Raw genomic sequence first — 72,089 nt, forward strand, 5'->3', positions numbered from 1 at the left:
AAAGCATGGATCAGGTCTTATTAAGGTGTGTGGACACTAAAGAAGCGAAAATGATTCTTGAAGAAGTACATGAAGGAATATGTGGCACCCATGCTAATGGGCATGTAATGGCCAGACAGATTATGAGATTTGGGTATTATTGGTCAACTATGGAAACTGATTGCATCAATTATGCCCGAAAGTGTCACAAGTGTCAGATTTATGGGGATAGAATACACACCCCTCCTCATCCGTTGCATGTGATGACAGCTCCGTGGCCGTTTTCTATGTGGGGCATGGATGTTATTGGGCAAATTTTTCCAAAAGCGTCAAATGGTCATCGCTTCATTCTGGTAGCAATAGATTACTTCACCAAGTGGGTAGAAGCAGCTTCCTATGCAAGTGCCAGTCAACGATATGTAGGTTCTTGAAGAAAGAAATCATCTGCAGATATGGCTTACCAGAGAGAATTATCTCTGACAATGCGTTGAACTTAAACAACAAGATGATGAAATCTGTATGTGAGCAATTCAAAATAAAGCATCACAATTCCACGGTTTATCGCCCAAAGATGAATGGGGCAGTGGAGGCGGCTAATAAGAACATTAAGAGGCTTATAGAGAAGATGACTGAAACTTATAAAGATTGGCATGAGAAGTTGCCATTTGCTCTGTTTGCCTATCGGACTTCTGTACGGACGTCTACTGGGGCAACTCCGTTTTCTCTAGTTTATGGGATGGAAGCTGTCCTCCCTATTGAAGTGGAAATTCCCTCGCTCCGGGTTTTATCAGAGGTGAAGCTAAATGAGGCAGAATGGGTACAGGCCAGATATGACCAATTGAATCTGATTGAAGAAAAGAGATTGAAGGCTATCTGTCACGGTCAGATATACCAGAAGCGGATGATACGAGCACATGATAAGAAAGTTCGCCCTCGAGAAATCCACGAAGGAGGTTTGGTGCTTAGGAGGATATTGCCCATTCAAAAAGATTTCCGAGGGAAATGGATGCCCAAGTGGGAAGGACCCTATGTTGTCAAGAAAGCTTTCTCTGGGGGAGCTCTGGTCTTAACTGAGATGGATGGGTCTGAATTACCTCATCCAGTGAATTCTGACGCAGTTAAGAAGTATTTTGCTTGAAGAAAAAAGAAGAAGAAAAATGAGTGAAAATGAAAAAATAAAAAAATAAAAAAATAAAAAATGAAAAAATGGAAAAAAAGAAGGGTTCAAGATGAAAACTCGAAAAGGGCGTCTTGAAACCAAAGGAGGTCTCGAGTCGAAAACCCGCAAAGGGCGACTTGAGTTTTAAATTCAGAGTTCGTGCATGGTGGATAATCTGAATTGTTTTTGGAAGTAGGAAGAGCTCCTGACATGGGTAACGACAATGGCAGTTGGGATTGAGACCAAAGATTAATGGGAGATTTTGGGGTTCAGAAAGAGCTTCGCACTCTTAGGTGTCATCACAATTTTGGAGATCCTTTTCACAGAAGCTACACTCGAGTCATTCTGACGGCCAGTTCAAAAGCATTTGTGTTATTGATATTTGAAGACACCTATCCTTTGGTTCTTTTCCGATTAAAAGTTTGTCATGTAGTTGTCTAAAAATTCTTCGCATTTATATAAATAAAGAGATATTTTCCCTTCTTAATTTCCCTTTTACAAGCATCTAATTTTGAAAAAGTTAAAACGTATAGCTTAACTTGTGGTACATGAGATCATTTTGTATTATTATGCAAAAGGTTTTGGAAATGCAGGTATTCTGAAGCTAGTAATGGTTTTACCCATAAGCTTGTAGGGTTGCGAAAAGCTAAAACTTTGGGATTCATAGACAATCTTAGCCATTAATGGATGACCCAAGGATGTTGTCATTTATCAAGAAGATTGGTCAGGGGTACTGGCAGGCCTCAAGAAAGAAAGAAGTCAAAGTCTTGTCAAGCCAAAAGTTATAGTATTGAGAGTATCAACTGGGGTGAACGGGTGAAATGCTCTATGCCCAAAGCGAAACCGAGTTCCATTGAAATCAAAGGGGATAGTATTCTGTCGAAGAAGAAAGTGCATTAAATTTCATAATTGCATACATCGTAGGCATGAATAGGATCATGACATTGCATGATTATTTTAAATGTTTGCAGATTTCCCAACAATTATTGAAGATTGTTCGAGTCTCATACTCTCTGAAGAAATAGGGAGCAGACGCAATTGATGAAGATTGTGGGTCTTATACTCTCTGAAGATATAGGGGGCAGACACAATCGTCGAAGATCGTTCGAGTCTTATACTCTCTGAAGAAATAGGGGGCAGACGCGATTGTTGAAGATTGTTCGAGTCTCATACTCTCTGAAGAAATAGGGAGCAGACACGATTGTTGAAGATATTCGAGTTCTATTCTCCCTATAGAAAGAGGGAGCAAACCCGTTTGAAGAAGATATTCGAGTTCTATTCTCCCTGAAGAAAGAGGGAGCGAACCCGTTTGAAGAAGTATTCGAGTTCTATACTCCCTGAAGAAAGAGGGAGCGAACCAGTTAGCAGAAGATTCTTGAGTTCTATACTCCCTGAAACAATAGGGAGCAGACCCGTTAGCAGAAGATTATTCGAGTTCTATACTCCCTGAAACAATAGGGAGCGAACCCGTCCCCAGAAGATTCTTCAAGTTCTATGTTCCCTGAAACGATAGGGAGCGAACCCGATTTTGAAGAATTTTTCAAGTCTCGCTTATCCTGAAGTTGTAGTGAAGCGGATTAATCTTTTGAATTTTTCACGACTGGACAAATTTGACCATCCATTGATCTTTGCTCTATTCTCGTTCCACGACAATGAACAAAGAGGGGCAGCTGTAGACGCTCAATTTGTCCGGGGTGTTATTCGTGTTTAATCGGGTTTTATTATTGTTTTTATTGCAATTTCGGTTATTAGCATAAGTTTGGTATTATGTAGTTATATATATATATACGGATAAGTAATTAAATAGTTAAATAATTAAATAATTAAATATATAAAATATGCACTAAATATTGCCATTTTTGTTACAGGCCGAACCAAACAATGAAAAACACAACAGCCCGGTTGTTATGGGCCCAACTCTGGAAAACCTAAACCCGTTAGGGTTCCATGTCACAGCCTCCAGCGCCGTATCATTGAAGGCCGTTGGATCTGGATTCAAGATCCAACGGTTCCCAACTCCCAGCAATCCCCGAGCCAGCTGCAGTCTCACGGGAAGCCAACCCTGCTGCCAGATCACGCACGCCCAACCGGACAATAGCTCGCCTCCCCACAACTGCCGCCCGTGATCTGCTCTCGCCAGTGCCCTGCAAACACACGAAACAAGAAGCAGAACGAGAGGCACAAAGAAATCGAGGAGAGAAAACCAACAACAAAAAACAGATATAGAGAGGGACCGAAGAGGATGGATGATCAGAGAAGGAGAACCCTAAAGTTATCAATCATGATCCAAGCAAAAAATCGATCAACTCATTAGCTATCATCGAAAAGAAAAAAAAACACAAAACCAGAAAAACATAATCGCAAAACCGGTGATCATCGAGAGAAGATTCAAAGGAAAAGCCATCAGCCGCTAGAAAACCCAAAAGTCAGAAATCCTTACCTTTCCTGCCCAGATACGTTCTTCATCTTTGCTAGGAACCAATACCTCATCGAATCGAAGGTAAACCCCTTCGTCTTCCATTGCTTTCCAGTCGTGCATGCATGTTTGGGCCTCCGGTTTAGGGACTTGAGGGGTTTTCAGGTCTAGGAAGCTTGAGTTCGAGTTCTATGAGGCTAGGTTTCTGGGTAAAGGGAGAGTGAGGGAACCGAGGGGTCTAGGTTTCTCATCGGAACCAGTGGTGCAAGGTTGGCCACGGCGTTGGTCTTTGACTGGAGAGTGAAACAGAGTGGGATTCGAGGGTTTGGTTTGAGTCACGGGTTAGGGTCGTGTTTATTTTAGGAAGAGTTCGGCTGGGGTTGTCGTTGGGGCTTACGAGCTCCTCATCGGAGCGTAGAACGGCGGAGCCATGGAGGCTCTGGGTTTCGTCGAGGGTTAAGAATGAGAGGGGGAGAGAAAACCAGAGAGAAGCGGCGAGTGTCTGGCAAGGGTTGAGAGGATAAATGATTTAGGTAAAAAATATTATCCTAAGTATCATATGTATTCAATGACCAGAACGGCGTCGTTTAAAATAGGTCCAAAACGGCAGCGTCTTGATAGCTGAGGGGAATCCGTGTTTTGGGATGTTTGGGGTAAACCGCGCGTAAGGTCCATTAGGTTTGATCTGTCTCATTTTGGTCCCTATACCGAACTTTGTTATCTTTTGATTTTGTATCTTAATTTTCAGCGTGTTACATCTAAGTCCATAACCATGTTAGGGCCATTTTAATGATGTTTAGGCATTGGATGTGTAATTTGAGAAACTTTCAATTTGGTCATTTGCAGTATTTTGGTTGTATTATGTTTGCAGTACCCAAAAATGAAATGTTATGAAAGAACTTGTTATTTATTTTTTATGTTTTAGTCCTTCTAATATTTTATGCATGTTTGTTAGGCTAATTAGATTTATTTTAAATATGTTGCATGTGTATATTATTTCGAGCATGTTGTCCATACGCACTTAGGTGTATTTCTTTTTAAAGCATGTTAGCCTCGTTTACTTTAATCGCATGTTCAATTAATCTTTGCATTAACATCACTTTGTATGATTTGCATGATATCCTCATATGCATAATTTGACATTATTGCATAATCGGAATTAAGGGTAATGCCCTTTTAATCTAAAATTATCAGAATGGCTTTCCTCAACTTACAGGAAAGTTGTTTTGACGATTTTAAATTAAAATGGTATCCCGTCAGTAACGCCTAATTAAATTTGGATATATCATTGTAAAATTTGGGAGCGAAAGAAAAGGAAATATTCGACTATTTAAACTTTTCGAGAAAAGGTCGTTAGAACTGAACTAAAGATCTGGTCTCGATATTTTTAAATAATCGAATATTCTTTATCTTTCTAATGACTTGGTAATTTTAAATTAAATCTATTTTGTGGCTTTGAATGTTGCAAATTTGCATGTTTGTCGTTTAAAGGGATCATTAATCAAATCAAATCTGAACTTGTGAAATTCGTTGCAAAGAAATTAATTAATCGACTAGGTACCGATTTAGGGCGTTGTGGGGGTGCTAACCCTTCCCCACACGTAATCGACTCCCGAACTCAGATTTTGATAACGCGGACCTCTACTTGTCGTTTTAATTAAAATTAATTTTTATTTAAAATGACAAAATGTTTTTGGGTGCCCAATCACACCCTAATCAAAGATTGGTGGCGACTCCTCGAAGCTTATATTTTTACCGTAACGGAATTTCCAATTTTTCGAAACGAGAGGTTTTCTAAAATTGCATCGTTTTTAATTAAAAATTCAATTGAAAAGAGAATAATTAAAAATGACGCGGTTTTCAAAGTCTCGCCCCCACTCCCGTTTAAAAATCGTTTCGACAGTATCGATATAAATAAAAAATATCAAACCTCAAAATATATCTATTAATATTTGAACTATCGATCATATTCATCAACTTGTTCAATATCTAAAAAAATATCGATCATCGTCGCATAAGTATCGATATTTTAAATTTCTATCTTTTTATCAACTATTTCAATTTTTAAAAGTATCGACCATTATCGTATAAGTATCGATAGTTTAACTTTCAATCTTATCTTCAACGTCTTCAATATTTAAAAGTATTGATAATAATATATTAAGTATTGATATTTAAAATTTCGAGCTGCTTTTTTATTTGGATGTAACCTATTTTATTAATAAAAATATTAACAAAACATATCACAACTTATTTCTTAGTGAACTATGACAATATTGGGTACAATCTATTTTATTAAAAAATAATAAAATTACATTACAGATCGTAATCTACTTTCTTAGTGAACCACAACATTTTTGGTATAACCTATTTTATTATAAAATATTAACATTACATATCGTAACCTATTTCTTAGTGACCTGGGCGCAATCATATTTCTTATATATATTCTAAACATTTTCAACTTTTATGATTAAGACTTTAGGCATAACTCATTTTATTATTAAAAATATTAAGATTCCAGATTACAACACTTTCTTAGTGAACCATGATATTATTGTGCACAATTGTATTTCTTATATATATTAAGAATATTTTTATCTTTTAACTTATTTTCTTATCGTGGGAATGTCTAAAGCCTCATCAGCTTAAATTGTGGTAACCTTTTACGCGTAGCCTAAAATATTAATATTATTCATAACATTTACAGTGTACAACTCATTTTCTTACCTTGTATAACATTTTAGTGCAACATGTTATGTTTCCGACTGATAACTTTTCCGGTTAGAACTTATAACATTGTAGGTAGGACTTTTAGTTTGTAATCTTTTTTACTGATCACGCCACTTATTAAACTTATTTTAAGAACCTCACATCAGAACTATCCCTTAATTCATGAGTAACATTGAACGTAAAACCTAAAAAAACTAGTGAACCCTAAATGCCCTCGCTCAACTCCTCCTCAAGCTCGCAAACATTTTTTAAGACAACCACTTTGCCCCCCTTAAACAATATTTCTAGAGACTTACTAACTTCACATACCTCATTTGCTTTCTCTAAAAAGTCTAAAGGGTCCATTCGGATTGGAAAGACGAAATAGAATCAGAGTAGAGAAGAAAGAAACTACATATTTCAGAGTATCCCGAATGTAACTCCTAACAACAAGTTGGTGATTGGCTCTACCAGAACCATTCTTTTGGAGTTGAGATGATCAAAGGCAGGGAACAGAATAAGGTAATGACCCTCGTGGGAAATTTCAAGGGAAGATTGGTGTAACACCTAATTTTCTCTTGATTTTAAATTAAATTTATTTAATTAAATTTTGGGATTAGTTTATAAGATCTTGAAGTTGTTATGGTAGCTTTTGAAACTTTTGGAAGTTCAGGGACCCAAGTTTGAAATTGCCTATCCCTTTTTTAGTGTAGAATAAATAAAATAAATATAGTTTATGGGATTTCAACCAACATTTTTTTTAGCATGGGGAACCAAATCTAAGCCTTAGCCATTTAGGCAAGGATGTTGTAGTTTATTTGAAATAAATAAAATATGCTTAAACTAAATGAAATCCCATTCTCCCATAATCAACTCCCCCCGGTGAAACACCATAGTAGAACCAAATTGGTTTTACCAAAAGCCACTCACCACCGTTCACTAATCATCGGTCAACAGTGGCTTACACCGCCAGCACCAGGCGAATAACCGACCACGTTTGACCAAAATCCCTCATATCCCCTTGCCAAGTAGCACTGCTGATTTTCGTAAATTAAATAGAATAAATTTGTTGAAACCCCTTTTCATGCATGGGATTTTCTACCCTGTCAAATAGGGGAGATTGAAAGCGGTTGAACTGGTTGGACCGTTCTAAGCCGAGTCGAGCGAGCTGAGCTGAGCCGTATGGGTGAGCTATTGATCATTAACCCAGTCGTTGACCATTGACTGGCAGTTGACTGTCGTTGACCGGCTGTTAACTTTTTTGAGAATATCTATCCTGATTTTCTTGACATGTTGAGTCCATTTTTGAGGTTTGTTTCACCAAATTCAAACTTGGTAAGCCATATTTCACTGATTAACCTCCCGATTCAATCCATTTTTCGCAATTAAGCTCTGTTTCTGATGTAATTTCCTTTGATATGTATCTGATATATTATTGGACGTTGGATTCAAGTTCGAGAGAGATCGAATGGTGTTTAAATGTTCGATCCGTAGAACTTAGAAATTGAGGTAATACTCTACTACCCATTGTATGTTGCATGGTACAAGTTAGGTATTGGTTAATGCATAAATAAATATGACTGGGATTGGAATAAATATAAATTATTCTAAACCTATATTGATCCCAATAAAATGTCTAAAATGCCCATCGGATCTAAATATGACATGATTTACAATGATAGTTGAAACGACTTGGAATAAGTGAATATTTAGAAGGATATTGGTCTGAATGATTAGCGAGTATCGCGATGTTGATATCTGTTCAATATTATTTGACCCATAAACATTTTAATTCAATATAAATATGGAATAGAAAAAATTATCATTAAATTATTAAGGCTTCTTTCAAGATTTAAAATGACAAAAATAACCCTATAGAGTAAAATTTTAAAAATGCCCTTGCACTGTAAAAAAACCAAGATTTCCATACTAGTAGAATAAATAAATAAATAAATAATCCTGAAAGGACATACCTAAACAAATTACCAGAAAAGTTACATATGTTTGTAATGATCAAAATTGCCGAAATGTCCTTGAGCTGTAAAATAACTAAAATAACCTCCGATATTCAAATGAATATATTATATGACAAGCTTGAACTGAATGGAAGTATTGTACATATCCTAATTGTTAAAAAGATTTAATTACTATGGAAACTCCGAAGTGACCGAGATAAACTTGAATACTAATTGACCTAAGTACCCTCAATGACCTAGAATTAAGCGATTGACTTGGATAAGTCTGGAAACGCTGATGAACTTATATCTTGTACCGTCCAAAAGGGTTTGAACCATAAATCAATCACGTCAAAATTTCTTGATACCGTTGTAATACAGAAATGAAATAAATGCCATTGGAATACATGTTCGTCTCTCTAATATATATTCAACGATGATTCTGAAGATGATTAGTTTGACTAGTGATGTCATTATTAAAGTATGAATATATTGATAAATTGACATGGATCTTAAATATCATGAATCATCATTTTACCCTTATTAGATTAAATTACTAAGAATTCTCCAAAAATCAAATGTCCAAAATCCCCCTGATTTCCTAAATAATAGAATCATTCATATCATATATGAAATCTCAAGTAACTCTAATACAAAAGATTCTGAATACCGTCTTGATTACTTAGCGCCTTTGAAAAATATTTGAATACAATATGATCTTGATAAAACACTTCCTATTTGATTAATGAATATGTTAGCCATCAAACCCCATTTCATAAGGATATTGTACAGAAATTTAATCAGTTTGCATAAATTTTGTGACTCCCTACCTAATAAATACCTACCCTTGAAAAAATAATTATATCCTTTAGTGTGTTCCCTATGTGCTATATGATTATTTTATCTATCCTTAAATGTGTTTTACCGAAGTTAGTTTTTTTATTGAATATTTTAACTGTTCGATATTCTGACTCATTGAGGTATTTAATTACTGTTTATGAGCTATGGATACATGAAATATGCCCCCTGGTTACTTGTTTTTACTGGAAATATGATCGTTCCTTATATATGGATCATGGAATCTACTGGTTACTACTTGAACTATTTTATTGGGACACTATCTAGGTAGGCTGGAGTATGGAGGTTCAGCTCTGATCAAGCTGGTAATTCCTTACGAACCTAAGGTATTCTTTGGGTAGGCTCTAAGAGCCTAATGCACTCCCATAGTATGGGGATTATATTATGGTGTACGTATGAAGGGAATTCATGTGATTTAAATAACTATATTTTATTTTACAACATTCCACTAGATATTGTATGGGTAGGATTTTGGAGTATGGAGGTTTAACTCTGATCAAGCAAGTAATTCCTTACTGACCTAAGGAGACCCTTAGGTAAACCCATAGGCCACAAGGTACTCCCTTAGGGTGGATCATTTGTTGTGTACTTAGGGTAAGTCCTTATGGATGCAGTTCTAGGAAAACTGCATATAATGTTCGGTTGAAGGGTATTATTATGGTTTTTAAAATATGTTTTAAACTACTAATATTTTTTTAAATGATCTTTATACATTACTCTGTCTTGTTAGAACACATTAGACATCCTATTTCGATATCATGAACTTGGTCCTCTGAATATTTCCTCTGAACTAAAATCCTCATATCTTTTACTCGAAGAAATATTAGTGGAACCTCAGCTCATCCCAAAATCCTATAGACGTCTGAATCACTTGGTATGTCTTTTATCTATAGACGTCTGAATCACCTGTAGACGTCTAAATCAATAAGGAAAATTTTATGCTTTTTGATTTATCTGTATGTCCTTTAACATCACTTGGTAGTTATGTATTATTAAGCTTCCCAAAGCTCACTCTTTTACTCACCATTTTAGGTTAAAAGAATTGATCCAATGCAGCTATTGACATATGTAGTGGGAGTTCATTTGGCTTGGGTTGAAGAGTACAGTACAAGTGTAATTGGGGGCCATGTAGGTCACATTTGATTTTTATACTGAGAATGAAATTTGTATGATTTTAATTTTGTTTGTAATATATGAATGGTTTTCTAAATTTTTATTATTATTATTATAATTTTTTTTGATTTTACGAGTTTTAACATAAATTTAATTTTTCCTATATTTTTAATGTGGGTCACTCTTGTGCCCCAAATGTAACACCTCAGATCAGATCAGGTCACCTGCATCGATCTGAAGGTGTTGTATTTAGTGGTATCAGTGACTAGGTTGAGCTGAGTCTGCTGGGTAGATCGGTCGATCGAATGTAATAGGATGTCTGGTATGTACATGCCCTTAAATTATGACTGTGCTCTCTGAGCTGGAACTCTAATATTAAGAAATCATTCTGTTATAAGTATACCAAAGTATCTTATCTGTTATGACTCAATCTGTGCAAAAAGGGAATAATGTCAGCATTCGTCCCAATCTTGGAAGTTACTCATCGAGTAACGTGGAAGATTATTCGTTCGAGAATTTTGATCTGACTTCTGGCGTTAATTTGCATTTTGTTACTCCCCAAATATTCTATGATGATATGCTCGTAGCTAAACCTTATAAGTGAAGTTTCGATATTAATAATTGCTACTCAAGTGGTTTGAGGAGCATGATTTTGGTCCATGTTGTAAGTTCTCCCCCTAAAGTTTCGCTCTGATGTACTGAATTGAAGAATTTTTTAATCATGTTTGTTTCAAATTTTCAAGTTTGAAACCCAATAAGTGATAAGCTTGTAACCCAACGGTTTGAAATTTATGAGATTAAAAGAAAATGTTCGAATACTTGGTAAAAGTGAAAATCTCGAGATGATGTTGATCGAATAAACGAGAATAGTTATGTCTGCATGTTACAATGAAAGTAAGCAGGTGTCATTCTGGTTAAGGATTGGTAATTAAGGTTTGTTTGATTCTACAAGGAGAATTATGTTTAGATTCTGAAATTTTGACAAACAACAAATTTGTGCATAATCAACGGGTTAAGGTTTAGTAGAGGAATCATAACCCTTTATAAGATACATGAGAGATTGAAGAACTTATTAAAGCTCAATTTCCACATTTATTTAACTTGAGAAAATTTTGAGGATGAAATTTATTTTAAGGATCAGAGAGTTGTAACACCCTAATTTTCTCTTGATTTTAAATTAAATATTTTTAAACAAATTTGGGGATCAATTTATAAGATCTTAAAGATGCTATGATACTTTTTAAAACTTTTAGAAGACCAAAGACTCAAGTTTCAAATAGTTCATCCCTTTTCAGTGCAGAATAAATAAAATAAATGTAGTTTGTGGGATTTAAACTCACGTTTTTTTAGCATGGGGAACCAAATCTAAGCCTTAGCCATTTAGGCTAGGCTCTTGTAGTTGATGTGAAATAAATAAAATATCTTTTAAATTAATTGAAATACAATTTTCCCATAATCAACTCCTCCCCGGTGAAACACCATAGCATAACTAAATTGGTTTTACCCAAACCCGCTCACCGCCGTTCACCAGTCATCGGCCAGCGGTGGCTTACACTTCCAGCACTAGGCGAAGAGCCAGTCATGTGCGACCAAAACCCTTCTATCCCCTTGCTGAGTAACACCACTGATTATTGTTAATTAAACCGAAGAAATTCTCCAAAACCCCTTGTCACAAGTGGGTTTTTTTCGATTTTGACCACATCGTCGTGGTTGGTCTCGCTGTCACCGTGCTCTCAAAACCCTACCGAAATCATCCTGCAATCGTTGTTCCACCGTTGTCACTCACCAATCAACATTGGAAAAGTTTGAAATTTTTAAAATTCCACACTCTGTTGTGTTTCATCAAAAAATAACGTATGCAAGAGACTCTTGAGAAGTAGATCTAAGGATCTGGAAAATTTCATATTGATCCGACGATCGGAGCCGTCACAGGCGTCCCTATTTACGCGTGGGCATTGTCTATCGTCCAGAGGAGAGTGTGACCGGCTGAACCAGTATGAACTGGTTATACTAGTCTGAGCTAAGCTGAGTAAGCCAATCTGAGCCTTCTGAGTGAGTTGTTGATCGTTAACCCAGTCGCTGATCATTAACCCAGTCGTTGATCGTTAATTGGTCGTTGACCAGTCGTTGACTTTTCCAAGAATGGCTATCTTTATGTTTTTTGATGTACTGAGTCTATTTTTGAGGTTCGTTTCCCCAAACTTGGACTCGATAAGCCATCTTTCACTAATTAACCTCCCAGTTCTATATATTTTTTGCAATTAAGCTATGTTTCTGATGTAATTTCTCTTGATATATATCCGAGAAATTATTGGATGTTGGATTCAGGTTTGAGAGTGTTCGAATATAGTTTAAATGTTCGATCCGTGGAGTTCAGAAATTGAGGTAATATGTTGTATGATACAAGTTAGGTATTGGGTAATGCATAAATAAATAAGATTAGGCTTGGAATAAATATTAATTATTCTAAACCTATATTGATCCATGTAAAATGTCAAAAATTCCCTTCAGATACAAATATGACATGATTTACCCTGATAGTGGAAACAACTTGGAATAAATGAATATTTGGAAGGATATTGGTACAAATGATTAGTGAGTATCACGGTGTTGATATATGTTCAACCTTATTTGACCCAGAACCATGTTAATTCAATATAAATCTAGAATAGAAAAATTTATCGTTAAATTATTAAGTATTCTTTCAAGACCTAAAATGTTAAAAATAGCCCTATAGAGTAAAATTTAAAAAATGCCATTGCACTGCAAAAAGACCAAGATTGCCCCAAAAAGTATAAATAAATAAATAATCATGAAATGACATACTTGAACAAATTACTAGAAAAGGTGCATATGTTTGGAATGATAAAAATTACCTAAATGTCCTCGAGTTGCGAAATAACTAAAATAACCTCTGATATTCAAATGACTCTATTATATGTCAAGATTGAGTTGAATGGAAATACTATACGTATCCAAATTGTTAAAATGATCGAATTACTCTGGAAACTCCGAAGTGACCGAGATAAACTTGAATGCTAATTGACCTAAGTACCCTCAATGACCTAGAATTAAGCGAATGACTTGGATAAGTCTCGAAATGCTGATGACCTATAAATGCTTAATTTAGTTAACATTTTACTTAAATTACTCCTTAATCATTGGTTTTTGTGGCTTAATTATTCGTTTTCATTCATTTTCTGTGCAAGACGTTAGATTCTGGAAATTGCACTAAAAGGACGGAATTCTGCAATTTTTTTTATTTTTGGAATCGAAGCTGAACTAGTGGGCTTGTATTCGGGCATGAAACATCCGACGAGGCGATGATGTCAGCACATTCTAGAAGATTCAGTCAGCATTTCTAGAAGAATGAATGATTTGGCCACACGTTTCTGGAATTCAGATTTGAATTAAACTCAAGTTCTAGGATATTATTTTAAATATTATATTTTATCTTTATTTTAGGTAGTTTAGATTAAATATGTTTTAGTATTTTAATTAATTTTTAGGATATTATTTTTATATTTTACCTTTGTTTTAGGTATTTTAGTTTAAATAGGTTTTAGTATTTTAATTAAGTTTTAGGATATCATTTTTATATTTTATCTTTGTTTTAGGTATTTTAGTTTAAATAGTTTTAAGTGTTTTAATTTATATTTAAGATGTTTTAGCTTGTTTTTAGGAATTTAAAGGCTATAAATACCCTCTAAGGGTAAGCCTAGAAACATATCTCTCTCATCGGAGAATAAAATCTTTTTTCCTCTCTAGCTTTCTCTATATTTTTCATATACTTCTTTTATTTTTATTTAAATTTCATTTTCAACAGTTGCTATGTATGACTTTGTTCATGTTTAGCTAATTTTCTTTCAAGCCGAAGACTAAAGCAAAGGCTCAGTTCCAAACGTGAAAATTGTAAGGTACTTAAATCACTTCGAATTTCTCTCTCTGTTTTCTAAGCTTACTTTTCAAATCAAAACGACTTCGACATTGGTCTGAATGTTGTTATGATTAACTTTTGAAGAACGATTTGCTTATTGAAGGACATTCAACTTCCCGAGAACACACTTAGCAAAATTGTTTGCTAGGAGGAAACTGATATCAAAATCAATTATTGTTGAAACAACACAATCCGAGTTGGCAGTGAAAAATTGTTCTTGTAAGCCGACGTGAATCTTGAAGTAAAAATATGTTTCGATGATCCGAGGAATTTGAGGCAAAGATGAAGTCTGAGGTTGCTTTCACTATAAGTTTCCTTTATCACAATTTATTTATTTTTACTTTATTTGTTTATTTAATTTTCATCCCATTATACTTCTTTAAATAATTTAAAAACCCCTTTATCTTTATTAATATTTTGAATTCATTATTTATTATTTTATTACTTTTCCTTTTTTTTAATTATTTATTTTATTATACCTTTCAACTTTACCTGAAATTCTATCTTTTCCTAAAATCAAGAAACAATTTTACTAAACCACAAAAACCATAGTCCATGTGGATCGACCCTGCTTCTATATACTATTTTTCCTTTCTATTTAATTAAGAAGCTGAAATTATTTTGATAGCAAAATGACGGTTATCAAATTGGCGTCGTTACCGGGGACTAACGACAAGTACTAATTTATTTTTCTAGTTTTTTATTTATGACCAGAAGAAACCCAGGTGAATTAGTAGATCTAGATCCAGAGATCAAAGCATGAGCATGAAGAATCAACGCACAAATGCTTCGAGAAAAGAGAAAAAGACAAGAAGAACAAGAGAAGAGTTCAGAAGCAAAATCAAATCCGGAGACAGAAGCAGACGCCGAAGAAGAACAAACGATCCGAGAATTAGCCACAGCTCCTGTCACTTAGATGCCATTATGAATCAATTTTCCTAGTGGCGGGACTCCGTTTCAATTAAAGACGGGACTTATTCATCTTCTTCCCACTTTTTATGGCTTTTCCATTGAAGATCCATACAAACACTTGGTGAAATTCCACATGGTTTGCACTAGCATGAAACCACAGGGAGTTACCGAAGATCAAATTAAATTGAGAGCTTTCCCTTTCTCTTTAGCCGACTAGGCTAAAGATTGGTTATTTTATTTACCTACAAATTCAGTTAATTCATGGGGCTGACATGAATCAAAATTTTCTTGACAGGTTCTTTCCAGTGGCTAAAGCAAGCGAGTTACGAAGAAGCATTTTTTCCATTCAACAAAAGAGAGAAGAAAGTCTTAATGACTATTGCGAGAGATTTAAAAAGCTTTGCACACGTTGTCCACAACACGGATTAAGTGAGCAAATGTTACTTCAATACTTTTATGAAGGCCTTTTACCAATGGATATGAAAATTGTAGATGTCACCAGTGAAGGAGCATTAATCAACATGACCCCAACAACAGTAAGGAATTGATTTCAACCATGACAGCCAACTCTCAATAGTTTTCAAGTGAAGAGAATAAGTTAGACAAATTAACTGAAGTAGTTAATTCACTTGTTGCAGGAAAATTTGGAGCAACAAGAGCATGTGGGAAATGCACAAATCTAGACAATCAAACGGATTGCTTCCCGCTGATACAAGAATGAGGCAATATAGAAATCAATGCCATAGGGAACTTTCTAGGTCCTCCACAAAGACAATACAACCCATACAACAATACTTATAATCCAGGATGGCAAGACCACCCAAACTACAGCTATGCAGCAGATCAAATACCAACTTATCCTCCACAACAGCAAACATAAAAGCCATCATTGGAGGAACTCATAGGGAAGTTAGAAATTTCACAAGAAAAATTTATTGCAACCCAGGAAAAATTCAAAAGTCGAACCAAAACACATCTTCAAGATTTATATAACCAAGTAAGCCGACTAGCTTAAACTATGGGAAAATTGGAATCACAAAGAAGAATACATTCTCAAACGGAGTTAAATCTGAGAAAGAATATTAGTGTCATCACACTCTAAAGTGGAAAAGTTAGCTCACCCAAATTTCCACCAGAAAAGCCACACATCAGGAAGAACAAGAGGACATGCCACCTTCAGAAATACAAGGTACGTCTGACTAACATCTTTCTTTTTCTTCTCATGAAATCATGACACCACCCTTCCCATCAAGGTTGATGAAGCGTGATAAAAGAGCTGAAGAAAAGGAGATCTTAGAGGTGTTCCAAGAAGTTCAAGTCAACATACCTCTTCTTGAAGTAATTCGACAAGTACCAAGGTATGCTCGATTTTTAAAAGAACTTTGCACTACAAAGATGAAATTAATGGGGCATGAAAAGGTAAATTTGGGAGAACATGTATCTGCAATTTTTCAACGAAATCTCCCACCAAAGATGAAGGATCAAGGTATGTTTGCTATACCTTGCAAAATAGGTGATTTTAAAATTAAACGTGCAATATGTGACTTAGGAGCTTCAATCAATGTTATGCCATTTTTTATTTATAAAATGATTACTAACAAGCCTTTGAAGGAAATAGGAATAACCATACAGTTGACTGATCGATCTGTGATATATCCAGTGGGAGTAATGGAAAACGTCTTAGTAAAGGTCGATGTATTATTTTTTCTTGTAGATTTCTATGTCATTGATATGAAACATGATAGGTCAGATTCTTATTCCGAGGTACTCTTAGGCCGACCGTTCCTAACCACAACATATACAAAGATCGATGTTAGAAGTGGTATACTGACAATGGAATTTGATGGTGAGATCATTGAATTTGATGTTTATAAACCAATGAAATACCCATATCATGTTCAAAGAATTAATTCTGATGATATTATAGATCCTTTAATTGATGAATATATTGAATCTAATTTTTCTTATAATATTTTTAAGGATCATAAACCTTGTCACAAAGATGAAGAAAGGGAGTTTGAAAATATTAATTCAATCAATTCTGATTTATCTTTATCTTCCTCTAAAACTAAAATTTTACCTTCTGTTTTGCAGGCACCTGAGGTAGAATTGAAGCAATTACCAGAACATTTGAAATATGCCTTTTTGGGCTAAAATGGAACCTTACCAGTGTTTATCTCAAGTAAATTGTCCGAAGGAGAAGAGGGAGCTTTGGTAGTAGTGTTGCACTCTCACAAAGAAGCCATAGAATGGACCATTGCCGACATTAAAGGATTAAGATCTTATATTTTAAATATTATATTTTATATTTGTTTTAGGTATTTTAGTTTAAATAGGTTTTAGTATTTTAATTATTTTTTAGATACTATTTTTATATTTTATCTTTGTTTAGGTATTTTAGTTTAAATAGTTTTAAGTGTTTTAATTAGTATTTAAGATGCTTTAGCTTGTTTTTAGGAATTTGAAGGCTATAAATACCCTCTAAGGGTAAGCCTAGAAACATATTTATCTCATCTGATAATAAATTCTTCTTTTTCTCTTTAGCTTTCTCTCTATTTTTCGCATACTTCCTTTATTTTTTCTTAAATTTCATTTTCAACAATTGCTAAGTATGACTTTGGTCATGCTTAGCTAATTTTCTTTCAAGTCGAAGACTAAAGCGAAGGCTCAGTTCTGAACGTGAGAATTGTAAGATACTTAAATCGCTTCAGATTTCTCTATTTGTTTTTTGAGCTTACTTTTCAAATCAAAACGACTTCAACATTGGTCCGGATATTATTATGATTAACGTTTGAATAAGGATTTGCTTATTGAAGCACATTCAACTTCCCGAGAACACACTTAGCAAAATTGTTTGCTAAGAGGAAACTGAGATCGAAATCAGTTATTGTTGAAACAACACAATCCGAGTTGGAAGTGAGGAATTGTTTTTGTAAGCCGACTTGAATCTTAAAGTAAAAATATGTTTCGATGATTCGAGAAATTTAACGCAAAGCTGAAGTCTGAGGCTGTAACACCCCCAACCCGAATCCGACCTGGATCCGAGTCTGAGGTGTCACATTGACTTTTTAAAACATTTACTTGTATAAAATAGTGAGTAATTTAAAAACTATTATAACATATAACTTATTCAAAACGTTTACAGAACTATTCAGAGCTTATGCAATTCAAATCTTTTAAATACATGCCAACTAGAGTTTTATACCATAAAATACATTTAAATCATCTATTTTCTGATCTGAAACTTTGTAAGGAAAAATGCTGACCTGACTTGCACCTCAACAATCCATAAGCTTGTAAGAACCTGCGTGCGAAACACTCACACGCTAAGTCTATGACTTAGTGAGGCAAATAAATATATAATATAAACTCTAACTTGTAATCATGCAGGAACAACTATTATGATCATATCATACACATCATATCAAATCATCTCACTCATATGTTTTTCATATAACAATTACATATATATCATCATTTATGTTTTTATCCTGCTCCTATACTATTATACTTCATATCTCTTATTTCTTATTCATATGATCTCTTACATTCATATTCTATAACTTATATCAAATTCTTATATCATCATATATAAGTCATTGATACTCACTCACATATACATCAACAAATATTCATGTAACAGATACAATAACCCATATCACTCATATATCATCTCATGTAATTCATATACATATATCACATACATTGATTTCACAATTATCTCTTTATTAGCCCATGTACAAATATGATAACTGTAGATATGTGAGTCTATTGAGGTTGTGCACTATGCTGTAACCACAGCTCGTATAATTCCCACTAGGGGCGCGTAGAATTTGTCCCAAAGGACTACATAGATGTCCCAAATTACTACATATAATTCATATGTCCCGAAGGATTGCGTAGACCCATGACTCTTGGCATTCCAACTATACCTCTAGCTCTCCTAACACTTACATGGGCATTCTCTTTTATATCGTTTCACAAAGTCATATCTCATATGCTCATAGCTTTTATCATATCATTTTCTCATAATCATATAATAATATGATTCACTTTCAAGTATCACATATACACATTCATATCACATGTTCTTATAAACTCATAACTTCTTTCACATGTATCTATAATCAGGTAGCTTCTTTTCACGTAGTTCATGTCACTTTTCATATCATTCATTTATCACATACATAATCTCTATCATATATACATTTCTTCACTTATCTCATAGTTATGTATCATATTCATAATTTAACTTATATCATATTATCATGTGTGCATATATCATGGACACTTAACATGTATCATATAAACATTTATTCACTCATATCATTAACATATGTAACAATCAATAACACACACATAACATATCAAATATATGCTCATATTAATGAATTCATGCATTCTACTATAGGAAATAGACTTGTCACAAGTCTTATTTCCATTAAACATAATACACTATCTAATATGCACTCACCTTGGCCTCACTACGTTCCAATACACTTTATGATTTCCTCTCTTTTCGATCGAATCTGAACTTGCCAATCGACCCGGATTTGTTCGTGCTCGATATCTATATAATCATACATTGATACATATCAGTATCCAATTGATATACACTAATCTATCATTTCTTAGACCAAAAGAAATGTCTATTTCAATTTCCCCTTGAAGTGTATCGATGCATTCTACAGTGCATCGATGCATTCTTTAACATGTGCATCGATGTACTACCCATGCATCGATACACAAATTACCTTCGATGTTTTCAATTTTAAAGGGATGCATATATGCACTCCTTATGCATCGATGCACCAATTGCATTCATTATTTCTTCTTTAAAGAGTGCATCGATGCACATTCAATGTGCATCGATACACCTTGCCCATAATTTGCATTTTAAGCCCGACAATCCATTTAATTCAACTCAAATGCTTCATATTTCATCCCCTTTCATATTCCTAACTTACATATACATATTTGCACTCATTTCTACTCAATAATCACTTCTTTAACTTCCATATCCTATTCTCCTTAAGCAATTCAAGAATCATACCCAAATTTTAACATGTTACAAATCCAATTCTAACACTTCGTACATGTTTATTAGATTGATGACAAGTCAAATTCACTCTAAAACCTTATTAAAGAACCATATTTCAAGATTTCACTTATTCCTCTCTTTCCTTTAATTCCCTCTATTCTCTTCATCTTATTGTTTCAAGATAATTTAAGCTCTTCTTATGCTTAATTATCACATAATAATCAAAACTCAACCTTAAATTTCAACTAATAATCAATAATTAGAAATCTTACATTTGCTTGAGCTCTCACGTGGAAGAGGAAGAAGAAGGTAGAAGAGTTTTCCAGATAACTCTCCCCACAAGCTTTTCTCTTAATAAAGAGATAAGATAATTATCTTTAGATAACAAAGACCATTTTTCCCTTAATCTCCTTTAATAATTACTAATAACTTTTAGGAAATATCTCCACATAAATCATTGAACTATTCAACTTTTCTACTTTTATCCCTAAATTCTAAAATTTTACAATTTAGTCATTAACCCGTTATTGATGATGTTACAAATCTCCCCTCCTTTTAAGAAAATTCGTCCTCGAATTTTCATTGTACATACCAATAAAAACATATCTTTTAATGTTCTTATGCTGCTTTCACAACTTTATTCCTTACGCAATTGCAACTAATGATTTGCCTTCGATTTCCAAATAACTCAATCCATTTCGATCTTTTCTCTTCTTTGGTTATACACTTACTTTTGACCGTTGAAAATCAATTTCCAACCAATGACTTACTTTTGCCTCAATTCCCATCACTTTATAACTTTAATAATCAGTTTTACTTATTCATAACCTTATTCTTCACCATCTCTTGGACTTATATTTTTCTTCCTCAAAGCTCTCTTTAAAACTTGTAAATATTCTTTTCTTTATCTTCATCATATCTATATAATCCAAATAAAAAACCATATTAAAATCTATATCATACTTAATTAACTCACTTTATCTTTTCTTCCAATCTTTTTAACTCTTTTAACTATTTCGATACATTCATTCTATGAGTTAACGAAGTATATAATTGAAAACACATTGGAACACCTTTCTACATCATGATTCATTCTCTAATCATATACAAGCATTCCTTGAGGTTTTCGCTCTTCTCCCTGCCTGGTCAAGGCAGGTGAATGTTATTACCTTCAGGTCTATCGCCTTGTGCTTCACTTTGGAAGCTCTCATAGATTTATGTGCTCATATCATTTCTTCTATCACATATCATGTGTGTGCATATGATCATCCAATTCATATCATATAACATATGTCATTTGCATATGTTCACATATCTTTTATCACATCATATAAATAAAATATATCTCATAAATTATTCTCAAGTATTCACTTATCTTATATAACATAACAATTTAACTTATAAACAAGACAGCACACTCCTTACCCTATCAGATCAGAAAATTTTCCACTTTGTGTTGGCATGTATACTTTTTAAAACACTTTTTGTCTTCGTTTTTAGCCTAGAATCGGCTAAACCTTAGCCCTGATACCATTAAATGTAACACCCCAACCTGAATCCTACCTGGATCCGAGTATGGGGTGTCACATTGACTTTTTAAAATATTTACTTGTATAAAATAGTGAGTAATTTAAAAACTTTTATAACATATAACTTATTCAAAACGTTTACAGAACTATTCAAAGCTTATACAATTCAAATCTTTTAAATACATGCCAACTAGACTTTTATACCATAAAATACATTTAAATCATTTTCTGATCTGAAACTTTGTAAGGAAAAATACTGACCTGACTTGCACCTCAACACTTCATAAGCTTGTAAGAACCTGCGTTTGAAACACTCACACGCTAAGTCAATGACTTAGTGAGGCGAATAAATATATAATGTAAACTCTAACTTGTAATCATGCAGGAAAAACTATTATGATCATATCATACACATCATATCAAATCATCTCACTCATATGCTTTTCATATAACAATTACATACATATCATCATTTATATTTTTGTCCTGCTCCTATATTATTATACTTGATATCTCTTATTTCTTATTCATATGATCTCTTACATTCATATTCTATAACTTATAAAAAATTCTTATATCATCATTGTAACCCCCTAGACCCGGCCTATGCGTTTCGACTAAGTCTAGTGGATCACATTATGATTATTAAAGACATTTTTTGAAACCGTTATTCCATCAATATAAAATCACATTATAAATAACATGAAATTATAAACAAATTATACTATCAAAATCCAACTCGTAAATATAGTACCAATAAATAATAATTTAATTTAAAACATGTATTCAAATTCAATATCACAATAAACTGAGCAGTATTAGCAAAAGAGTTATCATTATAAAATCCGATATTTTAAAATAAGGTCCATGTCACCAAAATAAAGTCAACTTGCCAGATAAAAACATTACAATCTGATTTACTTCAAGAGATATGTTGATCCTCCAAGTGCTCGAACCAAGGTATCTAACCAACAGTATCTGAAAGGGGAAAACAATTTCAAAAGGTGAGCTAGGCTCAGTGTGTCCCAACATTTCCATAAAATCACAATAGGTACAAATCATAGTCCAGTAATCTCACAAATTCGTAAAAGAGTTCAACTTTTTGAAAATCATAGTTTAAACCCTTTTCCGGTACACCATCAGTAGTTCCCAAAATTATTTTCCATATAGCTTACTTTATGCACATAGAAAAAAGAAAGCCGACTTAAGGATAGGCTCTGAAGCTTGTATCCTTAAGCCCAAGTCAATAAGTCCATATAGCTTACCCTAAGCACACAGCAAAGGAAAGCCGACTTAATGAAACATCTTGGGGCCCTCAAGAGTCACATTAGGCCCAGTTAGCTTGATCAGAGCTATTCCATCGTAATTCAATTCCAAAATTCAATTGCACCGTGACATAAATTCCATAAATCCAAAAACATGGTAATCATATACCATTTCAAAACAAAAATTAGATAGCAGCCATATTCCATAAATTGTCACATTAAATTGGTGCATCAATAAAACAATAACCAATGAATTCGGTGTACCACATATTAAAACCAATAAAACAGCTCAGTAATAAGTAGGGAACACACCTCGACAATAGATTCAAATAACAAATCTACGGATTGCTGGTTTCACCACGCTTTGCTACAGTTTTCGAACGGGTGAATACTGGCACACGTGGTATAACTGATCTAGAAGAGCTGGGTCGAGTTGTCGAACGATCCGGAGAGTCTCTTGTACCTTCAAACAAAAATATTTATCAGTCCCAAATCCTATTTAATTGTTCAAAGCTAAACTGCTTAAGTATATAAGCATTTTCTGGGTTTGACTATCAATTTGAGATATTTCGTGTCTGAATTTGGCCAAACAGATTACGGAATCGGAATCAGGGCGTCGAAAAAAATAAAGTATGACTTTTCGAAAATTCAAATTCTTGGTCAAAGTCAAAGTCAAAGTCAACCACTTTGACCGTAGATTTGGAGACCTTCGGATTCGAATTTAACAAAACGGACCACGGAAACAGATTCATCATGTTGAAAACTATCAGGATAGGTATACTTGGAAAAGATTAACGGTCGTTTAATGCTCGGTCAAAGCCATTTTAAGTTTTGGTCAAAGAAAGTCAACGGTCAACGGTCAACGGTCGGGTCGGGTCGGGTCAGACCGGTCAAACCGGTTCAGACCGGTCAAACCGGTTCGAACCGGTTGAAACCGGTTAAACCGGTCAGAACCGGTTGAAAACCGGTTAAACCGGTTTCCAGCAGCCACTCGCCCTGCGGTGGCGCGTGTGGCGCGTGAGGCGTCCTCCGGGGCACTAAAAATCCCGGAAAAATTTCTAAAAATTATTTTGAGCGATTTCGAGATACTTACAACCATCGGTTCAAATTTTTGAACGGCGGAGAGCTTGATTTCAAATCGGCCGAATCTTTGACTGCACCACCTCCTCACGCGCCGCCGTTTACGGCGGACAAGGTTGACACCGGTGAACTCGAAATGGCACAAGGAACACGATGGTGCGGGAGGTGTCGTAAACGGAGCAACGATCAGCGTGAATTTAAGATTTCCTCGGCGATAGAGCTAACAAAACAGTCGCTACTTTGACTGGAAATTCCCGACGTTTGGCCGCGTTTCACTTCAATTAATTTGAAGGGTTTGTTCCTCGCTCGATGATGAACACAACGGTGGTTTCAAAACAACGATCGGAATTCGGACGGCGTTTGGATCGGACTTGAAAGTGGAGGTGTGAGAGGAAGAAAATTAAAGAAATAGCATTTGTGATTTCTGATTGTAAATCAGAAATCACGCTTAAATCATCAAGCCTACCGACAGTTTTAGGGGAAATTCAGGGCTTGGTCCCTGAATTTCCTTTACTTCAAAAATGGCATACAAGTTTCCATAAATTTTAATTTAGTCACTTAATTTCACCCATTTTCACAATTTACCTCCAATTTCAATTAATATTATTTTGTAAATATTCGGGTTGTTACAATTCTCCCCCTCTACAAGAAATTTCGTCCTCGAAATTTACCTTACGAGAATAATTGAGGAAACTGAGCCTCCATTGACTCCAATGTCTCCCAATTAGCTTCTGAGGGGCCTCGATTACTCCACTGAACTTTGACCATTGGAATTCGTCTATTCCGAAGAACTCGTTCATCTCTCTTTAAGATCTGAATGGGCTCCTCTTCATATGATAAATCAGGTCTCAGCTCTACTTCTTCAACCTGATTAATGTGACCTGGATCTGGACGGTATCTCCTCAACATTGATACATGAAAGACATCATGAATACGACTTAGCTCAGAAGGTAACTCAAGCTGATATGCAACAGGTCCTACCCTCTTCAAGATACGAAATGGTCCAATAAATCTTGGACTCAATTTACCCTTACGCCCGAATCTCAATACTTTCTTCCAGGGTGAAACTTTCAAAAAAACCCGATCTCCCACTTCAAACTGTATATCTTTCCTTCTTTGATCTGCATAAGATTTCTGCCTATCAAATGCCTCTTTCAGACGGTCACGGATTAATCTGACTGTGTCCTCCGTCTCTCGCACTAACTCAGGTCCCAACATTTTCCTATCACGCAACTCAGTCCAACAGATCGGAGTGCGACATTTACGCCCATAGAACGCTTCATAGGGTGCCATACGAATGCTGGTCTGATAACTGTTATTGTAAGCAAATTCAGCCAACGGCAAAAAGTTCTCCCAACTACCATGAAAATCGATTACGCAACCCCGTAACATATCCTCCAAAATCTGAATTACTCTCTCAGATTGACCATCAGTTTGTGGATGAAAGGATGTACTATAATCCAATCTTGTTCCCAAAGCCGTATGTAACGCCTTCCAAAATCTCGAAGTAAATCTCGGATCTCGATCATAAATAATAGACAATGGAACACCATGCAATCTGACAATCTTTGAAATATACAATCTTGCCAGCTTATCCAAAGTATAATTTACTCGCACAGGAATGAAGTGAGATGACTTTGTAAGTCTGTCAACAATCACCCAAACTGAATATTTTTTCGAAGGAGTCATAGGCAAGCCAGTAACAAAATCCATAGTAATACGCTCCCATTTCCATTCAAGAATCTTGATAGGCTGTAACAAACCTGATGGATGTTGATGTTCTGCCTTAACTTGCTGACAAGTCAAACACCTAGCCACAAAGTCAGATATGTCTTTCTTCATACCAATCCAATAATACCTCTATCTCAAATTTCGGTACATCTTATCTCCTCCGGGGTGCATAGCATATGGACTACTATGAGCCTCAGTAAGGATAGTCTGCCTCAACTCAGCATCATCAGGCACACAATATCTACCTTTAAAGCATAAAACTTCATCCTGATCAATTGCGTAATCTGAGTTTGTCCCCTGCTCTACTTGCTCAAAGTTGGAAAGCAAGGAGCTATCAAGGGGTTGCTTAGCTTTGATCTCATCAACCAAGGTCGGCTTAACTTGCAATTCTGCTAACAAAGTGCCATCGTCATATAAATTCATCTTGGCCATTAAAGACCTCAACTCCGATACCGTCTTTCGACTCAAAGCATCTGCTACAATGTTAGCTTTACCAGGGTGGTAATCAATCACGCAATCATAATCCTTTAGAAGCTCTAATTAGCAACGCTGTCTCAAATTAAGTTCCTTCTGGGTCAGAAGATACTTTAAGCTCTTATGATCTATGAAAATGTAACACTTCTCTCCATAAAGATAGTGTCTCCAAATCTTCAAAGCAAAAATTACTGCTGCCAACTCTAAATCGTGAGTAGGATAGTTACTCTCATGCGGCCGCAGCTGACGGGATGCATAAGCCACCACCTTACTTTCCTGTATTAAAACACAACCAAGTCCTGAATGTGAAGCATCACTATACACTGTAAAATCATTCCCGGACTCTGGTTAAATCAACACCGGTGCTTGAGTCAAAACCGCCTTTAATTTCTCAAAGCTCTCCTGTTGTGCCTCGCCCCAGTCAAACAACACATTCTTCCTTAACAACTTTGTCAAAGGAGAAGCAATGATCGAGAAGCCCTCAACAAAACGTCGATAATAACCAGCCAAGCCCAAGAAACTGCGGATTTCAGATACGTTCTTAGGTCGTTTCCAATTCATAATAGCCTCTATCTTGCTGGGATCCACCTGAACACCTCGCGCAGAAATAATATGCCCCAGAAATGACACTTCTTGAAGCCAAAACTCACATTTTCTTAGTTTGGCATATAGACGATGCTCTCTCAAAGTCCGCAGAACGATCTTCAAATGCTCGTCATGCTCTGCCTCAGTACGAGAATAGATCAGAATATCGTCAATGAAGACCACCACAAATTGATCCAAATATGGTCGGAACACCCGATTCATCAAATCTATAAAAGCTGCAGGAGCGTTCGTCAAACCAAAAGGCATCACTAAAAATTCATAATGACCATATCTAGTGCGAATGGCCGTTTTTGCAACATCAGATCCTTTAACTTTCAATTGATAATACCCCGAACGAAGATCAATCTTAGAGAATACAGTAGCTCCTCGCAATTGATCAAATAAGTCATCAATCCTGGGTAATGGGTATTTATTCTTGACCATCATCTTGTTCAATTTCTGATAGTCAATACATAATCTTAGCGACCCATCATTCTTTTTCACGAATAAAACTGGAGCTCCCCATGGTGAAGTACTATGTCGGATAAATCCTCGATCGAATAATTCTTGCAATTGGACTTTCAACTCCTTAAGTTCCTTTGGAGCCATACGATAAGGTGTCATAGAAATAGGTGAAGATCCCAGATAAGTCTCAATCTCGAACTCTACCTCTCTATCAGGAGGTAACCCAGGCAACTCCTTCGGAAAAACATCAGGAAACTCGCTAACTGTACGAATCTCCTCGATCGTGGACAATGCACCTTTGGTGTTCAAAATACAAGCAATGAAGGTCTCATATCCCTTCCGGATCATATGATCAATTTCCATCGCTGAAACTATATTGGAGAGATAACCACGCCGTTCACCAATTAACACAACAGTCCGACCATCTGAAGTCTTCAGAGTAGCCCGCTTGTATTCGCAATCCAGCTTTACCTTGTGTTTATTCAACCAATCCATTCCAAGAATTAGATCGAACTCCCCTAAAGGAAGTTCCATAAGATCAGCGAGAAAAATTTCTCCCTGAACCTCAAGAGGACAACGCCGAAATACTTTATTCACTAATACCGCATGTCCTACTGGACTTGTTACTGTAACAGTATTTTCAGTGTTCTCGATCGGAATCTGAAGGTTTCGAGATACTGAGCTCGATACATAGGAGTGAGTGGAGCCATTGTCCAATAATGCAAAGTATGGGGTAGAATAAATAGTAAATGTACCTGCAATAACCTCAGGCTCATCTCTGTCATCACGACGTCTAGTTGCATAAACTAAAGCTGGCTGTCTAGCCTCAAAAGCTGTTGGCCCTCTATTTTGCTGAGGTCGGGCTCTACTGTCTGTCCTGGACGCTGATCCTTGAGTCTTTCCTTGACTATGATCTCTAATTGGGGTCTGTATTGTAGTCTGCGAACGCACAGTAGTTTGGGTAGTGGTCTGCTCAAACGAAACTAACTGAGGACAATCCCTCCGATAATGACCACTAGATCCACACTGATAGCAAAGACCCATCTTCTTACGATACTCTCCTGAGTGCTGTTTACCACAATACTCACAAAGGGGCCCATTATAATATGACGAGGAACCGCCTCGACTGACAGCTAAAGGTGAGGATGCTGCAGGCCTGAAACGTGTATTGCTTCTCTGAGGGGCTGAAGTACGAGTCCTCTTTCTGGACTGTGCTGATGACTCCATCGGGCCTGAAAATTTCTTAGATCGATCTTGATCAACACGTTCTCTACCAGAAGCTAAAACCTCCACCTCTTTCGCATCTTTGGCTCTGCCCACCAGCACATCAAATATCTCATCCTGATGGGTTACAACTTGCCTACGCAGCTCGTATATGAGTCCAAGGGAAAATTTACGACATCGATCTCTCTCCGTAGGTACCATACTGAATCCATACTTCAGCAACTTCAGGAACTCGATCTCATATTCAGAAACAGTCATGTCTCCCTGAACCAGGTCTTGAAACTGTTGTCGTCTCTGAGCTAAGTAGCGCTCTCCCAGAAAACGGCTCCGAAAGCGATCCTTAAAGAAATTCCAGGTCAAACGATCGGTAGGAACACTACTGGTCACTGACTCCCACCAAGTGTAGGCATTGCCATCTAACATCGCCACAGCACCCTGATATCTCTTAGTTGAGTCCAAACCCAACTGATCCATGCGTCTCTCTGTATCCTGGAGCCAATCCTCAGCTTCAGTAGGAGCTCCACCTATTTGTCCCCCAAAAGTTCTAACTCCATTGGCAATCAAAGTCTGTGAAATAGGAACCTCAGATACAACACCAGTAGCTCTGACTGCTCCCTGTATTAACTGCAGAAATTGTATACCAAAATTCTCATCCAAAGCAACTCCGGTAGACTCTGACTCAATATCGGTCGCTCCTATTATCGGTGTAGTCATGCCAATACCAGCGGAAGGAGGCAGATCCGTTGGGGTCGTAGGAGCATGATCACCTATCAGAGGTGGGGGATCTACCCGTATCTCATCGATCGAATCTGTGAATCTAGCCACTCGACCTCGTCCACGGCTAGTTCGACGACCACGTCTAGCACTCATTTTGATGGATCTCAAGTTTACTACAGAAGATAAACTTAGGGTTAGATAAGCACTTGGAGTCTCAAACATAGTTAAAATCTTAATAACTTTGTGACATGGCCTTAGTAACTCGTTTTGTAAAATATTTCAAAACCGTATTTTCAATGTGGACTCATACACAGTCTGAGGGTTAAAAACCAAAAGCTCTAATACCAATAAATGTAACCCCTAGACCCGGCCTATGCGTTTCGACTAAGTCTAGTGGATCACATTATGATTATTAAAGACATTTTTCGAAACCGTTATTCCATCAATATAAAATCACATTATAAATAACATGAAATTATAAACAAATTATACTATCAAAATCCAACTCGTAAATATAGTACCAATAAATAATAATTTAATTTAAAACATGTCTTCAAATTCAATATCACAATAAACCGAGCAGTATTAGTGAAAGAGTTAACATTATAAAATCTGATATTTTAAAATAAGGTCCATGTCACCAAAATAAATTCAACTTGCCAGATAAAAACATTACAATCTGATTTACTTCAAGAGATATGTTTATCCTCCAAGTGCTCGAACCAAGGTATCTAACTAACAGTATCTGAAAGGGGAAAACATTTTCAAAAGGTGAGCTAGGCTCAGTGTGTCCCAACATTTCCATAAAATCACAATAGGTACAAATCATAGTCCAGTAATCTCACAAATTCGTAAAAGAGTTTAACTTTTTGAAAATCATAGTTTAAACCCTTTTCCGGTACACCATCAGTAGTTCCCAAAATTATTTTCCATATAGCTTACTTTATGAACATAGCAAAAAGAAAGCCGACTTAAGGATAGGCTCTGAAGCTTGTATCCATAAGCCCAAGTCAATAAGTCCATATAGCTTACCCTAAGCACACAGCAAAGGAAAGCTGACCTAATGAAACATCTTGGGGCCCTCAAGAGTCACATTAGGCCCAGTTAGCTTGATCAGAGCTATTCCATCGTAATTCAATTCCAAAATTCAATTTCACCGTGACATAAATTCCATAAATCCAAAAACATGGTAATCATATACCATTTCAAAACAAAAATTAGATAGCAGCCATATTCCATAAATTGTCACATTAAATTGGTGCATCAATAAAACAATAACCAATGAATTCGGTGTACCACATATTAAAACCAATAAAACAATTCAGTAATAAGTAGGGAACACACCTCGACAATAGATTCAAATAACAAATCTACTGATTGCTGGTTTCACCACGCTCTGCTACAGTTTTCGAACGGGTGAATACTGGCACACGTTGTTTAACTAATCTAGAAGAGCTGGGTCGAGCTGTCGAACGATTCGGAGAGTCTCTTGTACCTTCAAACAAAAATATTTATCAGTCCCAAATCCTATTTAATTGTTCAAAGCTAAACTTCTTAAGTATATAAGCATTTTCTGGGTTTGACTATCAATTTGAGGTCTTTCGAGTCTGAATTTGGCCAAACAGATTGCGGAATCGGAATCAGGGCGTCGAAAAACATAAAGTATGACTTTCCGAAAATTCAAATTCTTGGTCAAAGTCAAAGTCAACCACTTTGACCGTAGATTTGGAGACCTTCGGATTTGAATTTGACAAAACGAACCACGGAAACGGATTCGGCACGTCGAAAACTATCAGGATAGGTATACTCGGAAAAGATTAACGGTCGTTTAATGCTCGGTCAAAGCCATTTTATGTTTTGGTCAAAGAAAGTCAACGGTCAATAGTCAACGGTCAGGTCGAGTCGGGTCAACGGTCGGGTCGGGTCAGACCGGTCAAATCGGTTCAGACCGGTCAAACCGGTTCGAACCGGTTGAAACCGGTCAAACCGGTCAGAACCGATTGAAACCGGTTAAACCGGTTTCCAGCAGCCACTCGCCCTGCGGCGGCGCGTGTGGCGCGTGAGGCGTCCTCCGGGGCCCTAAAAATCCCGGAAAATTTTCTAAAAATTATTTTGAGCGATTTCGAGATACTTACAACGATCGGTTCAAATTTTTGAATGGCGGAGAGCTCGATTTCAAATCGGCCGAATCTTTGACTGCACCACCTCCTCACGCGCCGCCGTCTACGGCGGTCAAGGTTGACACCGGTGAACTCGGAATGGCAAAAGGAACACGATGGTGCGGGAGGTGTCGTAAACGGAGCAACGGACAGCGTGAATTTAAGATTTCCTCGGCGATAGAGCTAACAAAACCGTCGCTACTTTGACTGGAAATTCCCGACGTTTGGCCGCGTTTCGCTTCATTTAATTTGAAGGGTTTGTTCCTCGCTCGATGATGAACACAACGGTGGTTTCAAAACAACGATCAGAATTCGGACGGCGTTTGGATCGGACTTGAAAGTGGAGGTGTGAGAGGAAGAAAATTAAAGAAATAGCATTTGTGATTTCTGATTGTAAATCAGAAATCACACTTAAATCATCAAGCCTACCGACAGTTTTAGGGAAATTCAGGGCTTGGTCCCTGAATTTCCTTTACTTCAAAAATGGCATACAAGTTTCCATAAATTTTAATTTAGTCACTTAATTTCACCCATTTTCACAATTTACCTCCAATTTCAATTAATATTATTTTGTAAATATTCGGGTTGTTACAATCATATATAAGTCATTTATACTCACTCACATATACATCAACATATATTCATGTAACAGATACAATAACCCATATCACTCATATATCATCTCATGCAATTCATATACATATATCACATACATTGATTTCACAATTATCTCTTTATTAGCCCATGTACACATGTGATAACTTTAGATATGTGAGTCTATTGAGGTTGTGCATTATGCTGTCACCACAGCTCGTATAATTCCTACTAGGGGCGCGTAGAATTTGTCCCGAAGGACCACGTAGATGTCTCAAAGGACTACAAATAATAAATATGTCCCGAAGGACCGCGTAGACCCTCAACTCTTGGCATGCCAACTATACCTCTAGCTCTCCTAACACTTACATGGGCATTCTCTTTTATATCATTTCACATAGTCATATCTCATATGCTCATAGCTTTTATCATATCATTTCTCATATTCATATAATAATATGATTCACTTTCAAGTATCAAATATACACATTCATATCACATGTTCTTATAAACTCATAACTTCTTTCGCATGTACCTATAATCAGGTAGCTTCTTTTCACGTAGTTCATGTCATTTTTCATATCATTCATTTATCACATACATAATCTCTACCATATATACATTTCTTCACTTATCTCATATTTATGTATCATATTACATAATTTAACTTATATCATATTATCATGTGTGCATATATCATGGACATTTAACATGTATCATATAAACATTTATTCACTCATATCATTAACATATGTAACAATCAATAACACACACATAACATATTAAACATATGCTCATATTAATGAATTCATGCATTCTAATATAGGAAATAGACTTGCCACAAGTCTTATTTCCATTAAACATAATACACTATCTAATATGCACTCACCTTGGCCTCACTACGTTCCAACACACTTTATGATTTTCCTCTCTTTCGATCGAATCTTAACTTGCCAATCGACACGGACTTGTCGTGCTCGATATCTATATAATCATACATTGATACATATCAATATCCAATTGATATACACTAATCTATCATTTCTTAGACCAAAAGAAATGTCTATTTCAATTTCCCCTTTAAGTGCATCGATGCATTCTACAGTGCATCGATGCATTCTTTAACATGTGCATCGATGTACTACCCATGCATCGATACACAAATTACCTTCGATGTTTTCATTTTTAAAGGGATGATTCGATGCACTCCTTATGCATCGATGCACCAATTGCATTCGATGTTTCTTTTTTAAAGAGTGCATCGATGCACATTCAATGTGCATCGATACACCTTACCCAGAATTTGCATTTTAAGCCCGAAAATCAATTTAATTCAACTCAAATGATTCATATTTCATCCCCTTTTATATTCCTAACTTACATATACATATTTGCACTTATTTCTGCTCAATAATCACTTATTTAACCTGCATATCCTATTCTCCTTAAGAAATTCAAGAATCATACCCAAATTTTAAAATATTACAAATCCAATTCTAACACTTCATACATGTTAATTAGATTGATGACAAGTCAAATTCACTCTAAAACCTCATTAAAGAACCCTCTTTCAAGATTTCACTTATTCCTCTCTTTTCTTTAATTCCCTATATTCTCTTCATCTTATTGTTTCAAGATAATTTAAGCTCTTCTTATGCTTAATTATCACCTAATAATCAAAACTCAACCTTAAATTTTAGCTAATATATAATCAACAACAAGAAATCTTACCATTTCTTGAGCTCTTACGTGGAGGAGGAAGAAGAAGGGAGAAGAGTTTTCCAGATAACTCTCCCCACAAGCTTATCTCTTAATAAAGAGATAAGATAATTATCTTTAGATAACAAAGACCATTTTTCCCTTAATCTCCTTTAATAATTACTAATAACTTTCAGGAAATATCTCCACATAAATCATTGAACTATTTAACTTTTCTACTTTTATCTCCAAATTCTAAAATTTAACAATTTAGTCACTAACCCGGTATTGAGGATGTTACAGAGGCTATTTTCACTATAAGTTTTCTTTATCCCAATTTATTTATTTTATTTATTTGTTTATTTAATTTTCATCTCATTATACTTCTTTAAATGATTTAAAACCCCCTTTTATCTTTATTACTATTATTTATTATTTTATTATTTTATTATTTTTCCTTTTTTATTTATAATTATTTATTTTATTATACCTTTTCAACTTTACCTGGAATTCTATCTTTTACTAAAATCAATAAACAAGTTTACTAAATCACAAAAACCATAGTCTCTGTGGATCGACCCTGCTCCTCTATACTACATTTTCCTTTCTATTTAATTAAGAAGGCGAAATTATTTTGATAGCAAAACGACGGTTATCATGAACTTATATGTTGTACCGTCTATAAGGGTTTTGAACCATGAATAAAACACTTCGCTATTTCTTGATAACGTTGTAATACATAAATGAAATAATTACCATTATAATCCCTATTCGTCTCCATAAGATCCATTCAACGATGATTCTAAAGATGATTAGTTCGACGAGTAATGTTAGTATTAAAGTGTGAATATCCTTTTTAAATCAACATGAATCTTAAATACCATGAACCATCATTTCCCCTTATTATATTAAATTACTAAGAATTCTACAAGAACCAAATGTCCAAATTGCCCCTAATTTCTTGAATAATGGAATCACTCCTGTCATATCAGAAATCTCAAGTAGCTCCGAAGCAAAAGATTCCGAATACCGTCATGATTACTTAGTGCCTTCGAAAAATATCTAAATATTATATGATCTTGATAAATCAATTCCCGAATGACTGATGAATCTGTTAGCAAGTAAACCCTTTTTCATAAGGATCTCGTACTAAAATTCAATCACCTTGCAGAAAATTTGTGACTCCCTACCTGATAAATACCAAGTACCCCTGGAAAAATAACTGGATCCTCTAGTGTGTTCCTATACGCTATATGATTATTTTATCTGCCCTGAAATGTGATTTACTGAAGTTACTTTATTGAATATTTTATTTGTTCGATATTCTGACTTACCGATGTATTGAATTACTGTTTATGAACTATGACTACATGAAATGTGCTCTCTGGTTACCTATTTTTACTATAAAATATGATCGTTCTTGATTCATGGATCATGGAATCTATTGGTTATTACTTGAACTGTTTTATTAGGACACTATCTGGGTAGGCTGGAGTATGGAGGTTCAACTCTGATCAAGCTGGTAATTCCTTACGGACCTAAGGTATTCCTTGGGTAGGCTCTAAGGGCCCAATGCACTCCATAGTATGGGATTGTATTATGGTGTACGGATGGAGGGCATTCATGTTATTTAAATAACTACATTTCATTTTCACAACATTCTAATAGATATTGTATGGGTACGATTCTGGAGTATGGAGGTTCAGCTCTGATCAAGTTGCTAATTCCTTACGGACCTAAGGAGACCCTTGGGTGGGCATATAGGCCACAAGGTGTTTGGTTGGAGGGCATTATTGTGGTTTTTAAAATATGTTTTAAACTACTAATGTTTTTAAAGGATATGTATACATTACTCTGTTTTGTTGGAACACACTAGACATCATATTCTGATCTCCTGTACTTGGTCCTCTGAACGTTTCCTCTGAACTGAAATCTTCATATCTTTTACTCGAAGAAATATCAATGGAACCTCAGTTCATCCCAAAAACCTATAGACTTCTGAATCAATAAGGAAACTTATTATTTTCCATTCATCTACATGTCCTTCAGCATCACTTGGTAGTTCTGTATTACTGAGCTTCCCAAAGCTCACTCTTTTACTCATCATTTTAGGTTAAAAGAATTGATCCAGTGCAACTATTGACATATGTAGCGGGAGTTCATTTGGATTAGGTTGAAGAGTACGGTACAAGTGTAATTAGGGGGCATGTAGGTCACAATTGATTTTTATACTGAGTATTAAATTTGTATGATTTTAATTATATTTGTAATAAATGAATGATTTTCTGAACTTGTATTTTAATTATAAATTGTTATATGGTTTTTCTAGTTTTAAAATAAATTTTTATTTTCCTGATTTTTTTGTGGGTCGCTCTTGTGGCCATACTGTGACTCCTCAGATCGGATCGAGTCACCTGCATCGGTCTGAAAGTGTTACAATCAGCTTCACCTTGTTATAACCCCTCGACACTGTCTTGTACGAAATTAACCCAAGACTCATCCTCTGTGTTAAAGATTTCATAACTATCTTTATAACTTCATAATATTTCAATTTATGCTCGTACATATTATAGTGGTAGAATCCAATAGGATTTTCAATGTGCAGAAACCTTTTAACTGATACTTTTTCTAGATGAAACGAGTAACACTAGCAGATATAAAAATATATTTATAATATAAATTATTAATTTATAGGGAGTGTATGTATTCTCAACAATTAAAAAAGATTTGTCAACAACCAATTGATCTCGTAAGTTGAGATACTAGATTCCTGAAGTAAGATAAGGGGTTTAAATCCTGACTATTGCGAATGAAGCAAATTGAAAAAAAAAACTAAAAAAGAAATATTGCCGTATAATCACTTGAGACTATTAAATGGTGGATTTTAGCGAAGATGCTTCAAACTAATCACTTTATGACCATGATCTGATACTTTGAGATCGTATAATTCGGTGGATGGAAAAAGATGGTTTTTTTATTCAAACTTTGTTTTCCATAAAATAAAATTAATCACAATGGTGAAATTTGTTATTTAGTGATGAGATTTAGTATAATAAATAATTGTCCATATCAAATACATTTAAAAGTGATATTTATAAGAATTTATTAAGCGAATTTAGTAAAAAAAATACATTATTTTTTCTAGAAATTTTAAGTTGGAACACTTATATCAATTGTTTAAACAGAAAAAGTACAAAAAGTAAACTTTATTTCTTTAAAAGTGATATTTATAAGAATTTATTAAGTGAATTTAGTAAAAAAATATTATTCTTTTAAGATTTTAAGTTCGATATAAATAGATTAAACAGAAAAAATACAAAAAGTAAACTTTATTTTTTTTAACATATTACATTGATATAGAGAGCTAAAGTAAACCTGTGGAATCTCACACCTGAGTGATTACCAATTTACCATATAAAGAAAGCTACACAATACGTACAGCTGACAAGAGAGACGAATGAATTTTGAGCCAATTTATTTCTTTAAATGTCACAATTTGAAGGAGTATTTTAATTTGCATTATAGTTTAACACAAACCCTGATACTGCCTCAGCAAAGGGATCAGCCCTCCACTCAAGTGCAGGGACATGACTTCATTTGTGGATCCCAACAGCTTTCCCCCGATGAAGACCGCCGGAACCGGCACATTGCACCCCAACCTCATCAGGGCTCTCTCCATTTCCCGGCCTTCGGGGTCTTGGTCAACCTCGTGAACGGTTGGGGTCACGCCAAGGTCTTGGAACAGAATCTTGACCGCATAAGATAGGCAACATGTGCTCTTGCTGAACAGCACCACTCCCCTCTCCGAGGCCAATCTCATCACCTTGTCCATGTCTTTTGCACTGAAGACAGTTGTTAACGCGAGACGAAGAAAATGTTAAAGCTCGGAGAGACGCTTTCTCTTTCACTTTAAATCGTATAGACTATCAGATCACTGTATTCAACCTTATAATGCTGGGAGGTTGGAGTTTGAGAAAGAGAGAAAAGAGTCCAAAGCTTTGTTGGACCTGAAATTTAAGCCCCCATAATAGAGTATTTATAGGGAACAACATCATAGAGTAAACTCCAATGTTTGAACAAAAACATTCAAAAGAAACTGTTAAAAACTGAAAATGGGCATAATTATATTTTATTCTTCATTCTATCAATTACAACAAATAAGTCCTTTATATAAACAATTTCCTGTAACTAATTCAATAACTAATATCTAACAAACAAAACAAACTTAACAAAATGTGTAACTATATTTAAAATCATTTAACACTTTCTACACTCCCCCTCAAGTTGGTGGTTGTAAAGAGGTCTTTAAACCCCAACTTGGAAACTAGATACTCATGTTGATGCACACCCAAAGCTTTAGTCATCAAATCTGCCTGCTGCTCCCCTGTTTTGATGTGTTTTGTTTGTATCAAGCCTTCTTGAATCTTCTCTCTGATAAAGTGACAGTCTATCTCAATATGTTTAGTTCTCTCATGGAAAACTGGATTAGCTTCTATTTGGAAGGCTGCTTTACTATCACACATTAGTTTAGCTGGTGCTATATTTTTCAATCCTAATTCTGCCAGCAAACCTTTCAGCCATACTATTTCTGCTACCGTCCCTGCCATGCTTCTATATTATGCTTCTGCAGAGGAACGTGCAACAGTGTTTTGTTTATTGGACTTCCAAGAAATTAGAGACATTCCAAGCTTGATGCAGAAACCAGTTATCGATCTTCTAGTCATAGGGAAAGCAACCCAGTCAGAGTCACAATATGCAATCAATCTGCACTCACTCGTAGCACTTAATAAAATCCCATGTCCTGGATTTTTCTTGATGTATTTTACCACTCTCAATGCATCTTCAAGATGTGATTGTTTTGGTTTATGCATAAACTGACTGTGGAAGTGAAATTCATAGACAATATCTGTCATTGTGTGAGTAAGATATATTAGTATACCTATAAGCCTTTGAAAAACAGATTTGTCTTGCAACAGTTGTTCATTGCTACAAACTGCTTCATCATACTCAGCTGTAGTAAACTTCTTATTCTGCTCAAGAGGTGTCAAAGCTGGTTTAGCTCCCCCTGCTCCAGTTTCTTCAATTAACTCTAGAGCATACTTTCTTTGATTTAGCACAATTCCTTCCTTTGATCTTAGAACCTCTAATCCTAGAAAGTATTTCAACTCTCCATGGTCTTTCATTTTGAAATTATTATTCAAAATGTGCTTCAGTTCTGCTATCAGTTTCTCATTACTCCTAGTAATTAGAAGATCATCAACATATACCAACAAAACAACTATGTCATTCCCTTGTTGCTTAGTGAACATCGAATAGTCAAATTTGCTCTGTATGTAACCAGCTGTAACTAATGCTTCTGATAGCTTCAAATTCCATTGCCTGGAAGCTTGCTTCAGTCAATAAAGTGATTTATGCAGCCTACAAACCTTAGACTCCCCCTGGCTGCAAAAACCATCAGGAAGCACCATATAGACTTCCTCAACTAAGTCACCTTATAGAAATACATTGTACACATCCATTTGATAAAGAGGCCAAGAAAATATGGAGGCAACATCAAGAACAGTTTGAACAGTGACTAGTTTAGCAACTGCAGAGAAGGTATCCACAAAGTCAACTCCTTCTCTTTGATTAAATCCTTTAGCAACAAGGCGAGCTTTAAAACTCTCAACATCCCCATTAGCCTTGTACTTGATTATGTATACCCATTTGCAACCTATTGGAACTTTCCCTGAAGGCAGAGTAACTATAGACCAAGTGTTGTTTAAGTTCAAAGCATCAATCTCTTCCTTAATTGCTTGGATCCACAAAGGGTTGGTTACGGTCTGAGTATAAGTTTTGGGTTCACTTAAAAGAGAAGTAGAAGATAAGAAACTTTGAGTTTTATAATGTAAATGAGAATAACAAATAAAATTGGAAATAGGATACTTACTTGGAAGGGAAGAAGATTGGTAGGACTGAACATAGTCTTGTAGCCAATTAGGAGGTTTAATAGTCCTAGTAGACCTTCTATTAGGTAAACACTGATTTTGAGGTAGATGAGGTAAACTAGAACATGGACTTGAAGATGGAATTGGTAAACTAGTTGAAACTTGAGGTGATGCAGAAGAATAAGAATAAGAAGGAGAATGAGAAGGTACAAAAGGTTAAGAATGAACTGGATTAGATGGTACAGAAATTTCGAGAGTAAGAAAATCAGAATCAGCAATAAAAGGTTGAGCAAGAAAAAAAGGAGAAGTATTAGTTAATGGAAATGAAAAAGGAAAGATAGTCTCATGAAATACTACGTCACGATTGACAAAAAAGGATTTTGTATGAAGATCAAAAAGAAGATAGCCCTTTTTAGTTGATGAATAACCCATAAAAACATAAGGTAAGGCCTTTGGAGAAAATTTGTCTTTATAATTAACTTTGGTAGTATAGCAAAGACAACCAAATACTTTCATATGAGAAAGATTAGGTGATTTCTCATAGAAGGCTTCAAATGGACTTTTCCAATTTAGAACAACAGTAGGGAGCCTGTTAATGATACAACAGGCTGTTAAGACACACTCACCCCAAAATTTGATAGGAACATGAGAATGAAATCTAAGAGCACGGGCTACCTCTAAAAGATGTTTGTGTTTTCGTTCATCAATCCCATTTTGTTATGGTGTGTGAACACAAGAGCTTTGGTGAATAATACCAAGGGATAAAAATAGTTCAGAACAATTGTCACTAAAGAATTCACCACCATTATCACTACGAACATATTTAACTAAAGCAGAATGATGAGTTTGAACAAAAGTAAAGAATTGCTTAAGGAATAGAATTGCATCACTCTTAAGTCTCAACAAGTATACCCAAGACAATCTAGTGTGATCATCTACAATAGTCAAAAAAGACCTATGACCACTGTGTGTTGAAATCCTATAAGGACCCCACAAGTCAATGCGAATTAGATCAAATGGTTTAGGTGATCTAGATGAACTAATAGGAAAGGGTAACCTAGATTGTTTTACAAGAGGGCAAACAGAACATTGCTTAACAGAATTCTCATTTAAAGGGACAGAACATAAAAAAGGAGTTTTATGCATTTTAACAGAAGTGGCATGCCCTAAACGTGCATGCCAAAGCATAATATTATTTTCAGATGAAACAAACATACAACCGGAACCAACTTTACACTTAGATGATGACAAATCAGAAATAACATTTGTAGATGACAAACTAGAAACAAGGTCTTGAGAGTTGAACAAATAGAGTCCACGAGCTTCCCTACCAATCCCCCTCATCTTCCTAGTGAAGAGATCCTGCAAAATACAGAAATGAGGATAAAAAACAATACTGCATTTGAGGTCTTTAGTGAGTTTTGACACTGACAATAGGTTATGATTAAAATGAGGAACATACAGAACATTTGGGATAACATCAACTGAGTTAAAATGAAAACTACCAATATGGGTGATTGTAACAGTTTTACCAGCAGGTAGATGGACATAACTAGGCTCACATGAAGTTAGAGATTGCAAACAATGAATCTCATACACCATATGGTCAGTAGCCCCTGTATCAAGTATCCAACGAAAGGAATTAGAAGAAGCAAATGAGCATATGGAAGCAATACCTGCCAGATTAACTGATGCATCAACAGAAGGAGTTTTATTCAAGAGCTCAAGAATTTGATGATACTGAGCTGTTGTGAAAACTAGAGTAGGAGCAGGAGCAGCAATGCGTGATTCACCAGAACGAGACTCGTGATTTGAATCAGCCAGTGAGGGACTAGAGACAAGAGCTGCCTGAGAATTCCTTTTTTTGGTGAATTTGAAGACTGGAGGAAACCCGATTAGACGATAACAGTTGTCTCACTTATGGCCTTTTAGTTTGCAGTAATCACAAGCACCAGTGTACCGCTTTCGATCAGAATTTCCAGTTACATTAGAGTACATGACAGCAACACCCAAATCACCAGATAACTGAGCCTGTTGTGCTTCTTCTTGCACAATCATTGAGTAGGCTTGATTCACGGTAGGTAAAGGCTGCATAAGTAAAACTTGACTACGAACAACCGAGTAAGTTTCATTAAGTCCCATAAGAAATTGCAACAGCTTCTGCTGTGCAATATGTTTAGAATTTTGCAGAGATGCCTCACAATTATAGGATGAAAGAGGAACTAGGGCATGATCCCACAACAATTTCAATTTAGTAAAGTAAGTGGAAACGGTTGAATCACCTTGATGTAGAGTAGCTATTTCCCGATGGAGAAAATAAATTCTAGATCCATCAACCTTGTCGAAACGCTCCTTCAAATCATTCCAGTAATGAGCGACGCTTGAAGCAAAGATGATTCCAGTCGAGAGATCACTGCTCACAGTGTTGAGAATCCAGGACAAAACAAACGCATTGCAGCGTTCCCATTGAGAGTGCAAACTTCATCATAATCTTCTTTGCAGCAAGTACCATCAACAAGACCTAACTTGTTCTTAGCCAGCAACGCGATTCTCATAGACCGGCTCCAGATGTTGTAATTTTCGATGCCAATCAGGCGATGTGAAACCATAACACCACCCGACGTATCAGATGGATGCAGAAAAAGGGGGTGATTGAAGTCGAGCACGACTGTAGTAGCAGCAGTGTCCATCTCGTCGAAGAGAATCAAACAAAGCAAAACCTAATTGAGAAGAGAGGATTATGGACTGAAGGAAGATACGGGAAGAATGAGGATGGCCCAAGAATAGCTTGGGCTATACTGATACCATGTTAAAAACTGAAAATGGGTATAATTATATTTTATTCCTCATTCTATCAATTACAACAAATAAGTCCTTTATATAAACAATTTCCTTTAACTAATTCAATAACTGATATCTAACAAACAAAACAAACTTAACAAAATGTGTAACTATATTTAAAATCATTTAACACTTTCTACAGAAACTCTGCTTTAACATGATGCTTCAAACCAATAACGTAGAAAATATTGTGAGGCAAGCTGGTCATTTAGACCAGATTCTCACAATCACCTGCTTTGAATCCAATTTGCAGGAAAGGATTGGGAATGTGATGTCTTTCGGGGGAGGCTATATCTTTGTATTACACCCGCCAACTTGTATTGATTCTTCTTCCCACATATGAGGACACTTGATTACTGTCGTTTTGCTATCAAAATAATTCCAGCTTCTGAATAAGTAAAAATTGGGAGTAGAATAGAGAAGCAGGGTTGATCCACAAGGACTCTGATGTTTTTTATTTAGTGGACTTTTTGATTTAGAGGAAGATAAAATTTCAGATAAAGATAAAAAGTTAAGAATAAAATAATAAAATAAATAATTAAATATAAATCTTTTAAAATAGAAGATAAGAGTAAAATAATAAAATAAATAATTAAATATTTATAAGATAGGATAAAGATAAAATGGGGAGTTTATGAACTGTTCAAAGAAATAAAATGAGATAAAGATTAAATAAATAAAATAAATTGAGATAAAGAAAACTTAAGGTAAAAACAACCCCAGGCTTCAGCTTTGCCTGAAATTCCTGGGATCATCGAAATAGATCTTTACTTCAAGATTCAAGTCGGCTACATGTCTACAAGTACAAATCCCTGCGACTATGATTTGTATACCGAATATCCAAGTGCACTCTTTAATTTTGGTTTGTGATTTGATTTGTGCTTTTGGTTCTGAAAAACATTTTGATTCGAAAATAAGCCCAAAAAACATAGAGAAAAATCTGAAGCGATTTAAGTGCCTTACAATTCTCATGTCTGGAATTGAGCCTTCACTTTAGCCTTCGACTTAAAAGAAAGTTAGCTAAGCATGACCAAAGTCATACTTAGCATATTTGAAAACAAAACTTAAAAAAAATTGAAAACTTGGAAGGAAATAAAAGAGAGAATTTTATAAAGCTAGAGAGAAGAAGAAGAGTAAATTCTCAGTTATTGAGTGATATGTTTCTAGGCTTACCCTGAGAGGATATTTATAGCCTTCAAAAATCCTAAAAACAAAGTAAAGATAAATCCTAATTTAAAGAAATAAATCCTAATTAAAATACTTAAAACAAATATAAGATAAAATATATTATTTAAAATAATATCCTAAAAGATGAGTTCAATTCAAATCCGAATTGCAGAAATGTGAAGTTGATCCATTTGTTCTTCTAGAAGCGTTGACTGGACCTTCTAGAAGGTGTTGACGTCATCGCCACGTCAGATACTTCATGTCGACTAGTCCAGCTTTGATTCCGAAAATAAAAAAAATGTCGAATTGTATCATTTTAGTATAATTTCTAGAATCTAGGGTCCTGCACAGAAAATAAATCAAAACGAACAAATAAGCCACAATAACCAATAATTAAGGAGAAATTTAAAAGCAAAATACTAACCAAATAAATCACTCATCAAATTCCCCCTCATTTATTAAATGCTTGTCCTCAAGCATTCATCAATTAATACATCAAAATCATAAGTTGTCATCTTCATTCCCATGTTATTCCTCAAACTTTCAATTGAACTAAGTCCATGACAATTGTAGAATTCTATGTACAATCTAGGTAAGGCATAAGTAAGAAATTTTAATGCAAGCATTATATTTCAATTAATTGCCAACTTCAATGAAACGTGACTTAATACCTCACATAGATTCACACATATCTGCTCAAAGTGTTTGGGGTAAATGAAATTGCTCAAATCGAAACTAATCAAAATATTACCATAGGCTTGAAATCCAAACAAGTCCCCACTACTAAAAATGGACATAATACAATAATCAAGGGGTCTTTAAACAAGGTGTAATGGGGATTATGTTAGGGTAGGGAAAAGGCTATGATGATCGATTTAAGTACCAAGACAAGAGATTAAAACAATTAGGAACAATCCACGAACTAACATGAAGCACAATGAAAAATAAAACAAGGAAAATAAATAGTTAAAAGACAATTGAAATAATCGATTTTTCCTTCTTCTTTTTTCATTTTTTTTCATTTGAACAAAGTGTCTCTTTTTTTCTTTTTCTTCTGCTGTTCGAAATAATGAATAATATTTTTTCCAATTTTTTCATTCCCTTTTTTTCATGGAACAAGAGTGAGATAAGATCTCAAGTCTCGACAAGGGTGTGAAAAGAGAGAAAAAAATAAAAAGAAAGGCTTCGGTTTAATTATGATGTGTAAGACAAAGAAAGGGAAATAATCTCAAATCTGGTTCACTAGTGGATGTATAAATGGGTAGGCTTTTTGGAAAAGTGGGTTTATCCTAGGTGCCCCTATCACATTAAAACATTACGTTCAACATGTAGTCTCGATCTGTATTGTGATTATAAGTTCTAGAATATTCTAATTAGTCCAAAACACTCAAACCAAACAGTAAGCAAGAAAGAAAATGTATGCTCATTTAGGCTCGAATCCTACAATAAAAGGTTTATATGTACTGAGCCAAGTTCATCTCTATCAACAAAAGCATGAAATAACTATATTTAACAAAAAAAACTTCACCAGCTATACCAATCACCATCATACAAATTAAATTCAATTAAAACATGATCACAATCCAAAAGGAAGCAAGAGTATAAAGTGAATTTCAAGAATAACAACCAACGATCCCAACACATCAATATCAGAATAACTCAATTTCAATCAATCAAACAAGTTAAGGAAAAATTTGACATGCTATCCTTCCCCCTCACTTAATCCGTTTTTTTCCCAGAACGTACATCAAATTTAAAAACAAAGAGAGTGAAAAGGAATACTCATGATCTAGTGGAGATTGCGACTGCGACCATGGCGAGATGAACTGTTGTAGAGTAGAATGTCTGATCGAGAAGCCACTAGAAGATATATTAAAATGTTTTGCAAAACAAAAATCCAAAAAAGAATAAATCATTCCAAGATTTTATTCTAAAGGAATTAGTCTCAAGAAAAGACCTCCATCAAACTTTATCCTTTTTATTTTTTTTCCTTTTTCTCACTATTCGAACCAAAATTGTATTGTTGTTTTAACTGTTCGAACCAAAATTATATTGCTGTTTTTAACCAAAAATGTGCTGATATTTTTTCACATTGCATTGTTCGAATCTGTTGTGTATTTTCTGCGTTGTTCAAACCAAATTAATTTTTTTCTGCACTGTTCTATTCGAACTTTTATGCATAGTTTGAACCAAATCTATTTTTTCTGCACTGTTTTTTTTCCTGCACTGCATTGTTCGGATCTGCTGTGTATTTTTCTACACTGTTTTGTTTGAAATTTTCTGTATAGTTCGAACCAAGTTTTTTTTTCTGCATTGTCTGAACAGTGTATTTCGAAATTCTTCTTTCTTTTTTTTGAATTATTCTCCCTTTGCTTGCTGCCACACAATCTCTTCATCCCTTGGGGTCGGGTTTTCTCCATTTTATTTTTCTTTCGGTCCGAACAATTATTGATTCTAACTTGCTTAAAAGTCAAGTAGGAATAACGGCATACCTAAAAAATCAAAGAAAAATAAAAATAAATAAAAAAATTTGAAAATAAAAATAAAAATAAAAAATGAACAAACGAAAAATAAAAATATTAATGGGTTGCCTCCCATAAAGTGCTATTGTTTAACGTCGTTAGCTCGACGCCTGATTCAGACTATAGGTTTCGAGAGAAATACTTCCTCCACTTCATACGATATTTCTAACTAAGAACTTCCTTATGAGAAATTCTACCATTGTATAATTATTTTACTTTTTTTCTTGTAGGTTTTGGCTTTCTCATAGGTTATTCTTTGGATCTTTTTTATCTTTGAAAGCTTATCCGAAATAATAACCGGTGAAGTAGAATTTTCTCCTAAAAAGGCATTCTTTAAGTGTTTTGACATTTGTTTCAATTCTATCTCAAGTGACTGCAAAACAGAAGGGAAAATTTTAGTTTTAGAGGAAGGTAAAATTAAATCATAATTGATTGAGAAAACATTTTCAAACTCCCTTTTTTCCTCTTTGTGACAAAGTTCAAGATTCATGGAAAGATTATTAGATTCAATATATTCATTAATTAAAGGATCTAAAATATCAACAGAATTAATTCTTTCAACTCGACCCGGGTATTTCATTGCTTTGTAAACATCAAATTCAACGATCTCACCATCAAATTCCATTGTCAGTATACCACTTTTAACTCGACCCGGTGCTTAGGAATGGTCGGCCTAATAGTACTTCGGAATAAGTATTTGACCTATCATGTTCCATGTCAATGACATAGAAATCTTCAAGAAAAAAATAATACATCGACCTTCACTAAGACATTTTCCATCATTCTCATTTGATAGATCACAGACCAATCAACCAACTGTATGTTACTCCCACTTCCTTCAAAGGCTCGTTAGTAATCATTTTATAAATAGAGAATGTCATAACATTAATTGAAGCTTTTAAATCACACTTTGCACATTTAATTTTGAAATTACCTATTTTACAAGGTATGGCGAACATACCTTGATCCTTCATCGTTGGTGGGAGCTTTCGTTGAAAAATTAAGGAAACATGTTATCCCAAATTTACCTTTTCGTGCCCCATTAATTTCCTATTTGTAGTGCAAAGCTCCTTTAAAAACCGAGCATACCATAGTACTTTTCGAATTACTTCAAGAATAGGTATGTAAACTTGAACTTTTCGAAATATCTCTAAGATCTCCCTTTCTCCAACTCTTTTATCAAGCTTTAACAATCTTGATGGGAAGGGTGGTACGATTTCATGAGAAGAAGAAGGAGGATGACGTGTGTTAGATGGACCTTGTATATCTAGAGGTGACGTTTCTTCATGTTCTTCTTGATGTGCAACTTTTTATTCTGGTGCTTCAGGTGAGATGACTATTCCACTTAAGAGTGTGATGACACTAACATTCCCTCTTGGATTTAACTCCGTTTGAGAAGGTAGTCTTCCTTGTGATTCCAATTTCCCCACAGGTTTAAGCCAGTCGGCTCAGTTGTTTATCTTGAAAATGTGTTTCGGTTCGGCTTTGGAATTTTTCTTGGGATGTAATCAGCTTTTCTTATGAAATTGCTAACTTTTCTATGAGTTCCTCTAATGATGGCTTTTGCATTTTCTATTGAAGAGGAGGTCTCGGTTGATAAGCTGACCTTTGATTCGGTGCATAACTGAAATTTGGGTGGTCTCACCATCCCAGATTATAAGTATTACGATATGGGTTGTACGATCTTTGTGGATGACCTGAAAAGTTTCCTACGGCATTGATTTTTGCATTGCCTCCTTGTATCATCCGGCAGTAGTCCGTCAGATGGTCCAGCTTCGTGCATTCCCACATGCTCTTGTTGCCCCAAAATTTCATGCAATAAGTGAATTAACTATTTTAGTTAATTTATCTAATTTATTTTCAATGGAAAATGTACTTATCTCGTGAACCCGTTGACTAGGTTCACTTGAAAACTATTGAGAGTTGGCGGCCATGGATGAAATCAACTCTCTAGCTGTTGTTGGGGTCATGTTGACTAATGTTCCTCCACTGGTGGCATCTACCATTTTCATTTCCATTTGTAAAAGACCATCATAAAAGTATTAAAGTAACGTTTGCTTACTTAATCCGTGTTGCGGACAACGTGTGAAAATCTTTTTAAATTGTTCTCAATAGTCATAAAGACTTTCTTTGCTCTTTTTCCGAATGGAAAGAATGCTCCTTCATAACTCGCTTGCTTTAACTGCTGGGAAAAACCTATCAAGAAAAATTTGAATCATCTCAGCCCATGAATTAACTGAATTCGGAGGTAAATAAAATAACCAATCTTTAGCCAAGTTGGCTAAAGAGAAAGGGAAAGCCCTCAATTTAATTTGATCTTCGGTAACTCTTTGTAGTTTCATGATAGTGCAAACCACGTGGAACTCCAACAAGTGTTTGTGCGGATCTTCAGTGGGAAGAAGATGAATAAGTCCTGTCTTTACCTGAAATGGAGTCCCATTATTAGGAAAAGTGATGCATAATAGCATCTGAGTGACAGGAGCTGCAACTAACTCTTGGATCGTTTATTCTTCCTCTTCTTCCATCGGGATTTGATATTCGTTATATGCATATTTTTCAGATTTTGTCTCCGGATTTGATTCTGTTTCTGAATTATGCTCTTCTTGTCTTTTTTTCTCCAAGCATTTTTGTGTAGATTCCTCGTGCTCGTGCTTCGATCTCTGGGTCAAGATCTACCAATTCTCCCGGGTTTCTTCTGGTCATAAATCAAAAACAATGAAAAATAAATCAGTACTTGCCGTTAGTCCCCAACAACGATGCCAATTTGATAACTGTTGTTTTGCTAGTAAAATAATTTCAACTTTTTAATAAGTAAAAAATGAGATAGAATAGAGAAGCAGGTCGATCCACAGAGACTCTGGTGTTTCCGATTTAGTAGACTTTTTGATTTATAGGAAGATAGAATTTCAGATAAAGGTAAAAAGATAAGAATAAAATAATAAAATAAATAATAAAATATTTATAAGATAACGATAAAGATAAAATGGGGGAGTTTTTAAATTGTTTAAAGAAATAAAATGAGATAAAGATTAAATAAATGAAATAAATTGAGATAAAGAAAACTTATGGTAAAAACAACCTCAGGCTTCAGTTTTGCCTCAAATTCATCGGATCATCGAAATAGATCTTTACTTCAAGATTCAAGTAGGCTACTTGTCTACAAGGATAAATCCTTACGACTATGCTTTGTATACCGAATATCAAAGTGCACTCTTTAATTTCGGTTTGTGAGTTAATCTAAGCAACAACAATGTTGTAGATCTAAAAACGTTGAAGTTTAAAAAGCTGTCGACTCGGATTATTTTGTTTCAACAATAACTTATTCCGATCTAGTTTCCTCTTAGCAAACAATTTTGCTAAGTGTATTCACATGAAGTCGAATGTGCTTCAATAAGTCGATCCTTCCTCCCTCGCTAACCATAACAACATCCAGACTAACGCCGACTTTTGGTTTTGTAAATCATTTTGATTTTGAAAATCGGTTTGATTCGAAAATAAGCCCAAAAAATAGAGAGAAAAATCTGAAGCGATTTAAATGCCTTACAATTCTCACGTCTGGAATTGAGCCTTCGCTTTAGACTTTGGCTTAAAAGAAAATTAGCTAAGCATGACCAAAGTCATGTTTAGCATATTTGAAAATAAAACTAAAAAAATCGAAAACTTGAAAGGAAATAAAAGAGAGAATTTTATAAAGCTAGAGAAAATATGAAGAGTAAATTCTCAGTTGTTAAGAGATATGTTTCTAGGCTTACCCTAAGAGAGTATTTATAGCCTTCAAAATCCTAAAACCAAGGTAAAGATAAATCCTAAATTAAAGAAATAAATCCTAATTAAAATACTTAAAACTATTTAAACTAAAATACCTAAAACAAAGATAAGATAAAATATAATATTTAAAATAATATCCTAATACATGAGTTTAATTCAAATCCGAATTGCAGAAACGTGTAGCTGATCCATTCATTTTTCTAGAAATGCTGACTGAACCTTTTAGAAGGTGCTGACATCATCGCCACGTCAGATGCTTCATGCCCAAAGTCTTGCTCACTAATCCTGCTTTGATTCTGAAAATAAAAAAACTGCAGAATTATGTCCTTTTAGTGTAATATACTGAATCTAGTGTTTTGCACATAAAATGAATAAAAATAAACAAATAAGCCACAAAAACCAATGATTAAGAAGCAATTTAAAAACAAAATATTAACCAAATAAAGCACTTATCAACACTCATGCATAGGGGCTGCTGCTTTTTCATCGGCTTTGAATGGCAAACGACCGCACATACATCAACTAGTCTTTCTTCCATCGCAGTGGGACAGGACAGGATTCTCCATTTTCTAGCCATAAAGAAAGTTGGCATTGCAGAAGAGCATCCATGAGGTAGTTACAGTAGTACGCACTATGAAAAATCATGAGTAACATCACATTTTCCCCCTAAAAGTAAGGTCATCTATATACACATTAATAAACACCTTGTTTGTTTCTTCATATGTGTATGTTTATCGATTATGCACCAGTAAACATGTTAGTTACAAGAAATAACATGTTAGTTACAAGAAACAAGCGTGATAACGAACTACACCGCCCAGACAATTGGCTTCAATCTGTTCGCGAAGAAAAGAAGTAGAATGAAATGTAATGTTTAAAAACAATAGACAAAGAGTAATAATTGACACAAGAATTGTACAGGTGAATAATGTATGTATAAAATATTTGTAATGACACCAGTTTTTCCAACAGTAACACCTTTATTATCACTAACAGAAAATATATATATTATTCTAGTATTAGGATTATATAATCAAAATATGTAAATATTGATTTTTCTAAAATTGATATTAAATTAATAATAATAAAAATATTAAAGATTAAATTTATTAAGTTTATTAGTATATGAAGTTTATAAAGTTAAAAAAAATTCAATTAAACCATTTTGAATCTTTTATACTTTATTGAATCGTTTAATTATAAAATATAATAAAAAGACATCATTTAATCGACGTTGGTTATTAATTGTATTTTTATTACTGTTAATAAATGATGGAGTCAATAATTTATGTATGCATGAGAACTCATAAATCACAATTTAAGTAAATATATAATATTAACTTTTCTTACTCACAAATATCAATAACTAATAATTTTCATTAACATTTTTTATAACTAAAGAAATAACAATCTCATCGACTATTGTCGAGGTGATCTTTTCCCGGCGAAAATAAGTGTCGTTATTTTCTTAATATTGTCTCGAAAAAGTCGATATTTTTCTTCGTACATAAGATAAAACACAATTTGAGGAGTCGCCGCCAATCATTTATCGAGGTGTGATTGGTCACCATAAATGCTATGTTATTTTAGTAAAATTTATAAAAATAATATTAAAACAACACAAAAAGGGTCTGTTTACCAGAAAATGAGTTCGGGAGTCGGTTACGTGTGGGAAAGGATTAGCACCCCACAACACCCAAAATTGATACCTTTGTTTATTAATTAATTTCTTTGCAGCAAAAAATTATAAATTTGGATTTAATTTAATATTTGATCCCATAAAAAACATTAGGAATATTATTTTATACCAATAATCATTTAAAATATATTCCTAAAAAGTTAAGGAAATATTTCTATGATTCATTGTATAAAATAATATAACCTGAATACATATAATAAAAATAATGATTAAATCATGGCAATAAACAAATTCCTGGTATTAACAGTGTAATTTAACCATTAATAATTATGCGGGATTAAAATATAAATTATTAAAAAATAAGGACTAAACTCGATATTTTGCCTTAAAATATATAAATATTGTTAGTGATTAAAAAGAAATAAAATAAAATGTGAATGCCCAATTGAAATGCACATAAACATGATTTAATTGACAGAATTGTAAGGAGTACAACATATAGGGACCACAAACGTGATTTTCCCATGCCTAAAATTACACAGAGGTCCCTCCCCAAAACGGAGTCATTTGGGAAGGGATATAAATATCCCAAAATCCGGCCTTTAAGGCCTTCAACCTTCATTTTCTCTCTTTTGCTTCTCTCTTTTATAAAGAGAAGCTATCTCTTCTCTCTAGATTTCCCTCACCGGAGGGAAATTGGTCACTAGTCAGCCACCATATTCCGTCACCGACAGCCATCATTGACCATCGTTCACGGTGGTCAAAATTTAGAAAATTTCGTAAATCAAAGCTCTCACCGTCCTAAAGTCGAATCCAACAACCTTTCCTTATAAAAACCCATAGATCGATGTCGATCTAAATTTGTACCTTCGATGTCTCGGTTCTCCGATGGCTTGTGAATGCTCCGACGGTCGTGGGTAAGTCTCATCTCTCCCTTCTTTTTGTTTTTGGATACTAGTTGTTGTGGATCGTTATGTTGATATATGTTTTCGTAGCTTTCTCTCCATTTTTGTCTCTCTCTCTCTCTGTCTGTGTCGTGTTCTCTCCTTGTCCCTTCTCTTGCAGGATCAATGGCCTTTTATAGGCCTCGAGAGGAGCCCTTTGTATCGGTTAATAGAGTGAACCCCGGTGAGTCACTGGAGCTATGATGGTGAATCACCCTAGGGTCGATGATGTGTGGGGCCATCTTGCTGGGTGCATTAAATGCATCTAGATCTTTTGGATCCGGCAGTGAGGTGGCGGCTACGTGACACAATCAGAGTGAAATATCTGCCAACGGTAACGGCGGGCTCATCATCATCCTAAGGCGGCGGTCGGAATAGCCCCTAGGGTTGTAATGAAACCCTAGGGTTTCTACTGGAATAATCTGGGCTGTTGGATCTCTCCAGATCCAACGGTTGAGGGAACTGGTAGTTGGTGATATGTGCGCAAAAACCATAGAAAAGTATTGGGCATACTAGGTTGTCTGCGCCGGGAGCGGCTCTGGGCTTGGACCGGGTTCTACATCTGCTGAGTCGGATCTCCTTGAATCAATCTGGTTGTATTGGGCTTTGGTTGTAATTGTGCTTCCAGGTTCTGGACCTCCATTTTTATTTTATTATTTGTATTATTATTATTATTATTATTATTATTATTATTATTATTATTATTATTATTATTATTATTATTATTATTATTATTATTATTATTATTATTATTATTATTATTATTATTATTATTATTATTATTATAATATTATTATAAATACATAAACTGGGACAAAAATGACTGTCGACAGCTTTCCCTCTTTGTTCATTTTTGTGTTAACAAGAATAAAGCAAAGATAGAAAGACAAGGAGTTTTCGTCCAGTTGACTTTATGCTTTGATTGAAAATCTACTCCACTCTTCATTTAGGGGAGATCAGACTGATGTATGACATTGTTCCTTCATGATTAGGACGTATGGTCATGTTTAGGGATAATTGAGATAGCACGGTTCCAACGCGATGAGGAATTTTTTCTATCAAATGATTACTCGGCTCCTACGTGATGAACAGTTCTGGTCAGTGGATGACATTGTTCCTTCGTGATGAGGACATCTGGATATCTAAGGATGACTCGGCTCCTACATGATGAAGAGTTCTGGCCGGTGGATGATATTGTTCTTTCGTGATGAGGACATTTGGCCATCTTTAAAAATAATTGAGATAACATGGTTCCTTCACGATGAGGACATTTGGTTATCTAAGGATGACTCGACTCCTACATGATGAGGAGTTATGGACTGTGGATGACATTGTTCCTTTTTGATGAGGACATCTTACCTTCTTTGAAGATATTTGAGATAACACAGTTCCTTCGTGATAAGGATATCTCGCTATCTAAGGATGACTCGACTCCTACGTGATAAAGAGTTCTGGTCGGTGGATGACATTGTTCCTTCGTGATGAGGACATTTGGACATCTTTGAAGATATTTGAGATAACATGGTTCCTTCGTGATGAGGACTTTTGGCTATCTAAGGATGATTCGGCTCCTATGTGATGAGGAGTTCTGGTTATTTCCGAACTTTTGCTTCCTATAAGATTAATAAATGATGTGTTTATGATTATTATGATCCTATTTATGCCTAAAATGTGTGCAATGACATGTATTTTGTATAAATACATATTTTCTTGATCTGTGAAGGGATGGCCTCCAAAAGCAATCTTCCTCAACATGCACTCTTACAAGTTTTAAATTGTGACAATTCATTCTTTCCCCTGATATGATTGGCTTTCTTTACTTGAACTTGTGTCGAAATCCAATAAATCTCTTATCTTTGAAAGGAGGATCTATTATATTGGGAGAGCACATTTTGTATTGATTTGACTCTTAAAACATATCTAATGGAGGATCATTCCTAATTCCTTTCATGTCTCAACATTTAATCAGATATCAAACAACATTATTTGTACCACATCGTGTTGAAACGTTTAGTAATAACCCATCGTTCAATCTTAGTTGGCTCCACTAGTTTCTTGAAAATTTCATTTCCCCTCTGTGGAAAGAAATCTTCACAATTTATTATTTTTAACCTTGGGGTTGAAGAAGAAAACTTCATCTTGTGTAAAAATGGGAATACCATATGATCACAACATTGGTTCAACACCATAGTTACTAGTTCATAAAACATTTGACAACACGTTCATCATTTCCTATGGTTTTTTGTATAGATTTCTCAAGTGGAGACACTCTTTGCATAGTGTTCAAAGCTTTTGTATGGGGTTATAAGTAAACCAAAGAACAAAGCTCAATGGGAATACAAGTAGGACGCTTTGGCTTGCCAGCATCAAATCACCAGAATAATGCAACTATATGATGGACAAAATGATCATATATGGTAAGCTTGATTGTCATTATTTCACCATTTCCATTCTTTATACTTTTTCGTCTCATTGGAAATATTTTCTCAAATCAATGATCTTATATTCCTATATTATATGGGCCTCTCAAAATGGCCCAACATTTGCTGATATGAACGTTCAAAATGCATTGAAACTGTTTCTTACTGAGATGCAAATGGATCATTTTTGTCTGAAATATACCTTCAAAATGCACCAACATTTTTATGATGATGTGATCCTTGAAGATGTTTTAACATTCTAAGTTGAAAGACCTACTCTCAATGTCTATTTGATTTGAACCTCATGATCCCCATGAGGTCCAACTTTGATAATGCCCATTGTAAGTACTCGTGGCTTTATTCGTGCCCAAATCTCTTACTCTTGAATGCTCTCATTCTGGTGTTACTAAACAGTAATGTTGTTAAGTAAATTAATGGATTCTCTTCATGTTACCACAAACTTAAGAAGTGATCAATCCTTCTGACAGAAATGTCTGATATACGTAACTCTTTTGAATGAGGTGGTCATCTTCTTCTTGACTGGTCGCATTCTTTCCTTTTTTCTATGCATCGGGATATGTGCCATTTTCTTTCGAATGAGCGATCATCTTCTTTTTGACTGGGTTGTAGATAATGTCACAAAGGAGTGTTACAAGTTCTCTCATACAACCCTTATGATATTTCGGATCACTTGCTTTCAAGAATGTGTAATGCTTCATCATTCTAGCATCATCTATTATTTTTCTGTAGAATAGGCATCAACTGCTTCAAGGACTTTTCTTATTTGAAACTGTCCTGCTTGAAAATGTTTTTTCTTCTTTCTTTTATCAAAGAAATGAATTTTTTTTGTAAAGTGTTGCCCCTTAATTTAGGTTCACAATTGAATCAAATCATAAGCATGAGTTCAAGGAATATCAAAAGAATCAACAACTCTTTAACATTTTAAAGTTATAGCTCTTTGACAATTATTAAAATTGATGGATTGGTTTCAGGCTGGCTTTCTTATTTTCTATGGTTTCATCCATTAGAGATGTCACTTCTCTCTCGCTCTTTGTGAACATTGCTACATGCCTCACTTTCTTAGCTTGGTATTTTAACTAGATGCGGACAAAATAACACAACCAACATATAGAATTACTAAAATTTCTAGAATTCTTTTATTTCATTTCTCTGAAATCTTACATTTGTTCCAACTTTGTAGACTCCTCTAACCAAGGAAGTGCGAAAATAGAGATCTAAAAATGAAATTTCTGAGTGCTCGTGTGAAGTTGACTATAGCAGGTGTTCCTTAACTGCCTTAGTCCATCTTTTACCGAAACTCATTATTAAGTACATTTTTCATTTTTAGCTAGTTGAATTTAGTTTTATTGTATATATATATATAATATAATCACCTTTATCAGGCTAATTGAAACTTATCTATAAAGCCTAGGCTATTAACCAATTGCTCTAGAGAGACAACTCAAGCTTTATTGTATATAATAGTAATATAATCTAGTTATGCAGATTCAACTTCTTAAGCTTGTTAAGAATAACATGTTATAGTCTAGGTGTTTGTTGGAAGTCAGAAAATCTCATCGTTAGAGTTCAATTTTCAAGCAACTGACCTAAACTAGATTAGCATACTTGACTATTCTATCTGTGAAGATTATTATCATCATCGAACTTCATCAATAGAAGAGTAGTCTTATTGGTTTTGCAATATCATACACATAAGATGTCCCATGTTGTACTCTCTAATATATAAATACCAAGCTTCTTGTTTAATTCCTTGTAATAGGAGAAAACTATCTCGTCTTTGTAGGATGATGGTATGGTGTTTGAGTGTATTCTCTGGGGTAAGATTCAAGGTTCTTGTTTTACCAATTTTCAATCTTGATACTTTTTCAATGATGTATAACTTTAATCATTTAAAGAGTTTTTAATCCAGTTGATATTCAAAGAACTACAAGATTGCAAAATTGATTCAATGCTCATAACCTTTAAAAGCAACACAATTTTATTTAAATAACCTTAAAAGAAGGCTGAAAAAGAAACAAAAAACATATTCAAACAAGATGCTGAATATGAAAGGCACAACTGTGGTATATAACAACATCCATTTGTTTATCTAGCTTGCCCCATTACTCCAAGAATATGGGGTGTATAATCGGACTAGGGTCTTTGTCCCCATTTCTTGATCATTTCTCGTGTCAAGATTCACTTATCAACGAGCACATCTATTTCCTTTAACAATAACCAACAATTTCCTGTAGAATGCCCATATACCCTCAAGTGGAAATAACATACGCTATCTTGATCATAGAAATGGGCAAAAGGATTTGGTGACACTTTCACTGGCCTTGGTGTAATGTATTGACCATTAATCAAATGAGGGTACAAATCTGAAATATAAGTTTGGAACACCTTCAGAGTATTTCTCAATCGAGATACTTTCAATTTCTTTGATTGTTCTGTTCGACAAATTGCACTTTTTTCAATCGCGGGGACTCTGGATGTGACATTCATTCACATCATCAACTTTTTCTTCTTGATCTGTTGGTCTTTTGGGAATGAATCTTAATATTTCTTCACTGATTGCATTTCCAATTAATTCTCCACTTGTCCTCAGGAAATCTGATATAGGTGTTTAAGATGTCTTCAGGGTTGCATCTGACCCATTCATTTTTAAACCTATTTGCCACTCTCGGATTACCTGTCCTTTCACTTCTTCATTTCTCATATCTTTCTCATTCTTTAGCATCATAGAGATATCGAGAGTTGAATCTTCCATACATACCTCACTTTTCTTAGTTTTGCCCTTTTTCATTTTAACATCTTCTCCTGTATGAACTTTACTTGTTTTGACCCTATTAACTTTATTTTGGGGGTTAACTCCCAATTGTCTGACCAAAATGGATTGATTGTTAACATCCACTTCTATTATTCCATGAACTAAAAGGTCTTGAACTCATCGTTTGAAGTTACCGCAATTCTCGATAGAGTATCCTCGGGCTCCAGCATCATATTTACAAGAAACTTTCTCATTATACCAACTCGAGTAATGGGTAGTAGAGGCTTAGCCAGACATGGAGTAATAAGCTAGGCTTGGAGTAACTTGGGATATAACTTGCTACACAAAAATGAAGGAAAATTGGGTAGAAGCTCTTTTAACCTCGTATTCTCCTTGCCATTATTAAGACTACCTTGAAGATTTTGTGGCTGAACACCAAGATGTTTAGCCTTCTTTAATCCCACTTGAACCTTTTCCAGGATTTTCTTATTTGAAGCAAACTCAATGTTTTTGTTAGAAGTTTCACCCTCAATGATTTATGCCTTCTTGAACTTGATCTTTATCATATTCTCTAGAAGCATACCTGATTTTTGGAGTTTAATTGGATTTCCACATTCCCTAACAGGTTCTTGGCCATTTGTTATCATGGTATTTATTGTACCACTAACATTCAGATTCTCACTCGAAGTTTTCATCTTTTCTTTCTCAATAGGGTCTTCTAATGTTTTCTCCCCATATATTACAATAACCATCATACTCATCATATTGGACATCCGTTCCTTGGACTCAACTTGGAACTTTCTTGTTTCATCAAACATTTGTTTTTGAGTCTCTACAAGTTGCTCTTGGATTATTTCAATCTTTTCAATTCGTGTTAATATTTCATTCATTATCTTAACCTTTCTAGAGCCCTACCCCAAATGACTTGAATTTACTTTTAGAACTTCTGTCATAAAATCCTTCACAGATTACCCCCACGTTTTCATGATTGACGTATATTAGCATGTTATGCAATGTATGACATAAACATGAATGTTAAAATGTAAATACAAAAAATGCAAAAATAACAACACAAATTGTACAATGCAAATGCATGTATGAAAAAGGTGTCATTCCAGAGTGATCATCTTAAAACAATTTTCATTGAACATAAAAGACTTTTATATATCAAACAAAACTTTACATATAATGGATAGTTTTCACTCCTAACTTCTCTATCTCCTTCAAAAGCCAAGTTAATTTCCACTCATGCTCAAGAGTTGAGTTGTCAATCTACTTCAATTCCCTTACAAAGCCAGCTAAGTCTACCAATTTATGAGCTACATTTTTTGCCAAGGCAACAGCTTCTTTCATTACATTATCTTTTTCATGTATATTACATGTCAACTCTCGGAGTTGTAGACGATGTTGCTTATTTTCCCTTGTAAGAGAGCCTTTGTGGTTAAGAAGTTCTTGTACAAGATCTCCATAATCATCTACCATCTTCATCAATGTATTGTTCTTGGTTCTAGTGGCTTCTAATTTAGCATCAATCTCACTCTAATGGATCTGATATGAGGCTTCCATGTTGGCTATGACCCTATTTAACATTTGATTTTCAGCTTGAGATTTTCCTAAATTGATGATGGTTGTATTGCATCTATCTTCAAGAATTCGTAAATCGTGAGAAAACTTCTTGACTAGACCTTCATGCATCTTACCATTCTTTTTCCATTACTCAGCATCGTTTTTCAGTTTAATGACTCGTGTTGTCCATTCTTCCAAGGTACTTCTTATGCCAGCATTTTTAAAGGCTTGAATGATCCTTCGAAAATCATTATGCATGGCTTCAACCTCTGTACTTAATTTCTTGTTTTCATTCTTCAAATAACATGTTTGATCTTCATAAAAACCTCATTCTTTTTGAATGCCTCACTGATACTCTTACCTTTGAGTACTTTTGGTATCAATCTAACAAGATCCTTATGTACATAGCTTTCCACTATTTTAAGAGCTTCCTCAAGATACCATTCTTCAGTGGGTTATAGTTTACTTGATCCTGAAATCCTTTGCCCATTATGAAGATCTTTTATATTGATGACCACTCTCAAATCAACACCTTTTAATCATGTCATGATCATGCAATGCACGCAAAAATAAATCAATATAAAGAAGTTAAAGAAAAATAAAATGCATCTACAGAATAGATAAAGATAAGAAAAATAAAATGGTTAGTACCAATTAATGGAAAGAAAAGATCCTATCCATCATGGTATCTATATATATAGCCTAACCTCATGCTTTCTAGTTTCATCTTTTGTTTGGAAAAATGAAACTAACCGAGTGATTTCTAGTTCACATACATTTGTTCGAAAAATTAAGTAATACTACGTAAATTAAAAGACTCAACAAGCTTTTACTTGTGTACTAACCTTACAGGAATCTTTTTGGTTAGACTCTGCTTAGACTCAAGTTCTAGGTTTATTATATATTGGGTTTGACTCTAAGGTAAAAGGGCCATCAAATTGTCCTTGTTGGTGCCCCCTTTGGCTGCCAAACCCTTAATCCTGATCCATCACAGGCTTTCAGATTGAGTTCAATTCGAAGGAACACACTTCCTTATGTCCATACAGAGGTAAAAACCACACGAGGAACATAAGGTGTAAGCTCATGGAATGCTCCACTATCCCATACGAAGGTGAAAATCACATGAGGGAGTAGTTTCTCAATCATACTAAATAGGATAGAGCGGGGTTTTAGCTCATGTAATGATAATGGAGTGCACAATGTGTGAGAAAAAGCAGAAAGAATAAAACAAAGTACAACACACAAATTTATTCTTTAAATCTAAAGATACACAATTAAATCTGAAAACATTAACAAACAAGTTAGTACAAATTTATTCCTTAAATCTAAAAACACACAATTAAATCTGGAAAGATTAACAAACAAGTTAGTACAACTATTTATACAAAAAATGGTTATTAAAATAATCAAGGGATCAAAAAACTAAATTAAAATAAATTTATAATTTTATTGCAAAGACAATTAATTAAAAAACTGGTGGCTTTACTCTCTAAAAAATGTCCCAGCAGAGTCGCCAAGCTGTTGAGACGATCTTTTCCCGACGAAAACAAGTGTCGTTATTTTCTAAATCTCGTCTTGAAAAAGTCAGTGTTTTTCTTTTTACAAAAGATAAAACAAAATTTGAGGAGTTGCCACCAATCATTTATTGAGGTGTGATTGGTCACCAAAAATGCTAAGTTATTTTAATAAAATTTATAAAAATAATATTAAACCAACACAAAAAGGGTATGCTTACCAGAAAATGAGTTCGAGAGTCGGTTACATGTGGGGAAGGAATAGCACCCCCACAACGCCCAAAATTGGTACATTTGTTTATCAATTAATGTCTTTGCAGTAAAAAATTTATAAATTTGGATTTAATTTAATATTTGATCCCATAAAAAATAGGAATATTATTTTATATCAATAATCATTTAAAATATATTCCTCATAAGTTAAGGAAATATTTTTATGATTCATTTTATAAAATAATATAACTCGAATACATATAATAAATATAATGATTAAATCATGCCAATACAAAAATTCTAGGTTTTAACAATGTAATTTAACCATAAATAATTACACAGGATTAAAATATAATTTATTAAAAAAGGGACTAAAATGGATATTTTACCTTAAAATATATATAAATACTGTTAGTGATTAAAAAGAAATAAACTAAAATGTTAATGCCTAATTGAAATGCACACGAACCTGATTTAAGTGACTGAATTATAAGGAGTACAATATACAGGGACCACAGATGTGATTTTTCCATGCCCGAAATTATATAGAGGTCCATCCCCAAAACGGCGTCGTTTGGGAAAGGATATAAATACCCCTAAATATGGCCTTTAAGTCCTTCAACCTTCATTTTCTCTTTTTTACGTCTCCGTTTTAGAGAGAAGTTCTCATTTCTCTCTAGATTTCCCATACCGGAGGGAAATCGGTCACCAGCCAGCCACCGTATTCTGTCGCCGATAGCCACCGCCAGCCACAGTTCACGGTTGCTGGAATTTAGAAAAATTCCCCAAATCGAAACTCTCACAGTCCTAAAGCCGAATTCGTCGACCTTTCCTTCTAAAAACCCATATATCGACATAGATCTAAATTTTTACCTTCGATGTCTCGGTTCTCTGATGGCTTGTGAATGCTTCGACGGTCGTGGGTAAGTCTTCTCTTTCCCTTCTTTTGTTTTCGGATACTAGTTGTTGTGGATCATTGTCTTGATCTATGTTTTCGTAGATTTCTCTCCGTCTTTTTCTTTGTCTATCTGTGTCTCGTTTTCTCCTTTCCCTTCTCTAGCAGGATCAATAGCCTTTTACAGGCCTTGAGATGCACCCTTTATACTAGTTAATAGAGTGAATCCCGGTGAGTCACTAGAGCTATGGTGGTGACTCACCCTAGGGCCGATGATGTGTACGACTGTCTTTCTGGGTGCATTTAATGCATCCAGATCTTCTGGATTCGGGTGTGAGGTGGCGGCTACGTGACAGCAACAGAGTGGAACATCTGGAAGCGACGATGGTGGGCTCATCATCATACTAAGGCGGTGGCCGAAATAGCCCTTAAGGTTGTAATGGAACCCTAGGGTTTCTACTGGAATCATCGGGGTCGTTGGATCTCTCCAGATCCAACGGTTGAGGGAGCTGGCGACTAGAGATATGTGAGAAAAAACCTTAGATAGGTCTTGGGCCTGGTGGGTTATATGGGCCTGCTTGGTTGTCTTAGCCTAGACTGGGTCTGGGCTTGGACTGGGTTATGCATCTGCTAGGTCGGATCTCCTTGAATCAGTCTGGGTGCATTGGGCTTTGTTTGTAATTGGGCTTCCGGGTTCTGGACCTCCATTTTTATTGTATTATTTGTAATAATAATAATAATAATATTATTATTTTTATTATTATTATTATAAATACAGAAACTCGGATGAAAATGACTGTCGACAGCTATGATGCTCAACTTGCGGCCTTCTTCAAGCAGCATGTCATATAGGCCTAATGGAGGCGTTTTAACTATATACATGGATCGTTATCCTGCTCACTCTATAACTTTCGTGCACCTTTCAACCCTTCGAACACCCTACTACTCAGCCTTTTCATAGCAGAATGGGATTATAGCGTCGTTTTTGTAATCCTATAACTACATTTTTAAGTGCCGCAAAAAACCTTTCAAGCACATAAAAACGCTGCAAGAAACACCGTTAAAACTAAAGTCGCAAATGTTGGAAGCATTTGTATATAAAAAACGCTGCAATAGGTTCAAGTATTTAAAGGCATTTTTCTTACAAACGCCGCATAGGTTTATATGTTTAGCGGTGTTTTTCTTACAATCGCTGCAATAGGTTCATACATTTAGTGGTGTTTTTATTACAAATGCCGCAACAGTTTCATACATTTAGCGGCATTTTTCTTATAAATGTCATAATAGGTTAAGACATTTAGTGGTGTTTTTAACTAAAAACACCACAATTTTGTAGTCCATAGTGGCATTTTTATCTTCAAACGCAACAAATGAAACATGTTTTACAAATGTTATTTTCTACTATTTATTACCTGAATTTAAATATCATGTAGCAATATTGAATAACAACAAACTTAAAATTTAATTATGACTTGAATTAAGTAAAAATAGTTGACATAAATAAATCAAAGTTTACAAACTGGCAACTTCTACAAGCAAATTCCTCTCAACTCTCACATGTTCAACATATGTTACATGCACAATCTCTGAGTTTTCATTGCTCCTTCACAGGGAAAAAAGAAGTAAAAAACAATTTTTCGTGTTTGATGAATCATCGTTAATTTTTTCCTCCATGTAAATTGTAAATGGAGAACTTCTTCATCCATTTCACCAAAAAAATCCCTTAGTTCTGGGTCACCAAGAACACTCCTTGTACACTTCAGTGTTTCACTTGAAACAGATAACGACCTTCCACCTACAGTATGAAACAAAAGAGAGAGTTACCGCAACCATTTTCTAATGGAATCACTTTACCTATGTGGCAAGTAAGTTTTTTTCCTTTTAAAAAAAGAGCTCAGTTCAAGAATTTCACAATCATCTTGGTAAATATACTAAATGATTTTAGTAACCTATGTTCTTTGGTTTTAAAAAACAGAGAAACTATTCTAGACATAAGTTCAATTCCTACATATTCCATGGTTCTAATTCCTACATATTCCTATAATATTTAGATATAAAAATCAAAGTAAAAGATAGAAGCGTTTATTTGGAGTAACAGTAGAGGCAGTGTCGTCTTTATCAAGGATAGATAATGCTTTTGCAATTGAAAATTCTTTTAACGCAACGGATTTCCGCAATCCGGTTCTAAACATTGGGTATTTATTTACTCCACCATCGTTCTCAATAAACTTCAACTACCCTGCGTAGGATCTATGAAATTTGAGATCACAAAATAAAAATATAGAGACTAAAAGATTAAGAGATTATTACCTTGAAGCATGAGATCGGCCATGGAAGGGTGTGGAGCAACCGGAGCTCAGTTTCGGTCATCATCGGTTTTCGATGGAAGGATCAGATCGGAAGTCTCCAAGCGATAATTTGATCCGACATGAGAGAAAATCTGCCACACAGACATTCCGACGATTTTGCTTGGGGATGCCGATGAAGTAATAGATTAACCGGTTTTGTTCACCTTAAAAATTTCAGATGCATGTTTCATCCTTGGTTTTCTGTTTTGATACATCCAATACAAAGGACTCCATCACCAATGTTCCTGGTCTGCCATCAATGACCTCGGGATGCACTGTAACAATGGATGAGTAGTTCTGCCAATTTGCACATAAGGACAATTTTGCAGTTTCAGCTATTGATAAAAGTGAAGGACATTATAAAGTTCAAAATTTGACCCCAAAGAGAGAGGTCAATGTAGAACTGGTACAATAGCTTCCACGTAAATTCAAATATTGAAAATAAAAGGAGGCACCATAAAATATCTCAGAACTAATAACTAAAAGTTAAGGACATTATAAAATTCAAAATTTGACCCCGAAGAGAGAGGCAATTTATGTATCACACAACTAACAGAGGAATATCATATAATAAGAGACAAGTTAATTCAAGATTAATATTTATATTTCAGTCAAGATCGTATGTTGAAAAACTAAAAATCTATAGGAATTCGAAGAGTAGTCATTTTAAGTTACGCGTGTGGTGTTTTAAATTCAACCAAATGGAAAATTCTTACCTTCAACCTATGATCTCCTCCGACAATCTTCATTCTGAAAATATGCTCATCGTCATCTAGATACTCTAACCTTTCTTTGCTAGTTGTGGATGGTAAACCTAACATTGACTTCTCTAACACTTCCTATCTGAAGGTCACCCTGCAGAACACACCTACTAACAAATGGCTTATACTTCTGAGATTGATCGAATCTCCTCACCAAAGAACAAACCTGATTGATCAAAAACCAATAATCATTCTTTGGTGAAGAAAATAATGCCAATTTTACCGTAGAACAAAGCAACTAAAACCTGAACCTTAATATCAAAGTAGCTTTATTTGTAACTACATGAAAATCAGCTTGGCGAAGTTAATTTGTAGATACATTAATTGGTATCAAATTAAACTAGTTTAAACCGAAGTTCATCACTAGTTGAAGATAAACATATGAACCTCGAGTTATCATTTCCATAATCCATACTTAGAAAAATGAAAATTTAACAAAAGTCTTAAGTTCCGTATCAATTCAAACAAAGCAAATACTTTGTAATTCATTATACAATAAAACAACAATCTTAGAGAGTGAGTTCCACTAATCAAATCCCCAATCAGAAGTCATCAAGTATTATGCATTCTATCTCTCTAAATCATTAGCTATAAAATCAAAGCGTACAGTTTAAACGTACAGATTTTGGATCAAAACATAAACAAATCAAACAACAAGAAGAAGGAAACAGTATAAAAGCAATTACATTTTGAATATATATTGCAAATAAATCCTTAGATGCGCAGAATTCACAGGAAAGAAATTTCATATATGCCAAAACAAAAACACGATTTAACAAAAGAAGATGACAGATCAAGAATAAGAATTAGAAGCTCCAAAGCAAAACATTACTAAATGCAAAAAACAAATCGAACGAATAACAAAATCAAATATCGGAAAAAGAAAAACCTAAAAACGGATCGAAGATTTAAACTTGTTAGAAGAAAAGAAAAAAGAATGAAGAGAAGGTGTGTTGAGAGATTTCAGATTTTTTGAGGTGTTTTCTCAACTGCTGCCCACGTTTGGAGTACAAAAATTGAAAATAAAGGGTAAAGGAAAGGTGAGAGCGACGAAAACAAAACAAGTAAAAAAACGATGAAAAAGGGTAAAGGGTCTGGTACTTGTAATTTGCGGTGTTTGTATTTAAAAGCACGACTAATGTACTGGAAACTGTGGCGTTAGTAAAAAACGCACCAACTTATTGCGGCGTTTGCATTAGTAACGGCACGAAAATACGACTTTGTAGTGACGGTTTTTATACAAAAATCACTATATGTAAAAGCTTAGTGGAGTTTACTATTAAAACGCAGCTAAAAGCTTATTTTTCTGTAGTGAGAGTTGAGCATGCACCTATGGACAATTGTAAAAACCTAACTTTCATTGTCCTCTCTCATCTCTTAGCACCTGTCCATATGATGCCATTCCATTCTAATATATCGCTCATATCATCCGTATTTAGTTTAAGCCACCTTGGTGGGGGAGATATCCATCGAATTTTTGACATTGTCTGTTGTCTTGCATTAGTTCGAATTCTTTTTGCTGCTGAATCGGCTCTGCATGGTTCGGCAATCAGTCTTCAACCACATTCAGGTATCGTTTCTTTCTCGATGAATTCGCCTGTTTCGTTGCATCCAAAGGTTCCAAATGATGGCCCCAAATAATATATCTCATGATTACCCATCTCTCATAAAATATGAGGGGTGAACCAGGTTCTCATGCAACCAATCCTTTCTGCTTAACGTGAAGAATTCTGATTCTTCTTTAAAAAGCATCAACCAGATCATGCTTGCCATTGGACATTGTCACAATACATGATCAACATCCTCACATCCATTGCCACAACTTTTACAACCAATATCAACGTCTATATTGTTGGAGTAAAATCCATATTTGTGGGAACATATGTACAATGTACAATGTTAACATAAAGTATGACACAAAAATAAATGGACCAATTATGTTACATGTGTTATATGTATGAAAGTGTCATAAAATCAAAGCGTAGATTCCATAAGTTGTATTTATAATTTCATGAGGGTTATAATTATAAATACATAGAATATTGACCTAATATTCAATCAATATAAAGAGGTAGTGGTCCAAGAAATAGGTTAACTTGTATTACTCTTATACTGTCAAAGAGTTTTTACGACAATGGTAAACATATATTCTTGGAATATCACAACCAAATAAAGACTCAAAGATTTCAACATATCAATTAATTCAGGTACACTTCTGCATCTGGTATTTATTTTCCTCTTGATGATTTGACATGATTAGATCATGCTTAGTTAATTTCATTTTTATTATGGTTCTAAGTTCTAACAAGTGTTATAATTGCCTCATCGTGTTGAATCATTGAGAATTAAATGATTTAATTTTTAGGTTGATTCTTTATAATTTTTTTGTGTGGTTTTAATAAAACCTTAATTATGTGCTTTTATGACTGGAGCGCATATACTGTTTTTAATTTGAAAATATTATGTTTTTAGGGTTATGAATAGCATATATTTGTCAATTTAGAAAATCCTAGTTGTACAACTTTCTGCGATTTTCCTATTTTTTTTTAACTTTTCTGTTGCTATATCTTTGCAAAGTTTTTTTAAATTCCGATTATTATTGTTAAGGTTTTAAAGTTGCTTCATATTTTTATAATAAGGAAATTATTTTTTAATAATCTGCTTATTTTATAATCAAATGTTAACGTATTTTATATTTGAGTTAAAGATCGGAATATTTTTTTATTAAATCATCGTGTTAATTTTTTGTGTTTGTGTATCACTATGGTTTCGATAGTTTTGATGACTCCATCATTAAAATACCTTAGGAAATATTTTATATGGAAGTTCTTTCTACGACACAAATTTACTTTGGGATTTTCAATTTTACGAATGGCATAATTCAATTGGATTATTCATACGGTGATTATAATATTAATCACTATTAGTTTATATTTTGAATTTGGTTTTTGTTTTTGTAGTGAATCATTTTCGTCCGGGGCTCTTATTTATATAATATAGTATATATAATAATTTCAAATATAGTTTTGAGAAAATATAATATATAGTTTTTGGAAACTTATTTTAAAAAAGTATAATATATGGTTTTTAAAACGGTTTTGAAAACATATAGTTTTTAAAATAATTAAAAAACATATAAATATATAGTTTTTTAAATAGTTTTTGAAACGTATAATATATAGTTTTTCTAAAACGATTTTTGAAATCATATAGTATATAGTTTTTTAAAATATTTTTTGAAAACGTATAATATATAGTTTTTTACAAACGATTTTGAAAACATATAGTATATATAGTTTTTTAAAATATTTTTTGAAAACGTATAATATATAGTTTTTTAAAAACTGATTTGAAAGCATATAATATATACTTTTTAAAATAATTTTAATGTATAATATATAGTTTTTAAAATATTTGAAAACATATATAATATATTTTTTTTGAAAACGTATTTTGGAAAACATAGTATATGGTTATATAATATATTATATAATTTTAAATATATTATTATTATTATATATTTTCTTTTTTCTTTTCTTTTATTTTTCCTCATTTTTAGGTTCGAATTGTCCAAAAATCGAGTCTGGAATACAATCCAACCGGGTAAGCCTGACCCAACAGACCCGGTAAGCTCAAGTGGGCTTGACCTAACCCAAAATATTAGGGTTTCACATTTATTCAGAGGCGCCGCAAGAGAAGAAAACAGTCGAGCGCGTGGAGGCCACGTGCCAACGAGTTGGCCGAGATTTTTGGTCGAAAGCCTATAACTGAACCATCCCGGGATTTCTTGCCCAACGATGACCTCAACAGAACGTGAACAGGTCGGGAAATAGCCCCGAAAAGATTGGGGATGACCTTGAGTTCATCGGGACCCAAACGGCTTATCGAAGGTTGTAAAAGCCTCATCGGGGAGAGATCAAGAGGCATACCGAGAAGGCATCACCCAAAAAAGCCAAAATACCAATCGAGCAGCAAAGAAAAACAAGAAATACCAGCAAAATACCCAAAAATAAAACCCCAAAGAAAGAATCAAAACAAATAGAGAAAAGATAAAGTTCGAAGCAAAACAAAGCAAGGATATCATCAATTGCATGGGAAGAAGCGCGATAAGGGGAAGTCGAGGATCACCCGAGAAAAGAAGGTTGCCGCCAAAAAAGGTAAAACCCGAAACTCATCTTTAGATCTATGATGACAGAAACATCTTTTCAAACTCTGGGTTTTAGATTCGTGTTATTGGGGTTGAGAGGAGCTTGTTTGTGTAATATGGGTTTTTTCGGCCATCGGTGGTGGTGGCCGGAGCGACGGAGGAGCTATGGCGAAGGGAAGACCGATGTTCGGCCTGAGAGGATGATAGGCAGTTTTTTGAAAGTTTTTTTTTTGTTTTTTTTATAAGTTTTGGTTTAAAATGAAATTATTTTGGGTTTTTGGGTATTTATAACTGACGAACTAAGTTGTAAATATGAAATAGTTAAATTATTTCCATGGTCCCTGATGTTTTGATGCGTAATTCATTTTGGTCACCATATGCAATTTTGCCTTCAAATTTTTAATTTATTAAATTTAATCCTCATTTATGTTTTGCAAACTGACTACTTAACTTTTATTATTTTATTGCAATCCCAAAGTTAACTTTAATTTGACCTCCAATTCCTTGTATTTTTCAATTTAGCCTCTTAAATTTATTTTATTTCTATTCAGGCCCTATTTGTGTTATATATCATTTTATTTTTTATTTTATTTTATCATACAACTTTCATTTGACTTTGTTTTTTAAGGACAAATTAAAATCGATCAAAGGTAAGTAAATCGAATCTTTAAATTTTAATTTTAATTTTCGCAATTAAGACAACTTAGAAATTAAATTGGTACCGAAAGGGCAGTAGAGGGGTGCTAATCCTTCATTGACTGTAATCGACTCCCAAACCCGACATATTTCTGGTAAAACGCATATCATGTAAGAGGATAAACCAAGGTGTCCAATCAACCTAATTTTGTTTTATTTTTGATAATAAATGATCAGTGGCGACTCTAACACATTTATTTAAGTGGAAATCCAATTTCGGACCCACTTGAAAGATAATTGTGACAGTTTGGCGACTCTGCTAGGGAATTGTAAGCGAGTCAAGCCAAAATTAATTTCCAGTTGTCTTTTTAAGAGAAAATTGTAAGTTTAAATTTTAATTTACTTGTTCGATCCTTATTATTTACCGTTGGTTATTATTTTCAAATAAATAATCGTATTGATGTTTTCTAATGATTTCAGATTTTCAAATATTCCTCTCAGTCTCTATACCCGAGTACCAAACCCTTTCGTAAGTAGGGGTGAAAGCGACACCTTCGTAGGAATTTATTCTCCGTATAGGCATAGCAAATAACATTCAGGATTCATATACTTTATGTCTTTATGGGAAGTTATTCTCCATACAGACATAAAGGAATGTTTCCTATCGAGTTTAACTTGGTCCACATAAGCTTGTAATGGGCTTAGAACTAAGGTTCTAGTAAGCCCAATGGGGCACCAGTAAGGAGAACTCGGGAACCTTCTTTAGAACCTAAACAGGGAGACTACAGGGAATTAGAGCCCACCTCGAAACTCAATTTCAAAACCTAGGATGCTTGAATTATTTCCTGCTTTACTTTCTGTTCAAAGCATACAAACTAGAAAAATATGCGGTTAGGATTTGCTCAAAAATTAACATGCGGGATAAAAATCATGTATGGGTAAGGATTAAAGCATGCTGGTTAGATATCATGCGGGGTAGGATTATTTTTTACTTTCAGTATTATTTTGATTATTATTTTACTAACTTGTTTTCTTTTCATCTTCTGTATTCTTTTATCTTATCATTTGCATCATAAAAAAGAGGTATTGATCTGCAAAAAGTGCTTGTTAAACACAAATAATATGCATTAATGGACAAAGGGGTTGTAATGCAAGAGGTGAAAAGCGTAAAGGTCCGACTATGGTCAGAGAAGACTCAGAAGGAAAAGGAGACAGTTTGTGAGGTAGTTATGTGTCAGCACTGGTTGGTTATGCTTCTATCATCTTTAAACAGGATGATGTTCAAAAATTGCATAGCATTTGGTACAGCTGGAAGAGTAACCAGAAATAAAAATTATGTCCGCGATATGGTGATATTGCGCTTCTACTCTATGTCAAGATAGACGAGCCCCTAATTTAAGCCTTAGTGCAATTCTAGAATCGAGAGTACAGTTGTTTCACATTTAACCAAGAAGACATGGTACCCATAATTGAAGAATATACTACTTTGCTACATTGTGAAGGAATCAGAATAGACCAGGTCTACACCAAGTTCATCAAAAGTAAGCTTTTCAAGAATGGGTTGGAAAAGGTAGCAGGGGTAGATGAAAAGTGGGTAATCGATCGAGTTCAACACAAAGGTAAAGGAGAAGGAATTTCTTGGAGCCACATCGAGTAATTAATGAAGAATCATCCTTGGATCTCTTCGCAATGGGTATCTACAACTTAGTTATTTTCCCAAAAACTTTGGGATACATCGAGGCAGCTGGGGTGTCAAGAACAAGTTCAAAACAATTCTAGTCTTAAAAGATCTTTTGAATACTGGAAAGGTGAAGCCAGCAGCTTGAAAAGGAAGTTCAAAGGACAAGATGAAAAAGAGACCCTGAAAGAACAGCTAAAGACTTCCCAAAGATGTTTATTAGACAACCAAGGTAGCAGATCTGGAGAAGTCTCTTCAAAGATAACAAGAACAAGATGGCAAAACCATAGCTGAGTTAGAGGCCATTGTGAAAGGGTTCAAGAGACAAACAAGTGAGCTTCAGATAGTTCCCTTTGATTGAGGATTTCAATGGGTTTTCATTTGGAGCAGACTCAGCAAAGGGTGAAAGCTAGAGATGCAGTCATTCGAGACTTCTTGGAACAAGTAACAAAAGAATTCACTTGCACGGTTTAGCGAGAGAAGCTTGAGTGGTCTAACAGGGTATTCAATCAGTAACAGATGAAGGAAGAAGACTAGTCAACTTGTTAGAAGTTGTTCGGGGGGTCTAGAGGACTTAGTTAGAATGTACCTTTAAGTTGTTTTTGTCTCTTAAGAAATAACATTTTTGTCCCAATAAAGATTATTTATAATAACATACGTGTTTTTTTATCAATGCCTCGAACATTTCATGCATCATGCATTTATACATTTTTTGCATTTGTTATTT

General features: G+C 34.6%; 1 protein-coding gene across 1 annotated transcript; it reads right to left on the minus strand.

The window, feature by feature from the left end:
• Positions 1 to 24,826: 24,826 nt before the first annotated feature.
• On the minus strand, positions 24,827 to 37,451 carry LOC120208617 (monothiol glutaredoxin-S9-like). The gene is made up of 2 exons (XM_039207845.1): positions 37,097 to 37,451; positions 24,827 to 24,837 (listed from the first exon to the last, which is right to left on the minus strand). The coding sequence occupies exon 1, from the start codon at positions 37,433 to 37,435 to the stop codon at positions 37,130 to 37,132; it is 306 nt and encodes a 101-aa protein (XP_039063776.1). The 5' UTR covers positions 37,436 to 37,451; the 3' UTR covers positions 24,827 to 24,837; positions 37,097 to 37,129.
• Positions 37,452 to 72,089: the final 34,638 nt, after the last annotated feature.

Source organism: Hibiscus syriacus, unplaced genomic scaffold (genome assembly GCF_006381635.1).
Source record: "Hibiscus syriacus cultivar Baekdansim isolate YM2019G1 unplaced genomic scaffold, ASM638163v2 tig00016725_pilon, whole genome shotgun sequence".
Classification (NCBI taxonomy): Eukaryota; Viridiplantae; Streptophyta; class Magnoliopsida; order Malvales; family Malvaceae; genus Hibiscus; species Hibiscus syriacus.

Bases quoted from the DNA above. Each gene is read 5' to 3' on its own strand.
- LOC120208617 (XM_039207845.1), bottom strand. From the start codon at position 37,435: ATGGACAAGGTGATGAGATTGGCCTCGGAGAGGGGAGTGGTGCTGTTC.